Source organism: Hyperolius riggenbachi, chromosome 11 (assembly GCF_040937935.1).
Source record: "Hyperolius riggenbachi isolate aHypRig1 chromosome 11, aHypRig1.pri, whole genome shotgun sequence".
NCBI lineage: Eukaryota > Metazoa > Chordata > Amphibia > Anura > Hyperoliidae > Hyperolius > Hyperolius riggenbachi.
This window is the reverse complement of record NC_090656.1, coordinates 60,794,735-60,866,823: the sequence shown is the minus strand read 5'-3', so window position 1 is coordinate 60,866,823 and position 72,089 is coordinate 60,794,735. Positions and strand designations below refer to the sequence as shown.

The following is a 72,089-nucleotide window of genomic DNA, read 5'->3' as shown; positions in this document are numbered from 1 at the left end:
CATAACATTTAATAAAAATATGTTTTCCTACTTTTTATTACTCACACAGTTATCATATTTGCTTTTGTGCATATATTGTCTGTTTACAAATTACAAGTTTCCAAAGTGTAGTTTATCGTGCCCTAAATGCTGTCATTGTATTTTATTCAAACTGCTTTTTATTATATATTAACATCTTCTAATGAGCTATTCTGAACTCTGTGTGTGTCTGAAGCACAGAGAGCTTCACAGAGAGCTCCTTTTCACTTGTTACACTGTGTTTGTTTACATTCCAATGTTGTTACAATGTGTGTAAAGATACTGTTATCTCAAGTTTGGATGCGGATTTGAAGCTGAATAGCAGAACAAAGTGCTTTGTATAACCATTTCAGTGATGTTCCCTCGCCTGGGTCCCCCGATCTGCGCTCCCCTCCAGCTTTAAATAGTGAGTAAGCAGCCGACAGTAAGAGGCACGGGCGGAGGATCACTCACCTCTTCCTCGTTCCAGCGTGCGCTCCACTGACGTCACTTCCTGCAACGCCGCCCACTGTATTGTAAGTGCCTCTTACTGTCGGCTGCTTACTCACTATTCAAAGCTAGAGGGCAGCGCAGATCGGGGGACCCAGGCGAGGGAGGGGGGTCCGACCCCCCTCCCCACCGCTAGGACCAATACCCCCGTCCTGCCCGCTACCCCTCCAGCTCGGCGTCAACTTTTTCAAAATTTGCCTCAGGCGGCTAAAAGTCTAGGGCCGGCCCTGCTCACTCACAGTCAAACTCCTCACACAGCACAACAAGCTGCTTTTCCCCAATGATAACCTCTTCCCCTCGCTCACTCTCCTCTCGCTTCTCCTCCTACTCTGACTGCATGCTGTTAGTGTAAACACAGTACAAACATGCTTCCCCTGTAATCTCAGTTGCAAATGTTTCACCTTGCTTCATGAGAGAACCGGCCCTACCGATGCATATGTGAGAGATGCGGCATACCGGATTGTTTTAGCTGAATGCTTCCCGACACCATTGTTCTCACTACTTTGTGATTTTGTTGTGTCATGCCCCACTTGTCCTCCCTTCCCCCTCAATAGTAATAGAACACATCTGTAGCCTGGTGGCAAGCAGCGTGTCTGTAGAGAAGCAGTTGCAAACTGTCATCCGAGTGATCCAGCTCCAATCCCTGTGGGCGACAGAAATTGCATGTTTGTATGTAACTTTTATACACTGACCGGCAGTGGCAGTGTTTTTTTTTTCCCTTACAGTAGCCAGTGCCAACGCTATGCAGAATCGCAGATGCTTCCTAGAAATGAACTGGTCCCACAAAAAATCATTATAATCAAAAAATCAGCGTTTTGCTGCAATTTCGCATTGCAGCAAAACGCTGCAGAACTGCACAAGTGTGATCCCTACCTGGCACTCTTGTCTACCAGATTAATCAATAAAGATGGCCTCCTTCACATTCTCCTCTAACTACAGGTTTCCTTTATTAGATCATAGTGACAGTTTTTTATGACATTTTGGCAGCAGGTATTTTGTAAAGTGAAAAGCTGGCCCTCTGCCCCGACCAGAAAACACAATTTCCTGACTGTTTTAAGGCGGAAAAGATGCTTCCCCTGAACAGGGAATTTACATACAGCTCTGAGCAGGTGAGCATTGCCTCAACAGTGCAGAGCCACCACTGCTGTGTGTGTGTGTACGTGTGTGTGTGTGTAGTGTGTATAGTGTGTGTGTGTGTGTATAGTGTGTTTGTACAGTGTGTATAGTGTGTGTGTGTAGTGTGTGTGTGTATAGTGTGTGTGTACAGTGTGTGTGTATAGTGTGTATGTTGTGTGTGTGTGTGTGTATGTTTGTAAAGTGTGTATTCACAGTGTGTGTGTATAGTGTGTGTGTGTGTGTGTGTAGTGTGTATGTACAGTGTGTGTAGTGTGTGTGCATGTTTGTATAGTGTGTGTATAGTGTGCGTGTAGTGTATGTGTGCATAGTGTGTGTGTATATAGTGAGTGTGTGTATAGTGAGGGTGTGTGTGTGTATCATGTTTGTGTTTGTATAGTGTGTGTGTGTATAGTGTAGGTTTGTGTTTGTATAGTGTGTGTGTATAGTGAGTGTGTGTACCATGTGTGTGTTTGTATAGTGTGTGTGTGTGCATAGTGTGTGTGTGTGTATAGTTACATAGTTATTTGGGTTGAAAAAAGACATACGTCCATCGAGTCCAACCAGAGAATAGTGAGTGTGTGTATAGTGTGTGTGTGTGTGTATAGTGTGTATATAGTGTGTGTGGTATAGTGAGTGTGAGTGTGTGTAGTGTAGTGTGTGTACAGTATATTGTAGTGTGTGTTTTCTACAGCCATCACTGTGCTATAATAAAGTGATTGAGTGACCACACTGTAATTTAAAAATGTACTGTCACCTGACATTGTCACACAAAGCATTTACATAACATCACTGTCTTTGTAGTGCAGTGTTAATGCCACACTGCGTAAACAGCAGATTTTGTGACCGCACCGTCCTTTCAATAATGTTGTGTGCACCAGACAATAATTGGGCATGATTCACAAAGCCTTTTCACCTGTTTTCCCCTGTTTTCAACTTATCAATTTTACTTTTTTAAGCTGCCAAAAAGCAAAAATATAATATAATTAAGGTAAGAAAAGTAATATTGAAATGAAGTTAATCAGGAACAACTTACTTTGAGTGATTAGGTTTTTTTTTATAAATTAGGTGATAAATAAGTCAGGTTTGAGATGTTGTGAATAGAGCCCATTTAATGTCACACAAAGGGCTTGATTCACTTGAACCCGCAGGGGTTCAGGGCAGGACGAGTGCCATTGCCAATTAGCAGGCATACGTTTGTAGTCCTCGCTATGCTACTCTGGTAAGGCGTGTTAACTTTGATAAGGTGTGCTATCCTTGATAAGGTGTGATATTTGAGTTATCACAGTTTGGTGAATCAAGCCCAAAGTGTTTCCCATCACTGGGAGTGTAGTACATGGTTAGGCTCACATTGCGCAAGATGCAATTTTTTTGCATTTACACGTTTAAAAAAGCCTCTGCGCAAAATACATATTGTTTGGAGAACAGTTTGCCCTTGTACCCCCTTCAGCAGGCCACTGCCTGTGTTTTTGGCCAGGTTGAGCCAGGGGCGTAACTAGAAGCCACCGGGCCCCCCTGCATAGATTCTGACCGCCCCCTCCCGGGTGCCCGCTCAGGTACGTTCTGGGGGGCTGGAGGGGTTGCAGCATAAGGGAAAAGCCATGGCTACAATCGGCGGGGAGGGGGGACTCACCTCGGGCTCTCCCCTCTGCGCTCCCCTCCAGCTTCAATAAGTGTGTGGGCAGCGGCAGAAATACATACCTTCCTTGCGTTCCACCGCGGATGTTCCATGCTCTAGTGTCTGACGCTACTTTTTGTATAAAGTAGGATCAGACCCTCATGCTGCGACCCCTCCAGCCCTCTAAAACAGCCCTGAGCAGGCCCCAGGGGGAAGGCTGCAGCCCCTATTGTTGCACCCCAGGGTTGGGCACCTTTTTTAAAAGAAACTGTGGCTGCAAATAAACCACTTAACTTATGTATGTTTTTGGGAGGAATCTAGAGTGTCCAAAGTTGAACATACAAACTCCATGCCCTGGCTGGGATTCAAACTGGGACCCAACGCTTCAACGGGAGATTGCTAACCACTACGCCACCGTGCTGCAGTGACTGCCGGATGCTTCTTTAGGTGTGGTGGTATCACAAGTGCACAATCACAGTGTTATTGCACCACACATTATTATTTTTTTGTTGTTGTTGTAATATTCAAACTCCTAGTGCTTTTCTCATTGACTCTCCATTTTCACTAAACTGTGGATCTGTTTGTGTAAATCTGTGGAATGAGGACAGAGCCGTGGTTAAGTGACGCAACATTAGGAGTATGTTCTCATTAACAGTGTGATCATTGTTGGCGCCAGGCGATGGAGCAATAAACAGATATCATAATAAGGAAGGTGTTGCAGAAAAACAACATGCTTTCCCAGGGAGGAGTAAAACAAAACAAAACATAAAAAAGTGCCAAAAATCAGGGACGGATCAAGACCAAGTTGCGCCTGGGGCAAGGTCAGGTTTTGGCGCCTAAAGGTCAGGTTTTGGCGCCTAAACTGCCATTCATTTTGCCGCCTTTTTAAGAATTCAACAAACTGTGCCTGGGGCAAGATACCCGCTTGCCCCCCCCTAGATCCGTCCCTGCCAAAAATATGACCAGTTTGCTAATACCTCATGAGATTAGCAACACTCATTTTTTTCTTGCATGACTTACATGATTTTGAGTCGGTCTGTGATCTGCCCCTCTGCCTCCATGTCTATATGTTCAGCATCATGATAAAGTATGTCTATGTTGCCCGCTCATAGTTTACTAGGCGCAGTAAGGTTGGCCTCTGCACCGGCGGGGAACCCGGGTTGGTGGCTGCGAGCCGAGATGCTGCATGGGACCTGTTGGCTGCAAGGGGCTGGAGAAAGCAGCCATGGGGCAGCGTTATTTTATTGATGCTTCCTTTATCCTCTTGAGGACCGCAGTGTTAAACCCCCCTAAAGACCAGGCCAATTTTCTCTAAATTGGCCACTGCAGCTTTAACGCCAAGCTGCTGGGCCGCACAACACAGCACAGCACACGAGTGTTCCCCCCCCCCCCCTTTCTCCCCAACAACAGAGCTCTTTGTTGGTGGAGTCTGATCGCCCCCACATTGTTTATTTTTTTTTTATATATACAGTATATATCTATGTGCCAGTGATATATATATGTTACGGCCAAAACAAGAAATCGGCCAATTCTAGAATTGGCCGGCCGTTTCTAGAACTGGCCGATTTGTCGGCCAAAGTCCAAAATGCTGGGAATTTCTGACATTGACCGGCCAGTTCTAGAACCGGCCAAAGTCAGTCGGCCAAAGTCCAGAAACATGATTGGCACTCGGAACTATTTGTTAGTTACAACTGATACAAATCCTGCAATAAATCTGCAGTGTGTCTACATCCTGCTTTCTTGGGAGCAGGCATATTGTTAACATCATGTGCTTTTAAATTAGCTGCTTTGTTGTGGCAGTCAGGTGGGTGCTATACGTGGCTGGAGGGGGGGGGAAGCTTTGCTGAGGGGAGGGGGGGCCTTTGCTGGGCGCTTTGCATGGCTGGGGGGAGGGATTTGCTGGGCGCTTTGCATGGCTGTGGGGGGGGGGGGGGGGGGAGGGGACTTGCTTGGTTTTTGCATGGCTGGGGTTTGATATGCTGGGCCCTTTGCATAGCCAGGGGGGGGGGGGCTTTTCTGGGCACTGTGCATTGCTGGGGTAGTTTTGCATAGCTGTGGGGGGTGGGGGCCTTTCTGGCTGCTTGCATGGCTGGGGGGAGGGATTTGCTGGGCGCTTTGTATGGCTGAGGGGGGGGGGGATTTGCTGGGTTTTTGCATGACACTTTGGATTTGCTGGCCGTTTTGCATGGCTGGGGGGGGGGGATTTGCTGGGGGGTAAATGCTGGGCGCTTTGCTGGGCACTGTGCCTTGCTGGGGTAGTTTTGCATGGCTGTGGGGGCTTTTCTGTATGGCTGAGGGGGGGGGGATTTGCTGGGTTTTTGCATGACACTTTGGATTTGCTGGCCGTTTTGCATGGCTGGGGGGGGGGGATTTGCTGGCCGTTTTGCATGGCTGGGGGGTAAATGCTGGGCGCTTTGCTGGGCACTGTGCCTTGCTGGGGTAGTTTTGCATGGCTGTGGGGGCTTTTCTGGCTGCTTTGCATGACTGGGGGGGGGGGCAGCCTGCGCTATTTCCGGACCCCAGATCAGAGCGGCGGAGAGGAGCTGAGCAGCGCGCACACTACCCGCCCTGACCCATACACTTCACATGCGGAAATGAGCAATGACGTCACCTCTGCATGGAAGTGTAAGCGTCTTTGCGGGTCGCGTGTGCGGCGCTGCTCTGCCTCTCTTTACCTCTCCGGTCCGGGTCGTCCTGATGTGAGGTCTGGCAGTGACTAGCGGCATCAGGGGAGGGAGAGGTGAGCGGCAGATCGGGACTTGGCCGGCCACACTTAGCCAGAACGCGTTCTGGCCGGCCAAAGTCCGGAAGAAACGTTTATTTCTAATATTGGCCGCATCAGCCGGCCACTTCTAGATTTGACCGGCCAGAACCCGAAGTGGCCAGACTTCGGGTTCTGGCCGTAACATATATATATATAAATATTTATGTTAGCCTTTTTTTTAATAAAATGCACTATTTTTTTTTTCCCTGAAAACCCTCCCTCCCCCCAGCCAGCCAATGGCGCGATCGGCCTATGAGAGCTCTCCTATGTGCCAGTGATTGCAGCGCTGTACTAACTAAAAAGACAGCGGTTTCGCCGTCTAACAGTCTCCCGAGCGGCAATCGCCGCTCGGAGACTGAAGGCGGAGCCGCCCCAGAGCAGGAGATTCTCCTACATTAGCTACAATCTCCTACATTAGCTGGCCCCAGGACTCGATGCCAATTGGCGTTAGGCGGTCCTGGGGCTGCCGCCGCCTCCACGCCAATTGGCGTGGGGCGGTCGTTAGGTAGTTAATTCGTTTTTGCAGCTGCAGATGTTGCCAGTGCAGTAGTGCGCTTGACAGGCAAATTCTCTGAAAAAAAAATCTAATAAAAAATTTTAAAATCATTTTTTTGCCTGTCAAGGGCACTACTGCACTGGCCCCATCTGCAGCTGCAAAAATGAATTATGGCCTTGTCTTCATTTCATGAAATGAAGGAGGTGGCAGAGCAAGCATGATCGGCATGCTTGTTCAGGGGCTATGGCTAAAAGTATTACGCAGAGGATCCGCAGGCTAGCCAGGCAACTGATATTGGTAAAAAGGAAAAAAATATGTCAGCCTCCATATATCTATCGCCTCAGATTCCCTGTTAGGGGCACTTGAGATAATGTTATTCACAGTAAGGAGTACTTAACAAACCTCATATTTCATAAAGCGGCACAGTTTTAAAAAATGTTAAGAAACACTATTCTATACAATGGTTACTTCCCTGGCAGGAGTCATACAATGCTTTATTTGGTCTAATACAACCCCTGGATCAGTCTGCTTCCACCTCTATTTTTTCTTCCTTTTTTAGATGCCTTTTTCCACTGGCTGCATTTCCATGTGATTTTTGGATTGCACATACCGTAGTTTGCCAATCACAGGGGCACTGTGATTGGTTTGGATTTTCTGCAAAATGTGAATGCAGTACATGCAACATTTTTTCTGTATTTGTGTATTTGCACATTGACTAAATCCATGGGAGTGCAAGAAAATTGCAGCACATTACCGATTTTCAGTGGAAAAGGGCCTTTACCCATAGAGATGGCCCGAAAGGTTCACGCGCGGGGGGTAGTTTGCGGCGGGACTGCACATAGTGCATTTGACCCGCCCCCTATACCTCATCATTGGGCTAAACTTTGACCCTCTACATCACAGTCAGCAGACACATGGCAGCCAATCAGACTGCACTCCCCCACAGACCCCTCCCCACCCCTATAAAAAAGCAGCAACATTGTCCATGTTCTCAGTCTCTGGCTGCTGCTGTAGTGAGAGGAAGGAAGAGACATTGCTGGAGAGATAGGGAAAGTGTTACTTTGGCCCTTGTAAGCTTTCTCCTCGCTGAAATTTGTTGCTGAGAGCACCCCAAAAAAGCTCTTTTAAGGGCTAATATTCTTCCGATGTGGTTTTTTTTGTGTGTGTGACACTGACACTGCATAGATACAGCCCTGTCACAGCTGGCCCTTGCTGTACTGTGCCAGCACACTGTATTGCCAGTGCATATCCTTCCACTGTATTTGTGATTGAACTTACTATACCATAGGTCTCTGTGTGGGTGACACACTGCATAGATACAGCCCGCAGTCCCGGTTGGCATATGTAGTCCGCAGCACACTGTATTATACCAGTGCATATCTTTCCACTGTATGTGTGATTGAACTTACTATAGCATAGCTCTCTTTGTGGGTGACATTTCATAGATACAGCCCACAGTCCCAGCTGGCATTTGTAGTCCGCCCCTGCCAGCACACTGTATTATACCAGTGCATATCATTCCACTGTATTTGTGATTGAACTTACTATACCATAGCTCTCTTTGTGGGGGACACTGCATAGATACAGCCCACAGTCTCAGCTGGCCCTTGCAGTAGTCCGCCAGCACACTGTATTACCACCAAATATTGCTCCAAAGTTTGGTTCGTCCTCTCTGTCTGTCCACTGGTCTGCGGATGATAACCGGAAGACAAAGAGGAAGTGATACCCAAACCTTTACACAGTTCTTTCCAAAATCTTGAAACAAATTGAACCCTCCTGTCAGAAACAATATCAGAGGGCAGACCATGCAACCTTACTATCTCCTTAAGGCTCAAGAACACACCATACAATCTTGGTTGTTCAATCTTACCACTTTCATGTGGTGGAAGAGCTTATCCAATCAATCATTCAAGGTATTATCAATCTGTTGGCCCTTATACTACATAGATTTGGTAAATCTGTACAACCAAGATTGTATGGTGTGTGTTGAGCTTTAGAAAGACCTCGGCAGTTTCAGCAGCTGATAGAACTTCCTTTAGGGTAACACAATGTGTCATTTTTATGAATGTGATCCACAACCCCAAAAATAGCCATAAACCCTGCGGATGGCGGTAACTCGAACACAAAATCCATTGTGATCTTGTCCCATGGACAGGTTGGAACAGGCAAAGGATTGAGCAGACCCCAGGGTTTGGATCTGGTAGTCTTGGATTGAGCACAAATTTCACAAGACAAGACAAATTGTTTACAATCCTTTACAATATCTTCCCACCAAAACTGTCTTTGGACTAACTCTAATATTTTAGGCCCGGTTCACATTAGCGTTCGCTATCCGGATTTTTCGGATCTTATCCGGACCGCATACTGTACAAACGGAACGTACGTTCCGCATAGCAATGTAAAGTCTATGCGGACGTTCACACGCTCCGTATGTACCGGAACCGGATCGGATCCGGACTCCGGACTCTTTTCCAACATGCGCTATTTTTTGGGTCCGGATCTCCGGCCCACGCACCCGGACCGGAGCCGGACCTGAGCCTGACAGCACCATCCGGAACACAGAAACCAATGGGGAACGGAAGGCACAGAACACACTGCCTACAAAAACCTGAAGTTCTACCCCACTTCCTATGCGTATCCAAGCGGCCATTTCGGATGGGGACACATGGGCCAAGCATGTCTGGAGTGGAGCAGCAGTGACAGACGTGCTGGAGCTGTTTGGCAGAATGTCGGAGGTGAGGCCTACAGCGGAGGAACCCGATTCTACAGGTGCACCAGGTGCACCTTCTGCTGACCCCAACATTTTTTTCTTAAAATTTCGCTATTTTTTGCCCACGGATCCGGATGGCAGCCTGATGCATGCCTGATGCAAACGGACCGGATCCGGATCGGAACCGTACGGTTCTGATCAGGATCAGGTCAGGATCCAATCAGGATCCGGTCCGTTTACTTGCCAAAACGCAAGTGTGAATGGGGCCTGCGAAATACCAAAATGTCCTGCCAACTTATTGTCATGGCAGATCTGTAAAATTTTAACTCGAAAATCAGGAGGAATAAACATTTTATCTTGAAAAAATGAAAAAACCTCACTATGGACTAGGCCAGAAAACATTATTCTGGGAAAAAGCTGAGGAAGCCTGCCTTAATGATTCTAAGAGATCTGGCTGTAACAATAAAAAATTCTGAGCTGACAGTATTGTACTGGGTTCTTTAACAGAAGCTAAATTCTCATTAAACATGGTAGAGAGAGCATCAAGTTTACTGTTCTTTTTATCCAGGCGATAGGTTAAATGAAAATTAAACCTTGCACAAAAAAAGATTTAAATTCTGATGATCAGTGAAGATGAGGATAGGATGTTTAGCGCCTTCTAACAAGTGTCGCCATTCCTCAACTGCAGCCCTAACCACTTCGCATCCAGACCTTGTTTCCCACGTATGGACCAGAGCAGTTTTGACAGCTTAGCTATGTCCTTATTTAATCAGAAATAACTTTATCCCTACTTATGACACAGAAATTAAATATATATTGTTTTTTTTCTAGACAAACTAGGCTTTAATTGTATGCCATTTTTCCCCTCGAACAATTTTGTTTTCTATAAATTTTAATGGGAAAACAAGGTACAAAATAGGATCTCAGTTTTACCAATTCCAGTTTAAAAATAAAAATTGCTACTGCACATAAAAAACACAAATTTTGTTTGGCTATTAATACCGCTTATCACAAAACTTAAATTATGTTCCTATCACAATTTATGGTGAAGATATTTGATTCTGAAAAAATTCTACAGAGTGTATTTTTTACTATGAACTGAGAAAATAAAAGTATTTTTAATGGTAAAAATCAATCTCATTAGCTCAAAAACATATATTCCCGTTCACCAATTAGTGCTGCATCAGATAGTGCCAGAAATGTGCACAGGAGCAAGCCCAATCCTGCACAGCACTGCTTCTGCTACAAGACCTACTGACTCGTGGCTTAGATGAAGTCACAGAGGACGTAGATATACTGTAGTGGTGGATAAAGTGGTTAATAGTTAAAAGTTCTCTATCTGCCACATCATAGTTCCTTTCAGCTGAACTTAATTTTCTGGAAAAGAAGGCCGCAGGGTGGAGGATAGACTTGGAATCAAATCACTGAGAAAGAACTGCCCCAAAGCCACTTCTGATGCATCAACTTCAACAACAAAATACTTTTCTGGGTCAGCATGTTTTAGAATAGGAGCGGAGGTAAAAAATTCCTTTAGTTTTTGGAAGGCATTTTGACCTTCTAAAGTCCACTGTAATGGCTGATTTTGTTTGGTTAGTTTGGTAACAGGAGCCACAATGAGTGAAAAATGTTTAATGAACTTTCTGTAAAAAATAGCAAAGCCTATAAACCTCTGCACCAATCTCTTCTCAATGGGGACTGACCAGTCCAGAATAGCTGAGATTTTCTTTGGGTCCATTTGCAGCCCATCAGGAGAGATTTCGAAACCCAGAAACTGTAACTTAGAACCTAGGTTCTCAACGTGTGGTACATGTTTTAGAATAGGAGCGGAGGTAAAAAATTCCTTTAGTTTTTGGAAGGCATTCTGAGCTTCTGAAGTCAACTGTAATGGCTGATTTTGTTTGGTTAGTTTGGTCGAGGCAGGCGGAGGCGTAGTCAATAACAAGAAATGGTCAAGGCAGGCGGAGGCGTAGTCAATACCAGGCAATGGTCGAGGCAGGCGGCAAGCAGAGGCGTAGTCAATAACAGGCAATGATCAAGGCAGGCGGCAAGCAGAGGCGTAGCAATAACAGGCAATGGTCGAGGCAGGCAGCAAGCAGAGGTGTAGTCAATAAGAGGCACATATAACAGGAAATCAGGAACTGAGGCTTAATCTGGCACAAGGCTGGATCAACAAGCTGCTAAGAACAGATAGCACCAGACCTTGTGTCAGGACCCCTTATTATAGGTCAATCTGGCGCCAGATTTCAAATTAACATGCGCATGCGCCTTTTCGTCTATGAGTTCATGCGTACTTTCATCCTCCATAACACGCGCAGCAGCATGCGTTCCACGCTGTGCACGCACACCAGAGTCCCGACAACCAGGAAGTATAAGTTTGCAGCTATTCTCACGTGCATGAGAGAGAAAACGTTGTGGAATCTGGTGAGCCTGACAGTTACAGTATAACGGTACTCCAAACCTCCATCAAGATGATTAGGAACTCACTCACTTTATATTAATTATTAACTCCATGTTCAATATTTTAATAATTTATTACAAGTTCCATTTTATTATATCCTACTTAAACGCGTCAGCCCTAATTGTGTTTAAAGCTGGATTAAACTCTGTCTTTCAAATAATAGAAAAAAGTAACTCTGCATAGATTAAAATTTATATAAATCATTGCCCCCAATAAATAATGATTATACAGTCAGAAGAATGTACCGTACCTGTTTGAACCTGAACTTTTAATTTAGCTGTAGGGATAACAGTTGTGCCTGGATGAGTAAATCTGTGAATGCATGTGTTTGAACATTTGCATCTGAGAGTGCGAAGAGTTAATTGATTTTTGCTGTTTCTAGCCACACCCCCTTCAGCACCTCCCTTTCCCTAATAATTTATTTAATGTCCTAACTAGAGGCGATGTGCCTGGATATATGTATGTTTATTCTTATCATTGACCCCTGTGGCTAGGGTCCAATTCGGTGCACTCCCTCCTTCCCCTGTATGTTTGTCAGCATGCAGACAGCTTATGCTGGTGTATGCGCATGGTGCACATGGACACATAACGTTAGCTCCCTTGTGCGATTGGTAAGATGCACTGTCTTTCCCAGGAGAGGAAGTTAGGATGTGTGCTCCTAATCCATTGATAGGTTTGATGCAATGAATGTGTTTGCATGTCTGCACTATGCATGTTACAGGGCCAGAGTTAGGACACCTATGTTTACCTGGGTACTTCTACGCAGTATAGGTGACTAAGCATAAGAATGCATTCTTCTGTGAACTAAAACCCTGGCTTTTAATTTAGCTGTAGGGATAACAGTTGTGCCTGGATGAGTAAATCTGTGAATGCATGTGTTTGAACATTTGCATGTGAGAGTGTGAAGGGTTAATTGATTTTTGCTGTTTGAACCTGCAGTCCCTTATTTCGGAAGCGTAAAAAGAGGAAGTAGTTTTTTTATCGATCGTGATTTTTGGAAGCGATTTTGAAGAGATCGCAATTTTTGAAGTAATTTTTGGAGTGACTGATGTTTTTGGATCAATTTTTGGAGCGATTTGCGATTTGTGAAGCAATTTGTGAGCGGTTGATCAAGCTGGATGCTGACCCTGGATTATTCTAAAGAAAGGTATTTATCATGGTAACAAGCTTTGGACATAGGAAAAGGTGTTACAGGTACATAACATTTATTGTGAGGGCACTAAATGTTTTGTTTTGTTTTGTTTTTTATTCATTATGTATAACGTTCAATTCCAGCTTTAGAGTAACACTGATTTTTTTTTAGGTGACATTTTATTGATTTTAAGCATTTAACAACAACACCGGGGGACCAGTGTAACAAGCAATAAAACATAGACAGCCTTCCCAACAAGGTGAAATAAAAATAACAAAAGAAAACCGTGTACACAAAAAGTACTCTTTGTATCTGTCACGAAGGGAGGAGAGGAAAGGGGAGAATAGAGTACCATTGAATTTAAATACGTCCCCTAGTGGTGCTATTATTGCCCCCTCTCCTCCACACCGCCCCCCTTCAGCCTCAGTACTATGAATTGGGAAACAACTAGCTGGAAAATTATCTCCAGTATTCAGAAATCAGAAGTGGCTGTTTGTTTTGTAACAGGCAAGAAAATTCACAGGCTGTGGATGGAGGAAGCAGATGTTTCAGGGGTTCTCCATTTCATTATTGTTTAACCACCAGCACCCCTCACCCAGGCAAAAGAGATATTCCCACCTTTGTGTAAAATCTGTGCTGAGCGACACTGGCAATCACAATTTACCACAATAACAGTGACACTCCAACCAAACAAAGAGCTACTCCTCTCGTTCCAGCAATACCTTACAATAAACTCCGAAAAAAATGTGTAAGCTTTGAATAATGTGGAAAATATAATAATTACAGGTTTTGCCCAGTTAATAAACGAAAGAGGGACTGTAGGATGGTTCTTAACCTAAATCTCTCCTTTTTTTTGTTCTTTAAATCTGTAATGTTTGTTTGTTTGTTTTTAAAGTGATATACTTGTCAGTAGGGGGAGCCTCTGAATGATCCGGAGGTTTCCCCGATCTTCCGCTGCTGGATGGGACCCTCCTTATCGTCACAGCTGCGCTCCCCTCTCTGCAGGTGCCTGTAGGTTCGCACAGTAGCACGAAACCACTTGTGCAAAGAGGTAAAAAGGTGCACAAGCGACTTCATGCTATTGTCCAGGCCTTACTTTGATCCTGCACACAGTGCAGCATGGCTCATACATGGAGGCAAGCTCACCTGCACTGTGAAAGTGGGGTGGCTGATATACAGTGGCTTGCAAAAGTATTCGGCCCCCTTGAAGTTTTCCACATTTTGTCACATTACTGCCACAAACATGAATCATATTTATTGGAATTCCACGTGAAAGACCGATACAAAGATGTGTACACGTGAGAAGTGGAACGAAAATCATACATGATTCCAAACATTAAAAAAAAAAAAACATAAAACTGCAAAGTGGGATGTGCGTAATTATTCGGCCCCCTGAGTCAATACTTTGTAGAACCACCTTTTGCTGCAATTACAGCTGCCAGTCTTTTAGGGTATGTCTCTACCAGCTTTGCACATCTAGAGACTGAAATCCATGCCCATTCCTCTTTGTAAAACAGCTCCAGCTCAGTCAGATTAGATGGACAGTGTTTGTGAACAGCAGTTTTCAGATCTTGCTACAGATTCTCGATTGGATTTAGATCTGGACTTTGACTGGGCCATTCTAACACATGGATATGTTTTGTTGTAAACCATTCCATCGTTGCCCTGGCTTTATGTTTAGGGTCGTTGTCCTGCTGGAAGGTGAACCTCCGCCCCAGTCTCAGACCCATTCACACTTACAAAATACTAGCGCTTTTGCTAGCGTTTTGCTCTAGGCGTTTTTTGGCGATTAACGCCATTCACACTTGGGGCGATTTTCCGCGATCGCGATTAGCGCTTCTATAGCACTAAACGCGATTGCAGGGAAATCGCCTGAAAATGGTGCAGGATACAATTGGTTTTTGGGCGATTTGCGAAATCACCCAAGGTAGAACAGGCCCATAGGTTATTATTGCACTAGCGCTTTAAAAGCGCTAGCGTTTAAGCGCTTTGCCGAAATTGCCGGCAAAATGCTATAGTGTGAATGGGGCATCAAGTCTTTTGCAAACTCCAAGAGGTTTTCTTCCAAGATTGCCCTGTATTTGGCTCCATCCATCTTCCCATCATTCCCTGCCCCTGCTGAAGAGATCACCCCCAGACAGGCATGCTCGAATGTACCCAAATTCGATTCGAGTACATTCGAATTCGGGTCCGAGTCAAATTCGGATTTAGCCGCGATCACGCCCATCAAATTCTATTCGAATTCGAGTCGTGAACGGTAATTGAATTCGGGTAATATTCGTGATCACGAATTCTGATGGCCTTCAAGCAATTTTTTTTTTTAAAGGGAAATCACAATTAAATAGGTGTCATTAAAAAAAAAAAAATTTTTGATGGAAAACTTTTTTTCTGCATTTCTTGTTTATTCTTCTTCACCGTCTTCACCTTCTTCTTTTTCTTCTCTCCATCATTTTCTTCACCGTCTTCTTTTTCTGTTTTACCATCTTCTTTCTCGTCATCATCACCATCATCTTCATCATCTTCTTCTTCACTGGCACCTGGTTTTTCTTCTTCTTCTTCACCTGGTTCTTCTTCTGGTTCATCTTCACTTGGTTTTTCATCTTCTTCTTCACCTGGTTCTTCTTCTTCTTCTTTTTTTTTTTTTAACTCAATAGTTTTTTATTAAAGTTTTTTTTTCAAGACATTAGCGTACAGTAGCATTTGAAATGCAGATAAGATGCAGATATCATACATAGTAACATAGTAACAGGAAGTAATATAACATCAGAGAAACAATTTAACATTTTACATTTTACAAAGGGTTTAACAGTGTACAATTGCTAGTACATTGGTTACTAGTTATTGATTGTCCACTTATAGATACTAATGGAGTCTAAATGGCTGGTATGTTGGACCCTGTAATAAGGAGGAAAGCTTTTGGTGAGAAAATATCCTATATGGGACAGGCTATTTATTGCCTGTAGTCTATACATAATCGTTCAGAGATACACAAATTTCTTGACTGAACAATTATGCATTGATTTGTTAAGATAACAGAAGGTTGTCAGCAGGGGGGTGTGAACTTGGGGGGGGGGGGGGGAGGGACAGACAGACAGACCAGGAAGAGGGGCTATCATGTGTGTCTGAAGACAGTTGTACACATTTTGAAGCTATATTTGGGCTTGATATAATTGAGCCAACAGGAGAGTATCACTAGTCTTAATGCCCACATAGTACACAGTACACTAGGCCGTTCATCATCTATGTCAGGGGCCAGATTACTTCCACGTTGTAAGGGATTTTTCTTCCAGGACTTCTAGATCTCCTAATCTGCTGTTCCATTTGTAGATTAATCTCTACTTGTTGTTTGAGCTGAGAATTAGTTGGGAGGTCCGCCACTCCCCAGTTGCTCAGAATTAATGCTCTTGCTGAACATAAGATGTGGGAGACTATTAGTCTTTCTGGGTGTAGGATTTGGTCTAATCCCACATGGAGTTCAATTTGTTGTGTAGTGTTCTCATTGATAGAATTTCTTATGAAGATCCAAAAATCAGATAGTACTGGGCAGGTCCATAGGATATGTTTTAGAGTGCCTTGTTTTCCACAGCCACACCAACATAAACCTGAGGTTAAATCTGGCGAGGGATTTGTGAATTTTGCTATTTTTGCTGGTGTGTAATACCATTTTAAAAGAATTTTGTGAAATGTTTCACTGTGGTTGCTGCATGAGGAAAGTACATGGATCAGTTTAGATGCACAGGTGGCGTCTTTTAACCACTTGAGGACCCACCCTTCACCCCCCCTTAAGGACCAGCGCTGTTTGTTGTGATCTGTGCTGGGTGGGCTCTGCAGCCCCCAGCACAGATCAGGGTGCACGCAGAGCGATCAGATCGCCCCCCTTTCCCCCCCCCCTATGGGGATGATGTGCAGGGGGGGGTCTGATCGCTCCTGCGTGCAGGCATGTTGCGGGGGGGGGCACCTCAAAGCCCCCCTCCGCGGCGACATTCTCCCCCTCCCTCTCCTACCTCCCTTCCCTGAAGATCCGGGCTGCACAGGACGCTATCTGTCCTGTGCAGCCAGTGACAGGACGTCCCCTGTCACATGGCGGCGATCCCCGGCCGCTGATTGGCCGGGGATCGCCGATCTGCCTTACGGCGCTGCTGCGCAGCAGCGCCGTACAATGTAAACAAAGCGGATTATTTCCGCTTGTGTTTACATTTAGCCTGCGAGCCGCCATCGGCGGCCCGCAGGCTATTCACGGAGCCCCCCGCCGTGAATTGACAGGAAGCAGCCGCTCGCGCGAGCGGCTGCTTCCTGATTAATCAGCCTGCAGTCGCTGGTCCTGCAGCTGCCACTTTGCCGACGCACGGTATAAGCGTGCGGTCGGCAAGTGGTTAAAGTCAGAGCGCAATTCAAGTCTTCTGCCCAGGATCGTATATATTTATCAATCAGGGTCTGTTTTCCATTTAACAGTTCCTTGTACCAGAGAGATATCCCTCCCTTAAGGTTTAATTTAGAGAAGAGTTGTACCCATATATGTCTAGCTACTACAGGAATTTCTAAATTGCCTTTTATGAGTAAATGTTTTATGCGTAGGTATTGAAAGGTTTCTGTACTAGGTAACTGACATAAGTTCTGTAGTTCTTGAAAGGAATATATTTTGTTGTCGCTTGGATTAACTATATCAGATAAATATGAAATGCCCGCATTTTTCCAGATTTTGAGGTTTAAATTTGGTAGTATATCTGATACTGAGGTCAGAGGGAGCAGGATAGGTTTGAAGGGATCCTCTGTTTTGTAAGATTTAATAAGGTATAACCATGCTGATATAGTTGCTTGTACAGGCAGACTTGATTTTGTTTTCTGAATATTAATTAGTTGGAGTGTTAGCTGTGTAAGGGGCGGGGTAGTTGATATTGCGTTTTCTAGCTGGACCCATTTTTTAGGGCTGTCTTGTCTCCACCAGTCTTTGGAGGATTCAAGAATGCATGCATAGTAGTATGAGCGGACGCATGGAAGGCCCATCCCCCTTTGGGATTTCAGTATAGTAAGGTTATGGTAAGCTATCCTATGTTTTTTGTAACGCCAGATGTAATTTGAAATAATTTTCTGGATTTGGGTAAAGAATCTTTCCGGAAGTGGGATATGAATAGTCCTAAACAGGTATATTATTTTAGGTATGACTTTCATCTGAAATGCTGCTATTCGACCCAGCCAAGATAGTTCAAACCTGGACATCATTTCGAGTTCTTTTGTTAAGCTTTGAAGTAAGGGTGGAAAATTTGCTTCGTAAATGTCTTGGGTGTGGGCTGGGATGTTAATACCAAGGTAAGGTATCGAGGTTTTTGCCCAATGGAAGGGGAAATTAATGGTTATGAAATGTTTGGTGTTTGATGGGATATTTATTCCCAGTAATAGTGATTTTGCTGCATTGAGTTTATAGTAGGACACTTCAGAGTATTTATTTATTGTATCCAGTACATATTTTAGTGAGGTGGTAGGTTCCGTAATGGTTAATAGGACATCGTCCGCAAATAGTCCTAGTTTGTGCTCTATGCCTTTTATATTGAACCCTTGGATGTCCACGTTTGATCTGATAGATTCAGCTAATATTTCAATACAGAGAGTGAAAATTAACGGGGAAAGTGGGCACCCTTGCCTGGTGCCATTGGTAATGTAAAACTTTTTAGAATAAAATCCAGCAACATTTACCATTGCCGAGGGGGTTGAGTACAGTGACATGATAGCTGACAATATTGATCCAGAGAATCCAAATTTAAGAAGAGTCTCTTTCAGAAAGTCCCAGTGGACTCTGTCGAAGGCCTTCTCCGCATCCAAAGTTAGAAACACAGAAGGCCTTCGACAGAGCCCAGCATAGTGCAGGAGGTTCAACATTCTGCGAGTGCCGTCTGTGGCCTGTCTGCCCTTTGTGAACCCTACCTGATCCCAGTTTATTAACTGCGGCAGAATATTCAAGAGTCTGGAAGCAATCAGTTTGGCAAATACTTTCGTGTCCGTATTTAATAATGAGATGGGTCTGAAGTTGGAGGGTGTATCCGTGGCTTTTCCTGGTTTTGGAATCACCGATATTATTGCTTGAGTAAATTCTTTGGGCATATTACCTTTATCTATTATGGATGAAAAAAGAAGTGATAGTTTAGGGGCAAGTATTGGCCCAAAGATTTTATAATACTCGTTTATAAAACCGTCGGGTCCAGGTGCCTTGTTAGATTTGAGAGATTTAAGGGTTGTTTGTATTTCGCTAGTTAGGATAGGGGCATTGAGATCTGCCAATTGTTGGGCATTGAGAGTTGGGAGATGGAGGGCATTTAGAAATTGCTGAATTTTTCCTGACGAGGGTTGTGGGGTATTAGGGTCATCTTTTAAATTATACAGCGAGTTATAATAGTCGCTGAATGCGTTGGCAATCTCTCTAGGGTTATATAGTATTGATTTAGTTATTGGGTGGATTAGTTTAGATATTCTTGTTTTGGCCCTTTTATATCGAAACATTTTGCTAAATAGCTACCTGTTTTATTGCTATGATGGTAATGATTTAGTTTAAAGGACCTCAGCTGTCTTTCATAGTCAGCACATAGCAATAATCGTAGCTCGTGCCTCAATTGAAAGAGATCTTTTTCTAGTATAGGAGAGTAGTGTGTTTTTATCTGGGATTCTAGTATTCTTATTTTGTCAATAATAGAGTTGGTTAGTAATGATCTTTGTTTTTTTAGTCGGGATCCTAATTGTATATAGAATCCTCGGATATACGCTTTATGGGCGTTCCACATAGATTCCTCTCCAACCTCAGACCCCTCATTCAATTCAAAGAATTCTTTAATCCGCTCTTTAATATATTCGACATGTTCAGAGTTGTGGAGAAGTGAGGGATTTAATCTCCAAAGCGGGCGATCTGACCTCAGGGAGTTAGTATTGATTGAGAGCGAGATAGACGCGTGGTCCGACCAGGTTATAGGATTGATATGGGATGTCCGAGCTCTCTGAAGTGTGTTTTTATCATATCGATCCGTGAAAAGGATTTATGCACATGCGAAAAGAAGGTATAGTCAATTTCCGCAGCATGCATAGATCTCCGAGTCCACGGATCATATAAGTTTTCTTCCATCAGGAATTTTTGTATATTAATACTCTTTTTACGGCCTTTATGTGAGGTATCAATTTTAGGGTCTACACAGGCATTGAAATCCCCTCCAATTATTAATGTGCCTTTTCGGATGTTTTGTATTTTGGCGAGCACCAAGCGGAGGAAACTGCACTGGCCAGTGTTAGGGGCATAGAGATTGACTACTGTATAAGTTTCGTCATTAATAGTGCAGATTACTATAATATAGCGGCCTTGGGAATCTTTTTTGCAAGTGCTTACTTCCACTTTTAGTGAGGAGTGGAAAGCGATGAACACTCCTTTCTTTTTTTGGGGGGAGTTTGCAAAATAAGTAAGAGGGAAAGAGTTATGTGAGCATTTTGGTGCTTTTCCTTCCGCAAAATGAGACTCTTGGAACATAATGATATGGGCCTTGTGGTCAAGGGCCTCTTTCCATAAAAAATTCCTTTTTGGGGGGAGTTCAGGCCATGTGCATTAATAGATAGGAATTTCAGTTCCATTTTTAATCATTAGGTGGCAGAGTTGCAATGCTTTTGTATGTGTACCAGATATACTTAGGGCATAGTGAATAATAGTGTACCTCTTCCTGGGAGACCCAACCTTCCATAGCATTACTAACAAAGGAACATATAAACCTCATTTAAGAAGTTAACTTAACTTATAACTCTAAAATCCTTATAGTATAGTAAAATATTCAAATAATACAGTCCAACATAAACCAGAGTTTGTCTGGGGGCAAGAGCAAATATCTCTCTGGCTAAAGGGAGATAAGCTCAAGTATGGAGCAGGTAGTAAGTAGGTAAAGATGCCGAAGCTAGGTACTCCATAGCACTCATTTTCCTGAGGCTTTATGCCATTCGATTGGGATTTTTGCAGCTTTGGTTGGACCCCGCCAGGGAAGTGCAGCACCTGGCTGAATCAGTTTCCATATCTGTAATAAGCGTTCTCCATCTTCAGGGGAAGCTATGATGTGAGTTTTCCCATTCTTAGAGAGTATCAATTTAGCTGGGAATCCCCATTTATACAGGATTTGGTTGTCCCTCAGAATTTTAGTGACTGGAGCTAGAGATCTTCTCACCGCCAAGGTAGCTTGAGACAAATCAGAGAATAGCTGGATCTTTTCATAAGGCTCCGGAAGTTTGCCGTTAGCCCGGACAAATAGGAGTAGATCCTCTTTTGTTTGATAAAACTGAAAACAAATGATCACATCTCGAGGGATCGTGTCTGGTAAGTGTTTGGGCTTAGGCAAACGATGTGCTCTGGCAATCGAAAGTTCCACGTCCGAGACATGAGGCAGGGCAGCTTTAAGCATGTTATAGATGTATTTTTTAAGCTCAGCGGTTGTTACAGCCTCTTCTATACCTCTTAGTTTCAGGTTGCACCTTCTGTTTCGGTCCTCTAGGTCTATGGCCTTAGCTTTAAGCTATTGCAAGTCCTCAGTATGAGTGTCAAACATGTCCACCATCTTATTGTGCCCCTCCGTTAGGTCTGCTACTCTATCCTCAGTGTTAGCAAGTCTTTCCCCTATAGAATCCACAGAGGATTGCAGGTTGTTGGTAATCGCTTGGAAGTCAAGCAGGCGGGAGTTTTTCAATGATAAGAGCATTTCTTTGATTGCAGCCTGAGAGGCTGTCTGCTCAGTGGCTGGGAAGCTCTCAATGGTAAGGGAGGAAGCACTGCATTAGGCTGAAAGGCCTACCTTTTCCGCGTTGTCCGCAAGCCTCTGCCTCGATTTTAGCGGGCTTTGAGATGCCGGAGATGCTGTGCTGGGTGAGTTGTCCTCCAGGGAGTCTGTGGGCTCTGAGGTATCTCCCGTGTCTGCTGAGTCTAATTGCTTTCTGGTGGAGCCGCTGGAGCTGCGGGAGCCGGTGTCAGCGTGGCCGGCACCATCTTTGTCTGCCGCGCGTCTCATGCTGGCAAAGAAGTCGGGGAGTTTCTGGAGTTTGGTGCCTCCCATTTTCCGCTTTCTTGAGGCGTCTGTATCCATAGCGTCTTCCCCAGTGTCGTCCTCCCGGTTTTTGTAGGATGGCATTGCTTTGGGCCTCTTAGTTGTGCTAAGGAGAGCAGAGCTACTCACTCAAGCGTCCATACACTCCGCGCGCCGGACACGCCCCCCTCTTCTTCTTCTTCTTCATCATCATCATCTGGTTCTTCTTCATCATCATCATCTGGTTCTTCTTCTTCTTCAATCATCTGGTTCTTCTTCTTCATCATCATCATCTGGTTCTTCTTCACCTGGTTCTTCTTCTTCACCTGGTTCTTCTTCTTCTTCATCATCTGTTTCTTCTTCTTCACCTGGTTCTTCTTCTTCGTTTTCTTCATCTGATTATTCTTCTTCTTCACTTGGTTCTTCTTCTTTTTTCTTTACCTGGTTTTTCTTCTTCTTCACCAATTCTTCTTCTTCTTCACCACCACCATCTTTTTTTGTGTGTGTGTTCATATTCTTCCTCTTGTACCCAACAATGTTTTTTCCCTTACAGAACTCAACTGTTGTATATTTTTTTATTCAACAGCATAGCTAAATTTGTGGCGTAATAGCTAGTGGCGCATGGCAGCATCACAGACAGCAGGAGGTTAAATACAGCAGCAGCAGCAGGAGGAGGAGGAGTGACGTGTGGCAGCAGGCAATGTAACGGGCCATGGTACCTAGCGTTGGTACCATGGCTGTAAATAAACACCAACAGCAGGAGGTTCCAGACAGCAGTCGTGAAGCCCACATTGTGTCCAATACACAACTGGGACAGCACAGTTTTTAACCCAGACACCTCTGTTGTTTTTTTTACAAGAAAATATAGCTATTGTAGTGGCGTAATAGCTAGTGACGCATGGCAGCAGCACATCATTCTGTGGACCCTGGCAGTGGGAACACAGACAGCAGTAGGTTAAATACAGCAGCAGGAGGAGGAGGAGGAGTGATGTGTGGCAGCAGGCAATGTAACGGGCCATGGTACCTAGCGTTGGTAACACGGCTGTAAATAAACACCAACAGCAGGAGGTTCCGGACAGCAGTCATGAAGCCCACATTGTGTCCAATACACAACTGAGACAGCACAGTTTTCAACCCAGACACCTCAGAATTTTTTTTTTACACGAAAATATAGCTATTGTAGTGGCGTAATAGCTAGTGACGCATGGCAGCAGCACATAATTCTGTGGACCCTGGCGGTGGGAACACAGACAGCAGGAGGTTAAATACAGCAGCAGGAGGAGGAGGAGGAGTGACGTTTGGCAGCAGGCAAGGTAATGGGCCATGGTACCTAGTGTTGGTACCACAGCTGTAATAAAGACCAAGCAAACAGCAGGATGTTCCAGTCAGCAGTCGTGAAGCCCACATTGTGTCTAATACACAATTGGGAAAGCAAAGTTTTAAACCTAGACACCTCAGACTTTTTATTTTTTACAACAGTATATAGCTATTGTAGTGGCGTAATAGCTAGTGGCGCATAACTCTGTGGACACTGGCGGTGAGAACACAGACAGCAGGAGGTTAAATACAGCAGCAGGAGGAGGAGGAGTGACGTGTGGCAGCAGGCAATGTAACGGGCCATGGTACCTAGCGTTGGTACCACAGCACCTAAAGAAAAACCAGGCCAAATTAGCAGGGGACTGAAGGTTGATGTTGTCAAACAATAATTCCCAGGCACCTCATGTCCTCCTGTCGCCGACAACAGGGCCTTCAATCCAGGCCTGGTTAATCTTCAGGAATGTGAGTCTGTCCACGGACTCTGGGGACAGACAAGAGCGCTTCTCGGTGACCACGCCACCGGCCGCACTGAAGCACCTCTCGGACAGCACGCAGAAAGGGGGGCAAGACAGGACTTCCAGGGCCAGAACAATAAAAGATCTAGCATTCCGGATCAATAAAAATCAAAGAAAATGGGAAATCCAATCGGAATTTCAGTCAAATGAAAAAAAAGCTTTCGATTTTTTTTTGGGGAGATCCGATCGTTTTTATCGAATTGCTGTAAAATCTGATCATTTTATTGTATCGTGTGGCCACCTTAATGAGTACATGGCGTCTCAGCACCACTCAGTTCGACGAATGACGGCTCTACCTGCTGCCGTTGAACTCCGAGGTGGTGTTAAATACTATTCCCCCTCCTCCGTAATTCGGGGTCTGGCAGCCGCCGGAGCCTCGAATTACCGCTATGCAGGGTGCACATCATAGCAGTGCTGCTATGACAGCGTTCAGCTTTGGCACACGGCGCTCAGTGCCGCGCGATGAAAAGACCTGATTCCCAGCCTTTTAACCAAGGAATTATAATGTATCATGGCAATTACTAATAGCTGCTCACTTAATTTTATCTTGACAGATACACTTTAAGATGAAGAGCTCTCTGATGGAAGACGCCATTGCCATACTAGCTGTGGGGGAGAAGCTGCACTTCAGCTTCCCTGTGAAGTAGATGATTTCTATAGAACCGGAGCCGAACCCTCCACAAGGCAGCCTAGGCCAGTGGTTTGGGCTTAGCTGGCACCTCCTTTAATCTGTTTTACCACCTCACCATAAGAAAGGAGGAGGAGCCAATCCTGCTATCTTACTTAGGGTCACAGATAATCTTTATCCATCTCAATGTGCGACTGACATGGTTGTTAGGCTGAGTTCAACTCGCGGCTCACAGCAATGCCCGCACTCCCAGCGCTCAGTACCTCATCGGCAGGCATTTAAAAAGCGGGCAAAATGTGCACGGTGTCCAGTATTGCATACTACGGAGCGGGTTATTACGATGGAGTCTGCGTGGCAATGTCAATTCACCAAGTGAGGAATTGCTATGTGGCTAAAAATTCTTATAATTATTAGTATAATGCAACACACATTGGCCCATATTCAATTCACTTTTTTTCCTATGTTTTCTCCTGGGTGATATTTTCACATCTTATCAATGAAATGCCTTCTAAGCCACCAGCAAGCAAGTAAATACTCAGAATAATTTTGATAGTACTTACCCGTAAATATTTTTTCAATTGCTAAATGTCAAAAAGCAACTTTGAAGCAGGGAGCACACTAGGCAGAAACGCTGGCGCTGCCAAAAACGCAGCGAAAACGCACATAATGCAAGTTAATGGGCCACATGAAGAAATGCATATGCTTGTGTTCAGCAATGTGTGTTTTTAAAAACGCTGGTTTTGTTACATATTTTTCAAAAACGCACATAATGAAAGTCAATGGTGAGGCAGAGGTATTGCATTTTAGTGCGTTTGTATGCGTTTTGCATGCGTTTTTATATGCTTTAAAAAAAAATGTGATGATGTATATCCGCTACCTGTTGACTTCCTAGTGATTTGCCTAAAATACATATCAAGAACGCATACAAAACACATACGCGATTTCTATATGCGAACCGCAAACGCATTTAAACGCACGCAAAATGCAAGAAAAACACATGTGCGGAACAAAAACGCAAAAGCACTGAAAAAAGCATGCAAAACGCACTTAAAACGCACAATCGCATATGCAGTAAAACGCAGCCTTTCACGCACAGCCTAGTGTGTTCCCAGCCTAAACACAAAATGAAATATCTCCTAGGAGAAAACAGAAGAAAGAAGTGAATTGAATATGTACCATAGTGTTAACATAGCCGAAGGGTGGCCATATACATGGTTCAACTGAAATTATTTATTGGCATATTCTATCAGGTGTTCGATTCTGCCTGGAACCTACTGTATTCAGTTCCAATCAACTCAAGATCAGTAAACCTCCGATTTATGGTTCGAGAACCGTGTTCGCCAACCTACCGCAAAAGTTCGGTTCACGCAAACTTTTGCGAACCGCAATAGACTTCAATGGGGAGGCGAACTTTGAAAACTAGAAAAATTTATGCTGGCCAGAAAAGTAATGGAAAAGATGTTTCAAGGGGTCTAACACCTGGAGGGGGGCATGGTGGAGTGGGATACACACCAAAAATCCCAGGGAAAAATCCGGATTGGACGCAAAGTAGCGTTTTAAGGGCAGAAATCACATTGAATCCTAAACTGCAGGTCTAAAGTGCTTTAACCACTTGCCGACCGCGCACTCATACCGTGCGTCGGCAAAGTGGCAGCTGCAGGACCAGCGACGCAGTATTGCGTCGCCAGCTGCAGGCTGATTAATCAGGAAGCAGCCGCTCGGGCGAGCGGCTGCTTCCTGTCAATTCACGGCGGGGGGCTCCGTGAATAGCCTGCGGGCCGCCGATGGCGGCTCGCAGGCTAAATGTAAACACAAGCGGAAATAATCCGCTTTGTTTACATTTGTACGGCGCTGCTGCGCAGCAGCGCCATAAGGCAGATTGGCGATCTGCCGTAAGGCAGGCCGGGGATCGCCGCCATGTGACAGGGGACGTCCCGTCACTGGCTGCACAGGACGGATAGCGTCCTGTGCAGCCCTGATCTCCGGGGGGGGGGGGAGCAGGTAGGAGAGGGAGGGGGGAATTTCGCCGCGGAGGGGGGCTTTGAGCTGCCCCCCCCCCGCCAGCCACATGCAGGCATGAGAGATCGGACCCCCCCAGCACATCATCCCCCTAGTGGGGAAAAAAGGGGGGTGATCTGATCTCTCTGCCTGCTACATGATCTGTGCTGGGGGCTGCAGAGCCCACCCAGCACAGATCACTCAGCACAGCGCTGGTCCTTAAGGGGGGGTAAAGGGTGGGTCCTCAAGTGGTTAAAGAGAGACTCCGACCAAGAATTGAACTTTATCCCAATCAGTAGTGGATACCCCCTTTTACATGAGAAATCTATTCCTTTTCACAAACAGATCATCAGGGGGCGCTGTATGGCTGTTATTGTAGTGAAACCCCTCCCACAAAGAAATTCTGAGTACGTACTCTTGGCAGTTTCCTGTCTGTGAACCCTGTTGCATTGTGGGAAATAGCTGTTTACAGCTGTTTCCAACTGCCAAAACAGCAAGCAGCAGCGACATCACTTGCCAGCAGTAAAAATGTCACCATGTGATAAATGTCAAAATATAAATCAGGGATTTAAAATATTTTACAATGGGCAAACACTGACTAAATAATTTATACATAATTATTGTAAAAATGAAGCACTTTTTGTTCTTACATTATTTTCACTGGAGTTCCTCTTTAAAACATCTTGCATGTGTATACATCAATCAGGGAGTGCAATTAGAGTACTGCTTCACACTGACACACCAAACTCACTGTGTAACGCACAGCAAACAGCTGTTTGCGCAGTGACAGCCGTGCTGGACTGGTGCGCACCATGGCCAGAGTGCAGGCTGTGGCGGTTTTCAAGCCCATATGGTCGCCGGGCTGTGGTAGCTCAATGATAGAACAACAGTGACTGTCCAGCTGATCAAATTTGGTCCACAATGAAGCAACAACCTTATTATCTTTGGTGTGCCACCCCCGAGACACTCATATAGCCGGCGGTCATTGCGATACGCAAGCCCCTTCACCGCTGCAAGGTACTGATCACGAAGGGGAATGGGCACATGTACATGCCTTTTGTTTTGATGTTGCAGCCGCAGTGCAGCCAGAAAAATTAGGCAGGCATGTACACGCACCAGAAAAATTATTATAGCGGCCGCTGCTAGCAGCAGCCTTAAAAATTCAGGAATCCGCCTGGAGTCCTGGACCTTGTTGGTGGTAGCGGAGAAGGCAGTCAAGCGGCCTGCGGACAGAAATGCTGTGTGGGGAGCGACTTAGTCTTGGGGCAGGCAGTCACACGACATGCAGGCAGAGATGCTGTGTGTGGGGACTGACTTAGTCTTTGGGCAGGCCTGAGTGTGCTTTGCAGACCAGGCATCCGTGCTCAGATGGACCCTTGGCCCAACGCTGTGTGCCAGAGATGTCGCCACTTGCCTTTCAACATCACGGTACAGTTTAGGTATCGCCTTTTTGAGAAATAATTGCGGCCTGGTATCTTCCACTGCGGTGTGTGGCTTTGCTGTTGTGTGCTGCTTTTCCTCAGGTGGTCATCCCATTGCAGTTTGTGCTTTGTAATCATGTGCTTTCGTAAGGTAGTTGTCCCTACGCGGGTCTTGGTCTTTCCACTGCTCAATTTTCTGTGGCAGAGAGTACAGATGGCATTGCTCTCATCTGAGGCAGAAACACAAAAAAATGTCCACACCGCTGAGCCCTGGGGTGATGGCACTTTGGTGGTGGCGGCCGACTAAGTGTTAAGTGGGGTGCCAGAATCAGAGCAGGAGGAGGAAGCTATGTCACGCTTCCGTGCGGAATCTGAGAAAGATCAGGTGTTCTGTGTTAAATAGTCAACTACGTCCTGACAATATTGGGGGTTGATGACACATGCCTTTTTCTGAACACTGTACTTTGGTTGAGGGCCGCACAAAATCACGACAGCACGACCTCGTACACATCATTGCATTCCAGCGGTTTTGGAGGTGTGCTTAGCTTCTAAGGGCAACAATGGTTAATTTGCATATATTCAGCAGTGATGCACTGGGAGACATCTCAAGCTCACTCCAACCTGAATTATCACAAATTCTTTCTGTTTTAAGAAAGCAAACTCTTGTTTTCCTAACTGATAAGAAATTCCAACTATAAAACACTTTCCTAGCAGAAAATGGCTTCTGGGAGCAGGAGGAAAGAGATAAAATGGGTCAATATTTCATAAATTTTAGCTCTGGCATACTTCAATGAATGTGTCATTGAGCAAAAACAATAAAATACAGTAGTTAAAACGTAAAAAGTAAATTTAACCTCCTTGGCGGTTATCCCGAACTGAGTTCGGGGCAAGCCGCTGCGGAGGATTTCTCAGGCCCTGGTGGGCCGATTTGCATATTTTTTTTTTGTTACACGCAGCTAGCACTTTGCCAGCTGCGTGTACACGCCGATCGTCGCCACTCCGTGCCAATTCGCCGCTACCCGCAACGTTAGAGTGCCCCCCCCAACCCCTTGCGCAGCCTGGCCAATCACCGCCAGGCTCCGCTATGGGGTGGATCGGGACTCCCTCCAACGCCATGACGTGGATGACGTCATCCCGATCGTCGCCATGGCGACGGGAGAAGCCAAACAGGAAACCCCGTTCTGAATGCATGCGGCTGCACAGCGGCTATCATGTAGCTAGTGCTAGGCTAGCTACATGATTTAAAAAAATAACAAAATTTTAAAAAGTGCTGTGCCGCACATGTGACATAATGAGTTAGACATGTGTATGTACAGTGCCTAGCACACAAATAACTATGCTGTGTTCCTTTTTTTCTTTCTCTGCCTGGAAGAGTTAAATATATGGTATCTAAGTGGCTGACTCGGCCCTGACTCAGACAGGAAGTGACTACAGTGTGACCCTCACTGATAAGAAATTCCAACTATAAAACACTTTCCTAGGAGAAAATGGTTTCTGAGAGCAAGAAAGAGGTAAAAATGGGAATTTCTTATCAGTGAGGGTCACACTGTAGTCACTTCCTGTCTGAGTCAGGGCTGAGTCAGCCACTTAGATACCAGATATTTAACTCTTCCAGGCAGAGAAAGAAAAAAACGAACACAGCATAGTTATTTGTGTGCTAGGCACTGTACATACACATGTCTATCTCATTATGTCACATGTCAGTTCGGGTATCCTTTAAGCAGTTCCAAAGCTTCCAGTGCAGCATATTGGATTGACTCAGAGCCAGAGATGGATTAGGGTGAAATGGCAACTTTTTTTTAAAGTTGGTGTGGGCTAGTGTCAACCAGGCCCCTAGTCTCTCTCCAGGCCTTAGGCCTATGCCTATTGTGCCTTGTGGATTATCCAGTCTGCTTGGAGCTGACCCATTACCTTAGATTTGTGTATAAAATTGCACTGCTTTCATGTTTCAATGCCCAACGATTTATCAAACCATCACTTTTAATTTTGTTCATTGATACGAGGATTGAACCAAGTATGTCAACTTGATTCTAATGCAACTTCCATCAGGATTTAGGACAGGATTTAGCTTGACATTAGAGTTTCCCCAGGACATGTGTAGAATACTGCTATGCTTTTTTGCTTTGCCTTTCTTTTTATATATTGACACAGTAATTAAAACGCTCATTTGACATTGACTGTAAAAGGCAAAATATATATTTTTTATTAGATATAATACAAAAATAATCAATAGTTATCATTAAACTGACTATACAAAGTGGTGCGTGAACGGACTATAAAAATAGAAATGTATTTTTCGTGTGTACAGGTAGACCGGAGGGCGGGGCTCAGACTGTGATCTGTGGGGTGTCCCGGAAGAACGCCCTCTGGTGAGTGGTGCAGGGATCTGGGAGGAGGCGAGGCTCCATCTGAGATTCAGGGGGTAAGTGCAGACTGGCTGTGTTGTAGTTTTTTATGGAGGATTCGATCAGCTGCTTCAGGCCATACTGTTCAATCTGGGGAGAAGGGAAGAGAAGGTGAGACTGCATACAAAATAAGGATGACAGAAGTCACTGAATGCATTACATTTAAATATGAGAGGCTCTCATGCTTTGCAAACCCTGACCATTCGGCACATTATCTACATTGACCCGAGGAAGCGGGATAAACCCTCAAAACACGTTGTCCCTATTTGTGTGCAATAGAATTGAAATGATCTACAATAAGACAACTGGCGTGTGTCTTCTACGGAGGCAAGCTAACAATTTTTTTAGCTTATTTTATACATTTTGCACCTCCACCTGCTAATTGTTATCTATACACCTCTTTTGGGAAGTTGTAATTTATTTTGTTGTTGTTATAAAAAAAAATCTGTTAGAGTGCAACCGCTGGAGTCGTAAAGTTCTGGGAGCCCGACCAAGAGTGGGGCTGGGTTTCCCCCGCAGGTCTATATTGATGGTTGTGACTCCATGTTGTGAGTAGGATTCCATCTATGATACATATCTTGGTGTGAAATATTATTACACTATTGTCTCCTGGTCTTTATCTTTGTTTGTTTTCTCGGTCCCTGGTGTTCCACGAAGATCATCTGGTCCTTATCTCTCAAGTCACTACATTTAGGCCTCTTTTCCACGGGCCGTTGATAGGCAGTGAAATGCCTCTCAAACTCTTACAACTGCTCACTGCTACCTAGTAACTGCTTGTTGCTGCCTGATAACTGCTCACTGCTGCCTGGTAACTGCTTGCTGAGCACACAGTTCAACAGTCCGTAGAAAAAGAGGCCTTAACCTCAGGAGGTTTTATTAGTTTGTGTCCCCATGGTTAATTAATTTGATCCAATGGCTGCAAAACCTTTAGCTAGCACTAGGCTAGCTAGTACAGGTGTCCGGCACCCCCCGATCGCCCCCGTTTATACATTACCCAGCCTGGCTCCAGCGATTGGCGCAGCCTTCCTGCACAGCTCCGGTCTTCACTATGGGGAGGATCGCACATGATGTCATGACTTCGCCAACGTCATGCGCAAAGCGGATCCTCCCCATAGAGAGACTGGAGCTGTGCGGGGAGGCTGCGCCGATCGCTGGAGCCAGGCTGGGTAATGTATAAAGAGGAGGATCGGGGGGTGCTGCACACTTGTACTAGCTAGCCTAGTGCTAGCTAAAGGTTTTGCAGCCATTGGATCAAATTAATTAACCATGCTGGACTCCTGAGGCCAGTGAGCGGTATGTCCGACACAGTGGTGGAACATAATCTGTTCTTTACAATTGATGGCATGCAACTTTGTATTCTGTGAATAGTGCATATACTGTATATGATCATATTGGTCATGCGCACGAAAATTCGTGATTGCACGCGCAAACGTGAAAACGGCCGTGCTATGAGTTATCACTGTTTAGTGAATCAAGCCCAATTGCATGTTGCTAGTATAATGTGCGTTACACCACTTGTGTAAGTGCTGGTGAAATCGCCGTCCTGTTCCAATGCAGACATCGGAGGGGAGGGAGGGAGAGAGAGCCTCGATGAGGCTAGAAAAAAAAAAGTGGCAGCAGCGATCGGACCCCTCCGGCGACATATCCCCTAAGGGACAAAAATAGGAGGTGAGTCCGATCGCTGGGCTCCTAAGCTGGGCTGTGCAGGAGGCTGAAAAACCTGCACAGTCCAGTGCACCAACAAAGAGCCTGGTCTTTAGGGGGGGGGGGGGGGGGTTACCACTGTAGTCGTCAAGTGGTTAATGTTAATGCAGAATGCCTGGCAGTTCTGCTGAGCCTATGCCTCTAATACTTTTAGCCATAGACCTTGAACATGCATGCAGGTCAGATAAATGACTTCCCAGGACACAGTGCTGTTGGCACAATGCTACCCATGAGGCCACACATAGCCAGGCAGCCAATCATTGCTACTTATGAGGCCACACGTAGCCAGGCATCCAATCACTGCTACCTATGAGGCCCCACGTAGCCAGGCATCCAATCACTGCTACTCATGAGCCCACACGTAGTCAGACAGCCAATTACTGCTGCCATATGTGATTTCACTTTTGTATGGCAAAGTCTTGACTTTTTCTTACCTGCACAATTACTAGCTTCATGTGCAGCGGCGTGGCATCTGGAAACTCTTCTCCAAAGCAGAGCGTCACTTTAGTGTCCGGGATCCTCAGCTGGTTGGAGCTACAATGATGGTAGTCTGCAGAGACAAGATATAAGCATTAGCATCTAACAAACTCTTCCCATAAAGAACAGGCAGCAGAGCGTATGTGACCAGGTGATCTCTGGACTCCCTATAGCTGACATACTAGACCAGATGCAGAAACACACTAAATCCTGGTACACACTTTCAATTATAATTGGCCAATCACTGACCATTTTTATCACCTCCATGTAGTATGAGGATTTATCCACACAATCTGCTCAAAGTTTTCAATATCTGTTGGCCCTCATACTACATGGAGATGGTAAAATTGATCAGTAAATGGCCAATCATAACTGAAAGTATGTACCAGGCTTAAAGCCTGGTACACACATCCAATTTTGATTGGCCATTGACTGTTTCCTCTTATGATATTGATGATTAAAAGATATGTATGCATGGATGTGTTTCTCTTTCATAATTTCCAAATGATGTTACGTTTCTGTCACCTAATCCAGTTTAAACTCTTCACCCTATCATACAAAGCTCTACATAAGTTGTCACCTCTGTATATTTCCTTATTTTTCTCCAGATATCATCCAGGACTTTTTACGAGCATCACCTCCCCTTTGGAACTCTCTCCCACGGCCTGTCCATCATGCTCCAAACCTGGAAACCTTCAACCATACTCTCTAAAGACAGTTGAGACAAGCCTATGATTTGCTATAGGTAGCACTGGAGGTTCACTGTCTCATCCACTATCCCCTGTGCCACCTTCGTACCTAATGTTCCCAGCCCACTACCCTCTAGATTGTAAGCTCGAAAGTGCAGAGACCTCCTCCTAGTGTTTCTGCTGTGATTAATCATATAACTATTACCTGTATTGGTGATGTCTCAAACTACACATCAACTATGTACTGTATGTAGTTTTGAACGTTTCATGTATCTGTACAGGTAATCCCAGACTAACGAACGCCCGACTTACGAACGACCCACAGATATGAACGGCATGGATTCTGTGTTTCTATGGGAACAAGCCCAACATTTTTTTTCCAAATTGGACTTGTAGTTTTTGAGAAAATCGATTTTAAATAATTCAAAGAAAAAATGGCTTTTAAACTTGTATAAGCAGGTACAGGGCAGAAGTGACACAGAGGGGAACACTGGAGGCACAAGGGGGCACTGATGAGGTCCATGGGACAGAGATGGCACAGTGCTCTGACTTAAAGAAAACCTTTAACTACAAAAAGTTCCCCTTGGGGGTACTCACCTCGGTAGGGGGAAGTCTCCGGATCTGAGGCTTCCCCGTCCTCCTGTGTCCCACGGTGGTCTCGCTGTGCCCCTCCGAACAGCGGGCAAGTAAATATTTACCTCCCCGGCTTCAGCACAGGCGCAGTATCCGCTTGGAGATAGGCGGCAATACCTGATCGCTGTCGGCCCACTCTACTATGCAGGCGCAAATCTCCTGCGCCTGCATAGTAGAGCGGACCCGACAGAGATTGGGTATTTCTGCCTATCTCTGTGCTGAAAGCCGCAACAGCGCCCCTGCTGGAGCCAGGAAAGGTAGATAAATCAGCACTTGTCAGCCTTGCTGAGGGAGGATTCCGGGACACTCCGGGGAAGCCAGCGCTGGACTGCCTGCAGCTACAGCAGAGGGGGAAGCCTCATTGGGACCCTGAGGCATCCCCTACCGAGGTGAGTTACCCCCCAGGGGACCTTTTTTCTGTTACAGAGTCTCTTTAAGAACAGATTCAGGTTAAGAACGAAGTCCCTATCTCGTTCGTTAACCGGGGACTACCTGTATTCCCCATTATTTTTTTTATACTCTGTACAAAGCTACATACTGTAAATAAGAAAAACAATAAAATATGTAGTGGGAACTCAGCCTGCTTTCAATGCCAGACATCAGCTGAACAGTTTTAAAGTACATTAGATTCAGGAGCAGTAGAAACACATTATTATTATTTAGTATTTATATAGCACTAACATTTTCCGCAACGCTGTACAGAGTATATTGTCCTGTCACTTAACTGTCTGTCAGAGGGGCTCACAATCTAATCCCTCCCGTAATCGTAGTCGTAGTCCAGGGCCACTTTATGGGGAAGCCAATTAACTTATCTGTATGTTTTTGGGATGTGGGAGGAAACTGGAGTGCCCAGAGGAAACCCATACAGATACGGGGGGGCATACAAACTCTATGCAGATAGTGCCCTGGCTGAGGCAAATTTGGTTTGCACTGAGGACAGGAGAACATTACCTGTGTGTATGGTCAGTGCCAACTGTGAAGTGTGTTGGTGATGGAGAATTAAGGGTCTGAGGCTTTGGTTTTCAAGGTAGGGGTTGGGTGAATGCTACAATGAAATTCTAAGGAATGTTATTTTACTGCCAGTATTAAACCTTTAGAAATGAGGTATATGTGTGATGTGTTGTATGTCCACAAATGCTAGGTACATAGGCAGAAGACAGCCCTATGATCACTAACCATATGACAGTGACTAGGACAATTGTTACTACAACAAAACTTGCCTGACCTTGACAATTTCGACCCTGGTTACCACAACCCAGCAGCCTGTTTATGAGTTATGGGTCGTGACACATTTGGCCCCTTGTCATGAAACTGGGCGCAACATACAGAATAAATGACATTTCCATAAATGTCATCATGGTGCTTTCATTGTCAGTTTGAATGATTATTAATACTCTGAGCTTGCATGTCAAAACGATCAGTAGTTGTAGAGATAGATTCTGCTGAAATAATATGCAGATGTTGACTCTTCCTGTAAAAATCAATTTTTATCTCGCCAAACCAAATTTCCAGGCCCTTTTCTGCGTCATATAATGGGCTTTATTTGCCCCTCCCCATCAAACAAGCCAAACTATTGGACAGCAGCTCAGGTCTTATGCTGGTAATAGACGGCTTGATTCTGAGCCATTTAGATGGCTCGATAGATCATTTCCGACATGTCTGATCTACCGCCCGATCGTTCCCGTGCTCAGTTCTGCATGGAGGACAATGGGAAAAGATAAGAAAAACAAGCGGAAAATAAGTGAATCGCCTGCAGAATCGTGCTCGGAAAACAATCGGGCATGGAATCGATTGGCAAAATTGAGCCGTGTATGCCCAGAATTAGAGTAGGTACATGCTATACAATTTTCATGTTGGAAAAAATCTATCTGGCAGGTAAATCTAACAGAAAATTGTTGTATTGTGTGTACCTAGCATAACAGTTCACAAAGAAACTTACTATCTGCACTCTGCCGGCTGCAGGAAATGATTTTCTTACAATTATGTCATGGCCATTACAAACATTTTTAAATGGTAGGAGAGTTCATTATTTATGTACCGTATATACTCGCATACAAGCCGAATTTTTGACCCCCAAAAAGGGGGCCAAAAGTTGGGGGGTCGGCTTGTATGCGAGTCGTGGGTGGTGGTCTGCGCCCCCCGCCCGCCCGCTTGCTCGCCCCCTCCCTCCGAGGCCGCTGCTGCTGCTGCTATTACCTGCTTCAGCGGCCGCTTCCTAATCCGGGTTCCCCTCTTCATCCTGCGGACTCCGTAAGTGTATCACAGCAGCGCGCCCGGCGCTGCTGCTGTGACGATGCAGGGGGCAGGAAAGAGCGGTTCCCCTGGTAACGGCGCATCGCCGTTACCAGGGGAACCGCTCTTTCCTGGCCCCTGCATCGTCACAGCAGCAGCGCCGGGCGCGCTGCTGTGATACACTTTACGGAGTCCGCAGGATGAAGAGGGGAACCCGGATTAGGAAGCGGCCGCTGAAGCAGGTAATAGCAGCAGCAGCAGCGGCCGCGGAGGGAGGGAGGGAGGGAGCGTGTGGGGCAGTGCGGGGCAGGGCACTATACTAGCTATACTGAGCACTATACTAGCTAAACTGGGGCACTATACTAGCTAAACTGGGGCACTATACTAGCTAAACTGGGGCACTATACTAGCTAAACTGAGCACTATACTAGCTATACTGGGCACTATACTAGCTATACTGAGCACTATACTAGCTATACTGAGCACTATACTAGCTAAACTGGGGCACTATACTAGCTAAACTGGGGCACTATACTAGCTAAACTGAGCACTATACTAGCTATACTGGGCACTATACTAGCTATACTGAGCACTATACTAGCTATACTGAGCACTATACTAGCTATACTGAGCACTATACTAGCTATACTGAGCACTATACTAGCTAAACTGGGGCACTATATACTAGCTAAACTGGGGCACTATACTAGCTAAACTGAGCACTATACTAGCTATACTGAGCACTATACTAGGCACTATACTAGCTATCCTGAGCACTATACTAGCTATACTGAGCACTATACTAGCTATACTGAGCACTATACTAGCTATACTGAGCACTATACTAGCTATACTGAGCACTATACTAGCTATACTGAGCACTTTACTAGCTATACTGAGCACTATACTAGCTATACTGAGCACTATACTAGCTAAACTGGGGCACTATACTAGCTAAACTGGGGCACTATACTAGCTAAACTGGGGCACTATACTAGCTATACTGAGCACTATACTAGCTATACTGAGCACTATACTAGCTATACTGGGCACTATACTAGCTATACTGGGGCACTACCTACCCATACTGGGCACTTTACTAGCTATACTGGGACACACTAGGGGAATAAGACGGCCAGCATTTCCTACCCCCGGCTTATATGGGGGTCAATCATTTTCCCCTGTTTTTTCAGGTAAAAGTTGGGGGGTCGGCTTATATGCGGGTCGGCTTATATGCGAGTATATACGGTACCTGTGTCTATATTTTGTGTATACCATTGTCTGTAATATAATGTACACCATGTTTGTTTCTTACTCTGTACAGAGTCCTGAAATATGTTGGCATTTTATAACGATCAATAATTATTTTCATTTTAAACTTTATTAATGTATGCTGCAGTCTAGCTACCCTACAACCATTTTTATTATTTTATAGACATATTTTAGCACCCACCTTTTATGTACTGGTTGGTGTCAAATATCTTGATAATTCCATCTCTCTCCAGTTTGGCACTAAACGGCATGCAGTTCCCGCTCCAGAAGACCCGCCCTTGGCACAGCCTCTTGATGAAAATCCCCTGTCTGTTACTGTACAAGAGGACGCCTTTCTCCAAGTGGCCGAATAGCTTCTTGGTGATCTGCCGCTGGCGTTCACTGTTGATATATTCCACAGATGGGAACAGGATGTTTTCTAAACCGTCCAAAGGATAAAACTTTTCAGTACTGTGGGGCTGGCGCAGAGAGAGGCGGCATCCTTCCGGCCGCGACGTGGTCACCTGGCTGATGGCTTTTCCTCCGTAGTAAAAGTGGATTATCATCTGTGATAAAGCTGCAGAGACAGAAGACAAAGACGTTTCTAACAGCTGTTTGCAAAAATCGGAATCTCCCATGTGATAGGTTAGAAATATGAAGACTTGTACACACACAGCCAATCATAGTCAACCTTCAAAGATTTTTTTTCCCATAAAGGTTATCATGCTGGTGCCTACACAGGACTAGCAAACCATTTGTGCTTGAAGTGGAGTTTTAAAAGGATGTTTCTCTCCAGATACGTTTTCAGTTTGTTTGCAGTTGTGTGAAATTGATGGCCATTAAAGGGGCACTGTTCCTAAATGGTCCATGTGTTTCAATGATATGCATAATGGAATTATAATTTTATGTATTGTTCAAAGGCATCAAAACCCTATTTCAAACTGTGGTGTGTTAGGTAATCTCTTACAATCACATCTTCTTGTGCATCAGATTCTGTAGTTGCTGACAGACTAGCAGGGCAATTCACTGTTTCGGAGGGGACAGGAACTGCAGCAGTTGTTCTAATGATGAAAATACATCCTGTGAGTGGAAGCAACTTAGGAATGATCCAATGGCTTCCACAGCTCCACATGGGCACAGAGCTATCTATGTAGTTGATTTACTATCACTATAGCTCCCCTTGCTGCACGCTTAGCGTGCCTTATCAGAGTTAACGTGCTCTATCAGAGTTAACGTGCCTTATCAGCGATAATATACCGTAACGTGCCTTATCAAAGTTAGTGTACCTTACAGGGGCGTAGCTAGAAATGACTGGGCCCCATAGCAAAAAAAAATTATGGGCCCCCCCCTCCCCCCACGACCTTCCAACCCCACGGACCTCGGACCTCCCACCCAAACATTTTGTGGGGCAATCTGATTTCCCCACAAAATGCAACCAGATTGTCGGCAGATTTCCCTACAATATGCAACCAGATTGTCGGCAGATTTCCCTACAATATGCAACCAGATTGTCGGCAGATTTCCCTACAATATGCAACCAGATTGTCGGCAGATTTCCCTACAATATGCAACCAGATTGTCGGCAGATTTCCCTACAATATGCAACCAGATTGTCAGGCACATTTCCCTACAATATGCAACCAGATTGTCAGGCACATTTCCCTACAATATGCAACCAGATTGTCGGCAGATTTCCCTACAATATGCAACCAGATTGTCGGCAGATTTCCCTACAAAATGCAACCAGATTGTCGGCAGATTTCCCAACAAAATGCAACCAGATTGTCGGCAGATTTCACAACAAAATGCAACCAGATTGTCTGCAGATTTCCAAACAATATGCAACCAGATTGTCGGCAGATCTCCACACAATATGCAACCAGATTGTCGGCAGATTTCCACACAATATGCAACCAGATTGTCAGCAGATTTCCCCACAAAATGCAACCAGATTGTCGCCAGATTTCCCCACAAAATGCAGTATATGTAGTTAGGTCTATAGTGGGCTAACATTAATTACCTGGATGGAGGGTGGTTGGGCAGGCTGGCACACTATTTGTGGTGCAGGCAATTCACTGGGTAGGCAGTTAGGTAGCTGGGTGGGAGGGTAGGGAGATAGGTAGACGAGTGGGAGGGTAGGCAGATAGGTAGACGGGTGGGCAGTTAGGTAGCCGGGTGGGAAGTTAGGTAGAAAGGTGGGCAGTTAGGTAGCCGGGTGGGAAGTTAGGTAGAAAGGTGGGCAGTTAGGTAGCTGGGTGGGAAGTTAGGTAGCCGGGTGGCAGGGTGGGCAGTTAGGTAGCCGGGTGGGCAGTTAGGTAGCTGGGTGGCAGGGTAGGCAGATAGGTAGCTGGGTGGCAGGGTAGGCAGTTAGGTAGCTGGGTGGGCAGTTAGGTAGCTGGGTGGCAGGGTAGGCAGATAGGTAGCCAGGTGGGCAGCTAGGTAGCTGGGTGGGCAGTTAGGTAGCCGGGTGGGCAGTTAGGTATCCTTAGTTAGGTAGCCAGGTGGGCATTTAGGTAGCCGGGTGGCAGGGTGGGCAGTTAGGTAGCCAGGTGGGAGGGTGAGCAGTTAGGTAGCCGGGTGGGAGGGTGGGCAGTTAGGTAGTGGGCAGTTAGGTAGCCGGGTGGGAGGGTGGGCAGTTAGGTAGCCCTCAGTTAGGTAGCCGGGTGGGAGGGTGGGCAGTTAGGTAGCCAGGTGGGAGGGTGGGCAGTTAGGTAGCCAGGTGGGAGGGTGGGCAGTTAGGTAGCCGGGTGGGAGGGTGGGCAGTTAGGTAGCCGGGGCGGGTGGGAGAGTGGGCCGTTAGGTAGCCGGGTGGGAGGGTGGGCAGTTAGGTAGCCCTCAGTTAGGTAGCCGGGTGGCAGGGCGGGCAGTTAGGTAGCCAGGTGGGAGGGTGAGCAGTTAGGTGGGAGGGTGGGCAGTTAGGTAGCCGGGTGGGAGAGTGGGCAGTTAGGTAGTGGGCAGTTAGGTAGCCGGGTGGGAGAGTGGGCAGTTAGGTAGCCGGGTGGGCAGTTAGGTGGCCCTCAGTTAGGTAGCCGGGTGGGCAGTTAGGTAGCCAGGTGGGAGGGTGAGCAGTTAGGTAGCCGGGTGGGAGGGTGGGCAGTTAGGTAGCCGGGTGGGAGAGTGGGCAGTTAGGTAGCCTTCAGTTAGGTAGCCCTCAGTTAGGTAGCCGGGTGGGAGGGTGGGCAGTTAGGTAGTGGGCAGTTAGGTAGCCAGGTGGGAGAGTAGGCAGTTAGGTAGCCGGGTGGGTGAGTGGGCAGTTAGGTAGCCGGGTGGGTGAGTGGGCAGTTAGGTAGCCGGGTGGGTGAGTGGGCAGTTAGGTAGTCGGGTGGGCAGTTAGGTAGCCGGGTGGGTGGGCAGTTAGGTAGCCGGGTGGGAGGGTGGGCAGTTAGGTAGCCGGGTGGGCGAGTGGGCAGTTAGGTAGCCGGGTGGGAGGGTGGACAGTTAGGTAGCCGGGTGGGAGGGTGGACAGTTAGGCCCGGTTCACACTTGCGGTTTAGTAAAAACCGCACCGGATGTCCGGACCGCACCGTATCCGGACCGGACCTGATCCGTACGGTTCCTATCCGGATCCGGTCCGTTTGCATCCGGTTTCCGTGCGGTGTGAACACGGTTGCGGTCCGGATCCGGTTTCTTAAGGAGATAACATCCTTTTAATTACCTGGGGTCTGGGAGGTCAGCAGAAGGGTCTGGGGTCATTGTTGGAGACAGGTGGACGTGTGGAGACCATCCGTGGATACAGAGACTGCAGTTGGGACCATGGATCCAGGCGTAAACCTGGGAATTTTCTCTGTTGTTACTCGTAAACCTGGGAATTCTCTCTGTTGTTCGCCTCCTTCAGCAGACATGTTGCTGGCAAAAAGAGCTCCAGCATGAAATCGCTGCTGCCCCACTCTTCGCTGGGCCCATGTGGTCCCCATCCAAAATGCATAGGAAGTGGGGTAGAACGTCCGGTTTTTGTAGCCAGTGTGTTGTGCGCTCTCCGGCTCTCATTGCTTTGTATTGGCCGGATGGTGCAGTCCGGCTCCGCTCCGGATACGGCTGCCGGAGGAGCCGGACCAAAAAATAGCGCATGTTGGAACGGACGCCGGAGTCCGGATCCGGCCCGGATCCGGTCCGGCTCCGGTCCGGCAGAACGGACGCATGTGAACGGACGCATAGGCTTTCATTGCCATGCCGTGCGTCCGTTCCGTCCGTTCTGAAAGCGGTCCGGCTCCGGCACGGCGATTCCGGACGGCCACCCCTAATGTGAACCGGGCCTTAGGTAGCCGGGTGGGAGGGTAGGCAGTTAGGTAGTGGGCAGTTAGGTAGCCGGGTGGGGTAGTGGGCAGTTAGGTAGCCGGGCGGGAGGGGAGGGTAGCTGCCTCACCTGGGGTCCCCCCTCCTTTTATCAGCGGCGGGAGGTGCATCATATACAGAAGGCTCCGTCGGAGTAATCAGCCACTAGAGGTTCAGCTGCCTCCAGGCTACAGTGTCCCCACTGTATTGCTGCTCGCACCACTTCCTGGTTTTATTGCGAGCAGCAATACAGTGGGGACACCGTAGCCCGGAGGCAGCTGAACCTCTAGTGGCTGATTACTCCGCCGGAGCCTTCTGTATATGACTCACCTCCCGCCGCTGATAAAAGGAGGGGGGACCCCAGGTGAGGAGGGAGGGGGGCACTGAGGTGAGGGAGGGGGGCCCCAAACAAAAAGTAAACAAAAAAAATAATAAACAACAAAAAAAATAATTCCTCTCGGGCAGCTGCGGGCCCCCTGTGACGTAGCGCTGCCGTGGGGCCCCGTAGCAACGCTATGGCGGCTATCCCCATTGCTACGCCACTGGTACCTTATCAGAGTAGCATAGCGAGCGTTACGAACTTATGCCAGCTAATTGGCAATGACGAGCGCTCCACTCGTCCTGCCCTGAGCCCATGCGCGTCCAATCACTTTAAAGGACATTATCCCTGTACTTTGATTGGCCCAATAGGCTGCCTGTCACTTGACAGGAAACTTGAAAGGCAGCCTACTAGGCCAATCAAAGTGCGGGGACAATGTCCTTCAAAGTGATTGGACCCGCAGGGGCTCAGGGCAGGATGAGTGGAGCTCTAGTCATTGCCAATTAGCTGGTATAAATTTGTAGTGCTCGCCATGCTACTCTGATAAGGCACCCTAACTATGATAAGGCCTGTTATCTCTGATAAGGCACGCTAAGCGTGCGGTAAGGGGAGCTATAGTGATAATGAATCAACCCTATGTGTTTATCTTCCTAAGCTGCTCTCACAGCAAGCATAGCACATGAAAGACCCTCACATCATTGCTCAGAATGCTTTGTACAGCTTATCTTTGATTATGAGTATAAATTATTAATTTATTATGCATATTTTTATTTTTTTTAGATGATCATTTCTCCATAGTGCCCTTTAACCGTCACTAAAAGTAGCCAACATTTTGCAGCTCATTACACACAGTGGTGAATTTCCCCTGTAAGCCTTACTACCATGTGCGTAAAGTTTCCAGTTGAGCTCCAGTGATCGGTGACTGGGGGGATGGCTCTTCCTCCACAGACACAGATGTTTCCTCTAGTTCAGGGTTTTTATATGTTCAGCTCTCTGTAATGGGCTCAGTATACAGACTAGTGTACCTAATAAGCTCATGTGACCCAGCCCCACTAAGATATTTTGGAGGCTGCCATATTTATTTCCTTTCAAACAACACCAGTTGCCTGGCTGTCCTGCTGGTCTATTTGGCTGCAGTAGTGTCTGAATCACACCAGAAACAAGCATGGGCCAATCATATCTGACAAAAATGTCAGAAACACCTGATCTGCTGCATGCTTGTTCAGGGTCTATGGCTAAAAGTATTAGAGGCAGAGGATCAGCAGGCTATTCAATCAACTGGTATTGCATTAAAAGGAAATAAATATGGCAGCCTCCACATCTCTTTCAGTTGTCCTTTAACTATTGCAATTACCTTCTGTTTTAAGAAGGCACATTTATATTTAGGCTTAGTTCTACGAAGCGAGAAAATTGGCAAATTTTGTTAAAAATGACCAGCTCTACTAAATAATCCCCTGAAGGTCAGAAGAGTGAGGGAAACAGCCAAGAGGAAGAGTGAGGGGAAAAGCCTAGAGGATGAGTGAGGGAAACAGCCAAGAGGAAGAGTGAGGGAAACAGCCAAGAGGAAGAGTGAGGGAAACAGCCAAGAGGATGAGTAAGGGAAACAGCCAAGAGGATGAGTGAGGGAAACAGCCAAGAGGATGAGTGAGGGAAACAGCCAAGAGGATGAGTGAGGGAAACAGCCAAGAGGAAGAGTGAGGGAAACAGCCAAGAGGAAGAGTGAGGGAAACAGCCAAGAGGATGAGTGAGGGAAACAGCCAAGAGGAAGAGTGAGGGGAAAAGCCAAGAGGATGAGTGAGGGAAACAGCCAAGAGGATGAGTGAGGGAAGCAGGCAAGAGGAAGAGTGAGGGGAAAACCCAAGAGGATGAGTGAGGGAAACAGCCAAGAGGAAGAGTGAGGGGAAAAGCCAAGAGGATGAGTGAGGGAAACAGCCAAGAGGATGAGTGAGGGAAACAGCCAAGAGGAAGAGTGAGGGGAAAACCCAAGAGGATGAGTGAGGGAAACAGCCAAGAGGATGAGTGAGGGAAACAGCCAAGAGGAAGAGTGAGGTGAAAAGCCAAGAGGATGAGTGAGGGAAACAGCCAAGAGGATGAGTGAGGGAAACAGCCAAGAGGAAGAGTGAGGTGAAAAGCCAAGAGGAAGAGCTCCACTCTAAAAAGACAATATTCCTAATGGTTTAGTATTGCTTACCATGAGAGACAGGCTCATTCGAATACATATTATATCCTTCCACTCCGTGTATTCCTACAGAAGAAAAGAAAGATAATTGAAGTCCTGTGCCTCATTTCTGATTGCCTGGAACCACCAAAACCACTCCTTCTGTAACTTCTTTTATGACATAACGTAAAATAAAATTCAGCAGGCTCTGTACAGGACCCTCATAAAGACTATGGGACTTCAAGGTCATCAATCTCAACAATTGAGGTCCAGAAAAAGAAGAACCCATTAGGTGGGTTACATCGCCAGAATCTGCCCACCACAGAAATGTCAGTACTTGCTGGGATCATCCTTTAAAAAATTAGTGTACTTATAAGCTAAAGTTTTCCTTTCCATACACTATTCAATCATCACTTGATTTTTTATTTTTGATCAATATTTTAATCTAGAATATGACCGATATTACTATATATATATTATGATCAATCAATTTAAACCAACTAAAAAACAACATTACGGATCCACCTTTCGATCGATTTCAGTCCTTAACCATTTCAGCCCGCGGGGATTTTTCACCTTATGCATCGGAGCAATTTTCACCTCCCATTCATTCGCTAATAACTTTATCACTACTTATCACAATTTATTGATCTATATCTTGTTTTTACTGCCATTAATTGGGCTTTCTGTGGGTGATACATTTTGCTGAGAGCCACTTTACTGTAAATGCATTTTAACAAGATTAATAAGAAAAGAATGGAAAAAAATCATTTTCTCAGTTTTCGGCCATTATAGCTTTAAAATATTCCATGCTACCATAATTAAAACCTATGTATTTTATTTGCCCGTATGTCTCGGTTATTATACCATTTACATTTTGTCCCTATCACAATGTATGGCGCCAATATTTTATTTGGAAATAAAGGTGCATTGTTTCCATTTTGCGTCCATCACTATTTACAAGCTTATAATTTAAAAAAATGTTTGTAGTATACCCCCCTTCAAATGCATATTTAAAAAGTTCAGACCCTTAGGTAACTATTGATGTCTTTTTTTTTTTTTTTTTATTGTAATTTTTTTTTTCCCATTAAAAATTTTATTTGGGTAATATTTTGGTGTGGGACATGAAGTTATTTTTTAATTTTGTTAGAGGTGTAAATTTTAATGTAGAAAATGTGTTGATGTAGTTTTACTATTTGGCCACAACATGGCCACCTTTATTTTTGGTTTCCCTCCTTGTACTTCTCACTTTGCGGAAGTACAAGGGGGATACGTACATTTTTCCGGGCAGAAGAGCCGAAGCCTCACGGGTGAGCGCTTCGGTTTTTCTGCGGGGGACAGGGATCGGTGATCGGGAACCATGTTTCCTTTCACTGATCCCAGGGCTACCGGGGGACACAGGGGCGCGCCCGCGATCGCGCGCAGGAGCGCGCAGCTGAGCAGCCGCCCGGACGTGAGCTTCACGTCTGGGCGGCTGAAATGGTTAATGTCGTAATATTGATCGTAATATTAATTATAGTATCAATCAAAAATAAAATCAAGTGATAATTGAAAAGTTACATTTGATCTCTGAAATATGCATAGTAGCCATTTCAGTGTGATGTAAAACCTGATTCATTCATCTCCCAACAAAAACAAATTATGAACTTTTAAACTAATCATCTCTGTTATTGGCGCCAGTGTTTGCTCACTCACTAATTTGAGTGAAGTTCTGCTTTCCACTAGCTGTTTCCCTGCTTCATTTGCATACAACTTTTTATATTCAGGAAAAGTAAAAGTGAACTCAGGCAAGCACTAAGTAAAATGGGTACTACATGTATCTCACACGGCCCGTTCAGGCACACTCTAAGATCAGATAATCCATACAACTACCTGCATTGTGAGGATACAGCCACCAGTCATGTGACACAGACTTCTGACAAGAGTCCTTCGCTGGTGATGGACTGCGCTTGATATGCACCATATAGTCGTCTGTGGAAGTCTGAAACATGAGAGCACAATTTAGGTAATGAGTCAATAAAGGATAAGGGCTCATTTCCATTTTAAGTGATTTTAAGGGGAATAACAGCCAATTGAAATCAATAGGCTGGTTCTAATTTCACGTTTTGGAAAAAAATTATTGTTAATTTATGCATCGGCCATAGCCCACATTTCGATAAAAACTGTGCCGTCTTTCGACTTCTCCCTGCCTCCAAATTTCCCTGCATTGTTTTGATACGTATGCCCTTTTCTTACCTCCATTTCTGTGGAACTGCAGTCCATTTCTGAGAGTTCGTTCATGTTGCTGCCAGCCATTTTACCTTGAAAAATAACGGGGGGAAAAATTGAAATGATTTTGCTATTGAAAATATTGCATATTTACACAAGAAAATGTGTGTGCGCCATGCAGATAACCTGCTTTGTGTTTTTGGATGTGGGAGGAAACCGGAGTGCCAGGACAAAACCCATGCAAATACAGGGCGAACATACAAACTCTGTGCAGATAGTGCCCTGGCTGGGGATTATATGTATGGAAAAAAAAAATCTGTTATGCCGCTTGATCAGCTCTCAATCAACAGTGTGATTGTTAAGGATCGATTGATCTCCCAGAGCAAAACCCGCTCTCTCTTTTCTTACAACCTATGATCTGAAAAACCTAATCAAAAATTAGGATTGTTCACTAAACATAATACCATTAATGGGCTCCTTCATAGATTTGTAGCTACACCAAATCTCTGCTATAGGTGACCCCCTGTGACAATGCTCTAACAGAAGAAACCCCATCTCCGTACTCACATTTCTGTTCCTCCTCAGGCACAATTCGGTACACCTTGTAAGGTTCTGAGATGTCCAGTTGGGATCTTTCCGTGACCTCCTCAAAGTCAGGACTTTTGTTGAGAGCGCAGCGAAGGCGTGTCTTCCACGTTGCTGGCTCCGCCCTGTCACCTTCTTTAAATTTTCCTTTATATATCGCCCAGGCCTAGAAAAACAGAACAGTAAATTACTTTTTAAAGATAACTTTTAGAGGCATTTCTGGTCCATTTGGTACCCCAAACAAGGCACCTACTCCTGTCTCTCCTCTCCCTTCAACACTTTGATCCATATCCTATAGGTTAACCTTGAACATTAGAATATTGTGCAAAAGTCCATTTATTTCAGTAATTCAACTTAAAATGTAAAACTAGTTTATGAAATAGACTTACTGTATATACTCGACTATAAGTCTAAAAATTTAGGTCTGACTCATTAAGTAAACGTATAGGGTCGACTTATACATGAGTCACGAGCAACACTGAGCACACTGAGTAATGTGTGCACTATTAGTGACATTCCCGTTTTGTAGCAATTTACCCAGTGGTAAGTGACACTTTCTTGATAAAGGAAATGCCAAGAAAGTCATTAGCCCCTCCTTGTTGCCAAGTGCAGCTGTTAATTCTTCCTAGTCCCAGAGTGCAGCCATTAACTTTGCTGGGTAGACTTATACTTGAGTCAATAAAAAAAATCCAGCTTAAATCGGTCAAATATTGGGGTGGACTTATATTTGAGGATATACGGTATTACATGCAAAGCGAGATATTTCAAGCCTTTATTTGTTATAATGTTGATGATCCTGCTCTGACAGCTTATGAGAAACCCAAAATCAAAATCTCAGACCATTAGAATATTGTGAAAATGTTCAATATTCTAGGCTCAAAGTGTCAGACTTTAATCAGTTAATTAATCCAAACCACCTGCAAAGGGTTCTTATTTCATGTATTAGTTTCACCTTTTGAATTACTGAAATCAATGGATTTATGCACAATATTCAAATTTTTTCTTCACGGACATCATTTTTCACCCAATCCAGCGCTGGCACCCAGAAACCACTGATAACAGTAATAGGAACAGTGGCGCTGGGCACAGGCACAATAGCGGCTTTCAGCTCGTGCTCTGGCGGAAATAGCTGAACCCAATCTCAATCTCTACTGCGCAGGTGCAGACGGCTTGCACCAAATTGATCAGTCTTCCCAATTTTGAAAAGTGTAAAATATTTTTTTCAATCAAGGAAAAAAAATCAATTTCGCAAAAAAATAGCCGATCGGAATGGCTTGGAATTTTTTTTTGTTATATGAAATCTGTTATGGCTGGAGAGAGGGTGGGGCATAGAGGCTGCTGTGTTATGGGGATGGGGTGGCCACAAATAGTATAGCATTCTTGGCAGATGAGCTCCCAGTCCTTGTAGGTTACCACAGTAGGAGGGGAAGAGGAGTGTAAGGATTGGGGAGGCGGGGCATAGCAAAGTTTTGCTGTGAGGCCTGGCGGTCTATAGTTATGTTCCTGCTGGGAATACTGACAAGGCTGTGAATGCTCTGCAGTAATATCTCGCTTTCATCTGAGTTAGGATTCATATATTCAATGCCGCAGTGACAATGGAAGAAGATATAGGTTTTGCTTTATTTACTTAAACAACTATAAGTCCTTTTAGTAGACAAAGGTATCCAGGGAACGGTTTTGTGTGTATTATCTGCGTTCCTGGCACTGAACGCCTTCGGGACACCCAACCGAGAATGTTTCAAAAGCAAGTTGTGTTTACACTGTAAAGGGGAAGTAAGTGAATTTCTTCCTCATTAACCCCTTTCACTCAAGTGTGAAGTATGCAAAGTGAAGTCAGGCCAGTGTTCCACCTCCTCTGCAGCGATAAGAACAGCTGCTTTCTCTGTCTTTGTAAAAAACATTCATGTTTCCCATGATGCATCACTACTGAATATGCAAATTATCTCTTTAAGCTCCTGAAGCCAGGCTCACATCCAGAATGGCTGGTGTATAGTGAGCCTATAGCTGATACATGTTACAGAGTCACATCAACCCAACATGCAGACAGCCTGGTTTGGACTTGTGGTCCTCACCAGTGCAGGACATGGATGGATATGACTCTATGGGACAGGGCTTGAACCAGTACTTCTACAGATTACTCAGACAGCTCATACCCAGAACCACTAGGAGAGTATCACACACCTGAAACAAGCATGCAGCTAACCCAGTCACACTTCAGTCAGAAACATCTGATCTGCATGCTTGTTCAGGGGCTATAGCTAAAAGTATTAGAGGATCAGCAGGACACCCAGGCAATGTTTAAAAGGAAATAACTATGGCAGCCTCCATATCCCTCACAGGTCAGTTATCCTTTAAAGAGAATCTGTATTGTTAAAATCGCACAAAAGTAAACATACCAGTGCGTTAGGGGACATCTCCTATTACCCTCTGTCACAATTTCGCCGCTCCTCGCCGCATTAAAAGTGGTTATAAACAGTTTTTAAAAGTTTGTTTATAAACAAACAAAATGGCCACCAAAACAGGAAGTAGGTTGATGTACAGTATGTCCACACATAGAAAATACATTCATACACAAGCAGGCTGTATACACCCTTCCTTTTGAATCTCAAGAGATCATTTGTGTGTTTCTTTCCCCCTGCAGCTATCTTCCACTGAAGTGTCAGGCTGTTTCTTCCTGCAGAGTGCAGACAGCTCTGCCTGTATGTAATTCCTCAGTATGTGAAAGCCCAGCCAGCTCAGAGGAGGATTTATCCAGCTTGTAAAAGATAAGAGAGAAGCTGCCCTAATCTAAATAATACACAGGCAGTGTGCAGAGAGGGGCCTGGAGGGGGGAGATGCATCACAGAACTACAACACTGAAGAACTTGGCAGCCTTCCAGACACAGGCTGACAAGTCTGACAAGAGAGAGATAAGTTGATTTATTACAGAGATGGTGATAGTAGAACGTTCTGCAGTAAGCCAGAACACATTAGAATAGCTTTTGGAACTTGTAGGATGATAAAAAACAGGATGCAATTTTTGTTACGGAGTCTCTTTAAGTTAAATGGACCTCGGTCTATTTAGCAATTGAATACTGGGTCACTGTTTATATTTAGGGCGTCATTTAGATGCAATTTTACATTATAGCAATTTACTATTCAGTTAGCGCTGACTTAGTAATCAATCAATCAATCGTTACCAACTCAATGGTCTTGACACATGATTGTGCGATTGCAGATCAACTGATGTTCAATTTTTCTAGTGTCATTAAGAAGCATCGTATTATGTGATTTTATTTAATAAATTAGTAATTATACTACCTGTCTAGCGTATTGACCCAGTATTCAGTCCCTCATTTCATTAATTTAGGGGTCTTGGGGCAACCCCATCTAGGTCTAGCAGCAGAACCTTTATAGGGCGCAACACTATCTATCTTATTTTTCTCAGTCTATTTAGGTTTTTTTGAAATATCAGTGGTGAGATCTCAGCACTGGAGTTCTCAACTCCACCCACTTGCTTTCAATATGGTCTCACTGTTCATACCTACTGCAAGATTCAGAGCTTAACCTTTAACTGCTGCAAATAGATTAAGGCCCTTTCACACTGGGGCATTTTCGTTGCATTGCGTTAGCGCACGGTAACACCCGGCAATGAAAGTCTATGGGGCCTTTCTTACCTGCGCGATGTGATGCACTGCGACAGAAGTGACGTTTTTGATGCTCAGCCGATGCGGGCACATCACTGCGTTGCTGGGCATCTTGCGCGGCGCCATGCGGCGATGTGCATCAAACCAAAAGTAATGTAAGTCTATGGCACTGCACAAATTTAAAACTTTTTGGCGCACATATTCGCTTTGCGCATTATTATTTAGTATTTATATAGCACCAACATCTTCCGCAGTGCAGAGTATATATATATAGTGTTGTCACTAACTGTCCCTCAAAGGAGCTCACAATCTAGTCCCTACCATAGTCATATGTCTATGTATGTATTGTGTAGTGTATGTATTGTAGTCTAAGAACAATTTAGGGGGAAGCCAATTAACTTATCTGTATGTTTTTGGGATGTGGGAGGAAACCGGAGTGCCCGGAGGAAACCCACAAAGACACGGGGAGAACATGCAAACTCACTGCAGATGTTGACCTGGCTATTCGAACTGGGGACCCAGCGATGCAAGGCGAGAGCGCTAACCACTACGCCACCGTGCTGCGCATGTGCGGAAGCGTATTTTGGCAATACACTTCCATGCAATTCGTCTTTTTAGCCACAGGAAGTTGACGCTAGAGAGCCTCAACACCTGCTTGGCCTACTGCCAGATGGGGATTACTGTGTATTAATGTAGAAAACCTTGTTTTTTGAGGTTGCGATGCAACCCTGGCATCACACCGCAATGAAAACGCCAGTTAGCAGTGTGAAACCGGCCTAAAGTAATACCTTCTTGAAGGAGGCGCTATGGCGAAAAATTGTAAAATGTTAAATATGTGCAAACATAAACAAATAAGAAGTAAGTTTTTTTCCAGAGTAAAATGAGCCAGTAGGTAGTAGAAATCTGACAGAAGCGACAGGTTTTGGACTAGTCCATCTCTTCATAGGGGATTATCAGGGATTTATTTATTTTCAAAAGCACTTAGTGAATGGCGAAACGAAAAGAAGCAAGATCCGGGCACCAGCTCTGCATTAGAACAAACACCTTTTATTGCATCCCCAGCATCCCCATACACACAGCTGAAAGAAAGCCTCACAGCTGTTTCGCGGGCTAAAAGGCCCGCTTCTTCAGAGGCTAGCGTGTGTAATAGCCTCTGAAGAAGCGTGCCTTTTAGCCCGTGAAACAGCTGTCAGGCTTTCTTTCACCTGTGTGTATGGGGATGCTGGGAATACAATAAAAGGTGTTTAATCTACTGCAGAGCTGGTGCCCTGATCTTGCTTCTTTTCGTTTCTAATTGGTCTTCTGTTATCTGGAGGCACAGCCTGTCTACCTTACACCACCAGAGCCATCTGTCATCTAGTGCCGATCCACTCCTCTCCTGTTTAGGTTATTGACTTAGTGAATGGCAGTTGCTCTGTCCAACTGCCAAAAAACTGTGTAGCGAGCAGGGAAGCTGGACAGCATCATTGTATAAATCCTTTTCAGGAAATATAAATCCCTGATAATCCCCTATGAAGAGATGGACTAGTCCAAAACCTGTCGCTTCTGTCAGATTTCTACTACCTACTGTAAGTGACAGCAACATAGGAGAAAAGTAATATATAATATATTTCTTATTTTTCTAGGTTTGCACATATTTTAAATATTACAATTTTTCGCTATAGTGCCCCTTTAAATATAAACTGTGCAGCCCCAGTGTAAACATTCTGCTCTGTGACTGTCTTCTGATGACCTCACCATCTTCTTCCTGCTGCTGTTGCAATCCCTTCCTTGTGGGGATGATATCCTGTCAAAGAGGGGAACAAGTGTTCCAGGGCAGTAGCAGGATCCTGCAGGGAGTTCACACCTCTGAATCTCTGCCCTGGGGCTGCAGTGACCATACACAGACCACCACCCCCACCCTCCAGTCCAACTGTATATAAAGGAAACCTACAGTGAGAGAAATTTGGTGGCTGCCAGCTTTATTCACTTTTACAAAAACACCAGTTGCCAGGCTGTCATGTAGATCTACAGCAAGGGTGATAAACTTCAGTCCTCGAGGTCTTCATCTATTTTTGGCACAGCTTAAATGAATTGATGGATGGGACAGGATCGGGTAAGGTGTAGTTCATCAAGTGGAACACACAGGGCTGCTTCTCTCATGAAGCAAGGTGACACATTTGCATCAGACGCAGAGATTACAGGGGCAGCATGTTTGTACTGTGTTTACACTAAGTCAGAGTAGGAGGAGAAACAAGAGGAGAGCGAGGTGAAGAGGTCGTCATTGGGGAAAAGCAGCTTCTTGTGCTGTGTGAGGAGTCTGACAGTGAGTGAGGAAAGGGGAGGCAGGAGAGCAGCAGTGTTTCTTCCGCAGCAGAAGGGAGGAGGTGGCACTGAGGAGGAATGGAGTAGCTGAGGGGGAGCAGTTTGTTTGTCACAGACTCACAGCCAGACAGTGTACTATTGTGTTGGGCTGCAGCATGTCATGTGAAAACATTAAATGAAGCAGAGTCAATTGTTGGGTGCTGTGTGATCATTCCAAATCAAAGGCGGGGGCATCCTCACAAGTTTGCCTCAGGCAGCAAATAGTCTAGAACTGGCCCTGAAGCACATTTCTCCATTTCTCAGTCCATCCTAAACACTGCCCTCAAGGACTGGAGTCAGCAAGCATGCAGCCAGTGCAGTCAGGAAACATCTACACCAAGGATGATTAAAAACATTTGCGCGAAAAGCGAGAGCGTCCTGCAGAGTTCTCACTCATCCATATGCCCCACTTATTCTGAGTCAGTGGGCTGGACTTTCTAAGCCTGTTCCGCTTATCCATGAGAAAGGTAGAGTGAAGACTTCTCCTAACATGGAAATCTCAGCTTACCTGGGAGGTGTAAGACGCACTGACAAATGAAATCCACTAGCTGCCAATGACCTAGCCCCTATCGAGTAATAAACACAGCTACTGGTTAAGCATCTAGTGGCTTTCATTTACTATTGCATCTTACATTTTCCTGGGAAGGTAAAGGGATTGCATGTTAAAATAATTATCCTCTCAACCCTGCTTGTAAGTCATGACTCTTCTCAAGGATGGTGGCAGAGGGTAGCAGCTTTAGGAGCTCCCATCCAAGCATTTTCACACAGGTATTTTACATTGTGACAGATTTTCTTATGGTGGCCATACATGGTACCATTTTTTCATACAATCTTACCATTTCCATGTAGTATAAGGGTAAATTAAGTGAATATACTGAAAGGATAATGTAGGCAGTTCCCTTATATTACATAGAAATGGTAAGATTGTATGAAAAAATTGTACCATGTATTAAACTTTCCAATGGGGTTGACAGCTTTGAATAAACAGTTCCAGAATAGTTGCTAGTTGCTACCTGCTTAAATTCATTAAACTGGAATTATCTTATTTAGCTTTAGGAACAGCAGGAAAGGGGGTAGAAGACCCTCTGTCAAGGTCTAATTCGGTTTGGATCCCTGTAAGGGTTGTCTCACACCGAAAAATTGCAATCAAGTTTGGGGTTTTTTTTGGCGATTTTGCCAAGGTTTTTCACGAATGCTCCCGAAGTGCTACATACAGTACTTTTGCTGTGTAACTGCTCCCATGGGAGTGATTTGCAGATCACACAATCGCTACAGGATCACAACACGATATTAGACCTTTCAGGGCTCATTTCCACTGTTGCGACGCGATTTCGCCGGCATCCCGACGCTTGTAAAAACGCATGCGGATGCGTTTCCGCATGCGTTTTTACCCGCAATTTCGCGTGCGATTTCGCATGGCAGGGTGCCATGCGAAATTAACCATGACACTGCCAGGGCAAAATAACAGCGAATCGCGGGTAAAAACGCATATAAAAAACGCATGCGTTTTTCCTAATAAATACATTTGCGGTGATTCGCACGGATTCCCGACGCAGGCGAATTCTGTGGGTCCCGTCGTGCAGATTTGGCCCGCCGCCAAATCGCTCCCGCACGCCGCACATATGGAAACAGCCCCGGCCACTTCAATGTACCAAGCGAATCCGCATGTCGGCGCCGCATGCGGATTCGCTATGGTGGAAACGAGCCCTCAGTCAGCTGTCAAAATTGGAAGTGACAAGAACTCCCGTAAAAAAGACACATCTTTTAAAACCCACATAGAGGTTTTACAGATGTTTTACACTGCAAATCCAAAACATGATTTTGCTGCAGTAGATTTTTTGCGATTTTTACCGGTGGCTAGGGACATAAGGACAATAGCAGAAGAAATGCAGCATGCAGGACATTTGGGATCAGGCAAAATTTTATAAAAGTGTAAAAAATGCCTTGCGATTTCCATTCTCTTTGTTGCTACCGTATTGCGTTTTTCTAGAAAACACAAACACATCGCAAAACGCAGCATTTCCCCCGCAGTATAAAACAGCCCCTCCCCCTCTGTTACCAGAACAGAAGTTTTGCAGTGAGCTTCTAGCTGAAAACGGACTACGACTGGGCAGAATAGTCCTCTGAGTATTTACTTTGAAGATGGAGGCATCCACTTCCTGGTTGTAGTCCTGTTTGCCGGCGTGTTTCCAGGGGATACGAAATAGGCTCTTTGTGTCATTCTCCCATACGAGTCCAGGGTAGTGCCCACTGTCAATTTGCTCGATCAGCCACTGTCGGAGCCTTCGGCCACTGTTCCGGTCACACATCTAGCAAAAGAAAATGGTAATGATACATTTTAAAGCTATGATCATAAACCAAGATATAAAAAATACAAGAATGTACTATGTACACTAATCATATTCACAATTGTGTATGACCACTAAGACACACTGCATAAACCTTTTTTTATTACAGCATTCCCACTCCATGTGCCTCTTGTGCCTTGTCAGTAATGTGGTTGGGAAGTACCTCAGAAGCAAAGATGGGGAGGTGTACACCACTCTGAGTAATACCGCAAGGGCAAATAGTGCAAAAAAATAAAAAAATATAACATGCCTTAAAGGATAACTAACACAAAAAATTGTAAAATGTAAAATACATTCATATAAAATGTAGATCTCTCCCCTAGTAAAATGCACTTGACAATTTATGCACTATCTACTATAAGTGAAAGCGACAGAGAGATCTGCCAAGTTTTTGACTAGTCCATCTTCTCATGGGAGATTCTCGGGTATTTCTTTATTTACAAAAAGCACTTACTGAACTGCAGTTGCTCAATCCAACTGCCAAAATAATGAAATGTGCAAACAAGTAAGGAAGTCACCCAGCATCTACATATAAATCCTTTCCAGTGAGTGCTTTTGAAAAGAGTAAATAAAGTAAATACCAACAATCTTCAATGAGGAGAAGGACTAGTCCAAAATCTGTCAGATCTGTCAAGTTTTTACTACCTACTGTAAGTGACAGCAACATAGAGTAGGAAAAAAGTGATTTAATTTTTTGTTGTTGTTGTTATAGTTGTCCTTTAACATAATATTTCAAAGAATTTCAGTAGTTCATGTCATTAAAAGATTCAGACAATCTGAAACCAGAACTGGATGGCAATGATCTTCAGACCTTTAGGCATGACTGCATCAAAAAAAGACAGGATTCTGTATTGGAAACCACTACAGGCTATTAGAGGTGCCTGCACTCTATCTCCTATGCTATTAAAGGGAACCAGAGACGTTGGGGGAATGGTTTTTACATACCTGGGGCTTCCTCCAGCCCCATAAGCCTGGATCGCTCCCACGCCGCCGTCCTCCGCTGCCTGGATCCGCCGGTACCGGGTCCCGTCATTTCCGCGAGTCGGCCAGTCAGCCGGCGGACGCGACCAATTGTCCGCATCACAGGGGCTCCCTCCATATACCTACGCGTGCAGCTGCATACTGCGCAGCCGCATGCGTAAGGGCAGGGAGGGAGCCCCTGTGCATGCGGACAATTGGTCGCATCCGCCGGAAGTGACGGGGCCCTGTACCGGCGATACAGGAAGCGGAGGATTGAGGCGTGGGAGCGACCCGTGCTTATGGGGCTGGAGGAAGCCCCAGGTATGTATAAAACCTTTTCCTATTTTTCCCGATCCTTCCTCTCTGGTTCACTTTAAGACATTTTGTATTTCACTGAGGAAGCGGGCCATGACCTGTGAAACGCATTTTCAGATTGTTTTTTGAATAAACTTTTTTTCCAGTTGAAATGGTGTCTATATCATCTGGAGAGGTAAGCGATTCCCACTCTCTTTTTATTTATAATTCTAAAAGAAACACTAAAATAGAACACACATTGGGCGCCTCCATCCTACCCATTACAAGTCAGACCTCTTTTGGAGGTAATAGCTTTGCAGTTTTTCTGGAAAGTTTGTTGCACTACAGGAGAGCGACCATCCAATATCCGGCAAGACCTGAAGTACCGAGCAGGGATGGTTAATTCCTTGCAGGCCTATAAGGTGGTTGCAGAAACTGCAACCCACTTTTTTGAGTATATAGCTATTTACTTTTATCCTCCCTTTACCTGACGATACTGCACCATTGGGCTCCCGGTCTCTCCCTACTTTTCACCTAGGTATTCTTGGTCCCTACAAAAAAACCTAAATATTTTGTAGTGAAACCACTATATGGGCTCAGAACTTATAATAATCATTGCCTTCCGCATGTTCCCGCATCCAAAAACAGAAATTAAAACTCTACCATGCAACGAAGGAACCATATACAACCCTTTGAACTTTGTTTGTTCCCACATCTAAAAACAGAAGTCAAAACTCTACCTTACAAGAGAAGAAACCATACACAAACATGATCTCTGGGCCTGAGCTCATTTAAAATGGTCCAAGGTGGAATTCAATTGGTCCATTTTCAAGCTGTGTAAATTAGCATACAAAACATACCGTACATAATCCTGCATCAACTTGGAACTATCTGTATCTCAATTACCATTTCCACTAGCTACTAAGACTACGTCAAACTGCATATGCACGTATTGCAACAGCATGGCCCATATGCAATTAACTTTTTCTCCTGAGTTTTCTACTAAAAGATAATTTTACCTCTTCAATTTAAAATAACTTTTTAGCATTTTGCAATAGAAAAAGTACCAAAAAGTAGGTGAAAAAGTACTGACAAAATTATTCTGGGTATTTCCTTGCTTGCTGGTGGTGTAAAAGACATTTTATTTACAAGTTGTGAAAATATCACCTAGGTGAAAAAGTGAATTGCGTATGGCCCCATGGCCTATATTCAATTATTTGTTTTCACCTGAGTTATCTCCTAAGAGATCATTTTCATCTTCTCTTTAAAGTAAATTTTCAGTGTTTTACAATTGAAAAAGTACCCAAAAGTTGGTGAAAAAGTACTATCAATTTTACTCTGAGGCTGGTTTCACAGTGGGACGTTACAGGCGCACGTTAGAGCAGCCTGTAACGCAGCCCACCGCACAGCAATGAAAAATCAATGGGGCTGTTCACAGTGCGGACGTTGCGTTACATTGTAACGCTGCGTCACAAGGCAACGTACTGCATGCAGTACTTTGGACGCGGCTGAGCCGCGTTAGACTGCTTGCACATGCTCAGTAATGTTGGGGAGGAGCGGAGAGCGGCCAGGCACATGGCTAATAAATATGCACTGCACGTTATGACGTGCAGTGTTTACTTCCTGGAGCAGCCGCTCTGCGCGGCGATTGGCCGGCGGGACCACGTGATGCCGCATGCGCACAAGAGTGCGCATCACGGCATCACTGACGCCAGAGTGAGCTGCACAACGCGGCTCACTCTGACGTCCAGATCCAGCACCACCAGGCGTTGAGTTAGGGGGACGTTATGCGACCTTAACGCCCCCTCTAACGCAACGTCCTGGTGTGAAATTAGCCTGAATATTTTCTTGCTTGCTGGTGGCTTAAAAGGCATTTTATGACAAATTGTAAAAATATCACCTAGGAGAAAACTCAGGAGAAAAAAGTGAATTGCATATGGGCCAGAGTGTACTAAGCTGGCATCCCTGCAGTCTGGACCTGGTAACCAAGGTAAATATGTTGCACATTATGGAACAAAAACTATGACATGGGAGTGTACGGGGTTTACTGGCTGTTCAGCAGATACAATCCTGTGTCAGGCACATATGGGTCAACATTTCACTTTCAAAACTACAGCTTATGGTTTCCTCGGTTTATGAAATGTTTATAGACTGATGTTAAAAGGAAAGGTGGTACAACACAGTAGCAGTGTTGCCAACTCATCCCTTTAATTACTGACACGTATGAATTATACAGGTTTTGTGGCTAGGTAGATGCAGTTAAGGCACTGATTATGTGCAAATAGCCCCAGAACCTGTATAACTTAGATGTGTCAGTAATTAAAGGGATGAGTTGGCAACACTGCACAGTAGTGAACTTGCCATGCTATGAAATGTAATGAGACACATAAAACAAGCAGCAACTGGGCTAATCACAAGACCTCAACCTCAAGAAAATCAAGGGATTCTTGGGGAATTCTGTTGGTCTTTACAATAAGAGATTAGAAATATGGCCATGTGGGAGGTAAGTAGGTGTTATGTTCCTCGTGTCTTCAGGGAGGCAATGTGATGCCGATCTCCAGACATCGGGCCATTCCTGTGCACACTACCCAGGCTTTGTTTTAAAACTTCAAAGAGTAGTCAGTCGGAGCAGTGCTTTTCAGCGCTGCTAGCTTTGGGCGCAGCCAGCGCCGCCATAGACTGTAATAGGAATCAGTCTATAGCGGCGCTCAGTGAGGAAGGTCGGCTCCGTCAGAAGACGGAGCCGAAGTTGTTTAAAAAACACAATAATTCGGCCTCCAGCAATCGCTGGAAGCCAAATTATTTCATTCCCCCACTATCCATGTCGGCCTGGAGGGGGAATAGTAATTAAAACGCCGCGGACTTGTGCAGAAGCAGGACCAGCCATTTAACAGCTGGATCCTGCGCCCAAGTCTACCAGCGCCGTATTCAAATGTACGCTAGTCAGTCAAGGTCACACATACACAGGCACATACACACACATACAGACACACACGCGCGCACACACACACAGGCACTCATACACTACACACACACAGGCACACACACACAGGCACAGACAGACACACACACACACAGACACACACAGGCACATACACCACACACACGCAGGTACACCCACAGGCACACACATACACCACGCACACACAGGCACGCACGCACAAAAACACACAGGCACACACATACACCACACACACACAGGCACGCACGGACAAAAAACACACAGGCACACACATACACCACGCACGCACGGACAAAAAACACACAGGCACACACATACACCACGCACAAACAGGCACGCACGCACGCACAAAAAACACACAGGCACGCACACCACGCACACACACAGGGACACGGACACACAGGCGCACACACACACACACACACACACACACACACACACACACACACACACACACCAACTGAACTATCCTTTGCCAAGGATACTCTTTAAATGATCCCTAACCTTTAAGGGGACCCCCAGATGCCTCCCCCCACCAGGTGAAATGTGTAAAAATGTACCTTTTATTGCTACAGCTATGGGATATATTCAGTCAACTACCCTGTCACTCCGCTGGCGATATTCAGCCTCACTGCAGCAATGCAGCTGAATACTGGCAGTGGAGAGCAGAACCCAGAGCTAAGCTGAGAGGCAGCAGCACCAGAGGGAGCCAGAAGACACAGAGAAGTAGCTATAGTGATCCTCCGCCATGCTTTGCCACCCACTGCACTTTCTGAGAGGGAAAGGCCAATGGCAGTGGTACTGGAGGGGTAAGAAATCATTGCATTATGGGGGAAATTTATGGCCAGCAGGGTCATTATGTGAAATGCCAGTTGCCTGGCTCTCATAGTGATCTGTAAACTTCAGTAATGCGTGAGTCACAACCCTGGAACAGGCATGCAGGCAGTGGAGATAAGAGCACCTGATCTGCATTGTGGCTCAGTGAGCAAAACAGAGGATCAGCAGAATGCTCACAAAAGTAGCTTTTCTATAGCAAGAGGCCAGTCCTGGCTCCTCTGTGCTGCTCACTCTGCAGGTTTCCTTTAGCTGTGAAGTGCTTCTATGTATAGATGTGCAGGAAGTGGTGTGTTTCCCGTGGAGTATGACAGGTATAGCAGCTATAGGTTTCTAAAGCCACCGTAGTGAGATAACTTGCTAACTGGTTGTTAAAGAAATGTTAAAGAGGCCCTGTATTGACATATATCAGAATGCAGTAAATTATTCAGGATATGCATTTTTAAGGTAATTATCCTGGTTTCAGCATCAGAGACACTTCCTATATCTACTGTATATATTACTGTATATTAATATGAAGCCAGTGATATCTCAGCCTAGGCTGTTTAGCTATGTGTAATTCTCCTCCCAGAGCATTATGGGAGACCAGGTATATTTTCTACAGGCTTTGGAACTTTCAGTAAACAAATATTCCACAGTGATGCACCTCACAGTACTAAACATATTGCCTGTGATAAATGTCAGAATGTAAATCAGGGAGAGGAAAGTTTTTACAGTAGGCAAACAGTAAAAAAATTATGAATAAATATTGTAAAAAAAAAAAAGTGATTTTAATTTTATTAATTACGTTATTTTCACTACAGTTCCTCATTCACATGTTTGTTATTATTAGGGGGTCCCAGTTTATAGCAGAGCTACGTTCCAGGACGGGTTCACATACATACACTTTCCATACAATCAACAATGGTTTCCCACAGGAAATCGTAGTCATGATATATATTGTATCTATATTGTATCTATAGCCCTACTCCTAAATGACACTTCCCTGGAATCCTTGAGGTCGGTTTCAGACTGCGGATTGGGCCGCACCGCCAAAAACAGGCCTTCAGGGATTACCACGTTAGTGTGCAGTGATCCCCTTCTGGCCGACATCCAAACAGGAAGTGACATTCGCTTGCGCTCACTTCCTGTTTCGGAAATATGGAAGTGCACGGAAGCGTATTGTAAAAATACGCTTCCGCCCATGCGCGGCGCAACGCCGCCGACAACATTTTTTAAAACGCCCTAAACTTACATGAATTCCGGTCTGATGCAGATCGCCACAGGTCGCTGCAGGAGCCGCACAGCAACGCAGGTATGCACGCGCATTAGATAGGGCACTTCCGTTGCAGGGTACCGCAACGTGGGTAGTATGAACTACCCCATAGACTTTCACTAGGTTGCAGTGGGGTGTGTGTGAAAGGGCCCTGAGTCTTTTTTTGTATTTAAAAGTTAAATTAGATTTAAACTTTTCATTCTCTGAGGTACATGATGTCTTTTTTTGTCAAGTGTACGTGTAAACTAAGCAGTGCAAGGTGGGGGATGTATGTTCCCTGCTCTATGTCATGCCTTTGTGTCCCCACAGTGCCACTCGTATCCCCCCCTGCGCCACGCTGTGCCCCCTGAATCTACTGACAAGCAGCTTGTCGGTAGACTAACAGGCTCTCCTGCAAAGAGCCCCTTCTAGCGTTAGGAACACCCCTTCCTCAGCTCTCAATGGCCCAGCTCTGCCTTTCCCCCTCCCCTTCCACAGCTCTCCCCACCCCTTCCACACCTCTTCCCCTCCCTTCCTGCCTTTCCCCACCCCTTCCCACCTCTCTGCTCTCTGTAAGGAGAAGAACACAGCCAGAGCAACAGCGGCATGACCCCGCTGAAACAAAACTGAAGAATTTCTGGACATGGTAACAGCGAGGGGCGGTGGTAATTAATGCTACCTGATCCGGCTAGCCCCACCCCCTGGATCAGGTAGTATGTTGTTTTCCAGCTTTGGTTCTCTTTAAAGTTATTCTGCTCTCATATAGACAAATCTTGAACTATTGAACTTGTTATCAGTGACCTGCACTCTGATGTGTTCCTTTTCTCAGCCACTCTTAGTTTCACAACCCTAATTAGTTATCAGTGAGAGGTAAAACATGGACTGCAGAGAAGCTGTCATTCAGAGCCCTGATTTTTTAAAGGGTACCTGAAACGTAAAAAAAAAAAAAGTTACAAACAAACACAGAACATTTATATCGCGCTTTTCTCCTGGCGGACTCAAAGCGCCAGAGCTGCAGCCACTAGGACGCGCTCTATAGGCAGTAGCAGTGTTAGGGAGTCTTGCCCAAGGTCTCCTACTGAATAGGTGCTGGCTTACTGAACAGGCAGAGCCGAGATTCGAACCCAGGTCTCCTGTGTCAGAGGCAGAGCCCTTAACCATTACACTTTCCAGCCACCAAGTTAGATACGTACCTCAGTCGGGGGAGGAGTCTGGATGGTCCAGAGGCTTCTCCAGTCTCCCATGCCCCTCCTGCGCGATGCTGTGACCCTCTGAGCTATCTTCAACATTAAAGTTGAAGATTGTACATGGTTGTACTCCCCTCCATGTACACGCACAGCCACACTGCGCAGGAGCAATGTACCAGCTGCGTCTGTGCAGAAGCATGGAGCAGCTCATGCACAGCCTTTCTCTCTGTGCACGAGCAGCTCTGTGCAACTGCACAGGTGGGAACCCCCTGATGCCTGCACAGTGTGGACTCGCTCATACACAAAAGAGGGTGCGACCGCAAAGGATAAGGAGGGTCCCAGCCAGCAGCAGAGGGTTCACAAACAATCCTCTGAGATGTGCGTCTGCGGACGCCCTGAGAGACGCTCTGAGATGTGCGTCTGCGGACGCCCTGAGATGTGCTTCTGCAGACGCCCCCTGAGATGTGCATCTGGTGTGCCCCCTGAGATGTGCGTCTGCGGGCACCCTGAGATGTGCGTCTGCGGGCACCCTGAGATGTGCGTCTGCGGGCACCCTGAGACGTGCGTCTGGTGTGCACCCTGAGATGTGCGTCTGGTGTGCCCCCTGAGATGTGTGTCTGCGAGCACCCTGTGATATGCTTCTGCGGACGCCCTAAGATGTGCGTCTGCGGGCACCCTGAGATGTGCGTCTGCGGGCACGCTGAGATATGCTTCTGCGGGCACCCGGAGATGTGCGTGTGCGGGCACCCTGAGATGTGCGTTTGCGGGCACCCTGAGATGTGCATCTGCGGGCACCCTGAGATGTGCGTCTGCGGGCACCCTGAGATATGCTTCTGCGAACGCCCTGAGATGTGCGTCTGCGGGCGCCCTGAGATGTGCGTCTGCAGGCACCCTGAGATGTGCGTCTGCGGGCGCGCTGAGATGTGCGTCTGCGGGCACGCTGAGATGTGCGTCTGCGGACGCCCTGAGATGTGCGTCTGCGGGCACGCTGAGATGTGCATCTGCGTGCACCCGGAGATGTGTGTCTGCGGGCAAGCTGAGATGTGCGTCTGCGGGCACGCTGAGATGTTGGTCTGCGAGCACCCGGAGATGTGCGTCTGCGGGCACCCTGAGATGTGCGTCTGCGGGCGCGCTGAGATGTGCGTCTGCGGGAACCCTGAGATGTGTGCATGCGGACGCCCTGAGATGTGCGTGTGAGGGCACTCTGAGATGTGCGTCTGAGGGCACCCTGAGATGTGCGTCTGCGGGCACCCTGAGATATGCTTCTGCGGACGCCCTGAGATGTGCGTCTGAGGGCACCCTGATATGTGCGTCTGAGGGCACCCTGAGATGTGCGTCTGCGGACGCCCTGAGAGACGCCCTGAGATGTGCTTCTGCAGACGCCCCCTGAGATGTGCGTCTGGTGTGCCCCCTGAGATATGCGTCTGTGGGCACCCTGAGATGTGCGTCTGCGGGCACCCTGAGATGTGCGTCTGCGGGCACCCTGTGATATGCTTCTGCGGACGCCCTGAGATGTGTGTCTGCGGGCACCCTGAGATGTGCGTCTGCGGGCACCCTGAGATATGCTTCTGCGGGCACCCTGAGATGTGCGTCTGCAGGCACCCCGAGATGTGCGTCTGCGGGCACCCTGAGATATTCTTCTGCGGACGCCCTGAGATGTTGGTCTGCGGGCACCTGGAGATGTGCATCTGCAGGCACCTTGAGATGTGCGTCTGTGGGCACCCTGAGGTGTGCTTCTGTGGACGCTTTGAGATGTGCATCTGCGGTAACCCTGAGGTGTGCGCATGCAGGCACCCCGAGATGTGCATCTGCGGACGCCCTGAGATGTGCGTCTGCGGGCGCCCTGAGATGTGCGTCTGGTGTGAACCCTGAGTTGTACGTCTGTGGGAACCCTGAGATGTGTGCATGCGGGCACCCTGAGATGTGCGTCTGCGGACGCCCTGAGATGTGCGTCTGAGGGCACCCTGATATGTGCGTGTGAGGGCACCCTGAGAAGTGCTTCTGCAGACGCCCCCTTAAAATGTGCGTCTGCGGGCACCCTGAGATGTGCGTCTGCGGGCACCCTGAGATGTGTGTCTGCGGATGCCCTGAGATGTGCGTCTGAGGGCACCCTGATATGTGCGTCTGAGGGCACCCTGAGCGGGGCGCGCTGAGATGTACGTCTGCGGGCGCGCTGAGATGTGCGTCTGCAGGCACCCTTAGATGTGCGTCTGCAGGCACCCTTAGATGTGCGTTTGCAGGCACCCTGAGATGTGCGTCTGCGGGCACGCTGAGATGTGCGTCTGCGGGCACCCTGAGATGTGCGTCTGCGGGCACCCTTAGATGTGCGTCTGCGGGCACGCTGAGATGTGCGTCTGCGGGCACGCTGAGATGTGCGTCTGCGGACGCCCTGAGATGTGCGTCTGCGGGCACGCTGAGATGTGGGTATGCGTGCACCCTGAGATGTACGTCTGGTATGCACCGAGATGTGCATCTGCGGGCACCCTGAGGTGTGCGTCTGCGGGCACGCTGAGATGTGCGTCTGCGGACGCCCTGAGATGTGCGTCTGCGGGCACGCTGAGATGTGGGTATGCGTGCACCCTGAGATGTACGTCTGGTATGCACCGAGATGTGCATCTGCGGGCACCCTGAGGTGTGCGTCTGCGGGCATCCTGAGGTGTGCGTCTGCGGTCGCCCTGAGATGTGCGTCTGCTGGCGCCCTGAGATGTGCGTCTGCTGGCGCCCTGAGATGTGCGTCTGCAGGCACGCTGAGATGTGGGTATGTGGGCACCCTGAGATGTACGTCTGCGGGAACTCTGAGTTGTACGTCTGCGGAAACCCTGAGTTGTATGTCTGCGGGAACCCTGAGTTGTATGTCTGCGGGAACCCTGAGTTGTACGTCTGCGGAAACCCTGAGTTGTATGTCTGCGGGAACCCTGAGTTGTACGTCTGCGGGAACCCTGAGATGTACATCTGCGGGAACTCTGAGTTGTACGTCTGCGGGAACCCTAAGTTGTACGTCTGCGGGAACCCTGAGTTGTACATCTGCGGGAACCCTGAGTTGTACGTCTGCGGGCACCCTGAGATGTGCGTCTGCGGGAACCCTGAGTTGTACGCCTGCGTGAACCCTGAGTTGTACGTCTGCGGAAACCCTGAGTTGTACGTCTGCGGGCACCCTGAGATGTGCGTCTGCGGGAACCCTGAGATGTGCGTCTGCGGGCACCCTGAGATGTGCGTCTGCGGGCACCCTGAGATGTGCTTCTGCGGACGCCCTGAGATGTGCGTCTGCGGGCACCCTGAGATGTGCGTCTGCGGGCACCCTGAGATGTGCGTCTGCGGGCACGCTGAGATGTGCGTCTGCGGACGCCCTGAGATGTGCGTCTGCGGGCACCCTGAGATGTGCGTCTGCGGGCACCCTGAGATGTGCGTCTGCGGGCACCCTGAGATGTGCGTCTGCGGGCACCCTGAGATGTACGTCTGCGGGCACCCTGAGATGTGCGTCTGCGGGAACCCTGAGTTGTGCAGCTGAGCGCACACCTTGGGCTGGAGGCCACAGATCTGTCTGCAGTTTATATAATGTGATGTGATATGAAAAAAATCTGCCATTTTTCAGGCTAGGTATACAGTAGGACGTTGCATAGTAAAGTTGCAACATTACACGCAACGCAATAAAAAAGAGGTAACACCCTGAGATGTGCTTCTGCAGACGCCCCCTGAGATGTGCGTCTGCGGATGCCCTGAGATGTGCGTCTGCGGGCGCGCTGAGATGTGCGTCTGCGGGCACCCTTAGATGTGCGTCTGCGGGCACCCTGAGATGTGCGTCTGCGGGCACCCTGAGATGTGCGTCTGCGGGCAAGCTGAGATGTGCGTCTGCGGGCACGCTGAGATGTGCGTCTGCGGGCACCCTGAGATGTGCGTCTGCGCGCACCCTTAGATGTGCATCTGCGGGCACCCTGAGATGTGCATCTGCGGGCACCCTGAGATGTGCCTCTGCGGGCACGCTGAGATGTGCGTCTGCGGACGCCCTGAGATGTGCGTCTGCGGGCACCCTGAATTGTGCGTCTGCGGGCACCCTGAGATGTGGGTATGCGTGCACCCTGAGATGTACGTCTGGTGTGCACCCTGAGATGTGCGTCTGCAGGCACGCTGAGATGTGGGTATGCGGGCACCCTGAGATGTACGTCTGCGGGAACTCTGAGTTGTACGTCTGCGGAAACCCTGAGTTGTACGTCTGCGGGCGCCCTGAGATGTGCGTCTGCGGGCGCCCTGAGATGTGGGTATGCGGGCACCCTGAGATGTACGTCTGGTGTGCACCCTAAGATGTGTATCAGCGGGCACCCTGAGGTGTGCGTCTGCGGACGCCCTGAGATGTGCGTCTGCTGGCGCCCTGAGATGTGCGTCTGCAGGCACGCTGAGATGTGGGTATGCGGGCACCCTGAGATGTACGTCTGCGGGAACTCTGAGTTGTACGTCTGCGGAAACCCTGAGTTGTACGTCTGCGGGCACCCTGAGATGTACGTCTGCGGGAACCCTGAGTTGTATGTCTGCGGGAACCCTGAGTTGTACATCTGCGGGAACCCTGAGTTGTACGTCTGCGGGAACCCTGAGATGTACGTCTGCGGGAACCCTGAGTTGTATGTCTGCGGGAACCCTGAGTTGTACATCTGCGGGAACCCTGAGTTGTACGTCTGCTGGAACCCTGAGTTGTACGTCTGCGGGAACCCTGAGTTGTACGTCTGCGGGAACCCTGAGTTGTACGTCTGCGGGCGCCCTGAGATGTGCGTCTGCGGGCGCCCTGAGATGTGCGTCTGCGGGCACGCTGAGATGTGGGTATGCGGGCACCCTGAGATGTACGTCTGCGGGAACTCTGAGTTGTACGTCTGCGGGAACCCTGAGTTGTACGTCTGCGGAAACCCTGAGTTGTACGTCTGCGGGAACCCTGAGTTGTATGTCTGCGGGAACCCTGAGTTGTACGTCTGCGGAAACCCTGAGTTGTACGTCTGCGGGAACCCTGAGTTGTATGTCTGCGGGAACCCTGAGTTGTACGTCTGCGGGAACCCTGAGTTGTACGTCTGCGGGAACCCTGAGTTGTACGTCTGCGGGAACCCTGAGTTGTACGTCTGCGGGAACCCTGAGATGTGCAGCTAAGCACACACCTTGGGCTGGAGGCCACAGATCTGTCTGCAGTTTATATAATGTGATGTGATATGAAAAAAAATGCAATGCAATAAAAAAGAGGTAACACACATTAACGCTGCGTTACCATTGAATACAGTAGAGTTAGTAAAGCATACAGGCAATGAAAAGTATGCTTTACTGTACCTGGTAACGTGTGCATTTAGAGGTAAAGCACTGCAGCAGTGCGTTACCATAATGCTACACGTTACCATGCAATGCTAACGTCACACTGTAGTGCGGTAAGCTGCGTTATAATGCTGGGAATATGCAATGAGATTTTTGCAGTCAATTTACTGTCTCTCCGATCTTATTTTCAATCGATTTTCTGATCTTATCTTTTCTTATCAATTTCCATTCACTTCTATAAGAAATCAATCAGAAAAACGTTCGAAAATAAGATTGGACATGTCGGAAATTATCTATCGAGCTATCTATCTGCTGAAAAAATGTATGGTGTATTCCCAGCATTAGACTTTATAACGCAGCACTGCAACAATTGTGATCTCATCTGAGGGACAGTTAAGTGACAAGACAATATACTCTGAACATCGCTACGTAAGATGTTGGCGCTATATAAATACTAAAAAATACTAAAATAATAATAATAAAACATCCTAATGTGAACCTAGCGTCAATGTAACATCTCAAATAAAATTCAACTCGATATAAAATAATTATATTGCCAAATGCAATATAAATAGTGCTATAATATGGTGTTAAAAGTTGTAACTGAATGCAATAAATGTGATGTTATAGCAAAATAACATGAAACAGCATATAAAGCTTTGAAATGCAGCATGAAATTTATATACAGTGATAATGTAATACTATCACATTACATCATACATATTTATTATGTGACTTACGTGTAAAATGATAGATAGATAGATAGATAGATAGATAGATAGATAGATAGATAGATAGAGATATATATGTATATACTCTATACAGAGCCCGGGACAAGGTCCTCCAGCACCCAAGGCTAAGATACCAAAGTGCGCCCCCCTCATCCCTTCCACCTCAGCCGTCACACACTGATTGCTATTAGACTAAGAGGCGCCCCAGGCAGGGCCCCCAACCCCACCAACACCTTAATCTCTAGTTATCTGGCTTGCAGTCACTGCCATGTATCCCCTTTTCTTATTTCTTTCTGCTTCAAACACAACAGGGGAATGATAGCTGAGTGAGTTGTGCGCCCCCTCCTACACTGCGCCCCCTCCTACACTGCGCCCCGAGGCTGGAGCCTCTCTTGCCTCTGCCTCGGCCCGGCCCTGACTCTATATATTGCAGCCGCTGTATAGGTGATGCTGTAAACTGTAATATATAATATCATGACCCTTCAATTCTCTTTTTCTCCTAGGTGATAGTTTTACACCTTTTCAATACAATGCCTTTCAAGTCTCCAGCAAGCAAGAAAATAATTTTGACAGTACTCACACATACTTTTTGGGTACTTTTTCGATTGCAAAGTGCTGGAAAGTTATTTTAAACAGAAGATGAAAATATTTTCTCTAGGAGAAAACTTAGGCGAAAAAGTTAATTGAATAAGACCCGAAGTAAGATTATATAGTATCACCCTGTACAGTAGATAATAACATTGCCAAAAATATAATACAATAAGTCAAGATATTATCCAATGTTATGTCACTTAGCACTGCTATATGTAGTATAGTAAATATAATGTGCAGCACATGTAGCTGTGCACAGGATAATGCCACTTCTCTGAAGCATACAGGGTTATAATGTGACATGTACCCCTGAGTAGCTTTGTGCACTTCCCTCTACAATATATTATAATGCAGTAGAATTCCCTATGGGTAGTACTGTGCAGTGTGTGTCACTGACTGCAGTCATATGTGACAATATCACCCCTGTGTGCAGCTGGCCAGGCTCTGTAATATGATCCCCATCCATAATAAAGTAATACAGTTAGTTACCTCTAAGCTGCTCAATGCTGAGTCCTGCGCACACTGCATGAGCTTGTCACTTTTTACAATATAATCAATTCTGTCCCGCCCCCCCGCCTGACTGATTCTCCCCTCTTCCAATCAGCGGTCTGGGAGGGGCGGGGATAGGCTGCCTCAGCTTCTAATAAGCGCAGGCTTTTCCGAGAAACAGGACTGAGAGGGCAGCGTGCCTGAAATAGAGTCTCACTCCTACACTGCCTATAGCTCGAGACTACGGGGATGGGGCGTCCTCCTACACTGCCTGTACCCCGCACAGCAACCCCTCCTGCCGGGAAACCCCATCCACACACCACCTGCTGGCTGCTCCCTCCCAGTATGTCTGTGCGTGCCTACCTGTCTCTCCATCTGCCTATCCCCAAACACGGCACTACCTCCATCCTCACACACTGCCTGTACCCTGCGCCCTCTCCTACCTGAAATCCCATCCACATCACCTGCTGCTTTCTGCCAGTGTGTCTGTGCCTACCTGACTCTCCACCTGCCTATCCTCAAACACAGCAACTACTTCTATCCTCACACTGCCTGTACCCTGCGCCCTCTCCTGCCTGAAACCCCATCCACGTCACCTGCTGCTTTCTGCCAGTGTGTCTGTGCCTACCTGTCTCTCCATCTGCCTATCCCCAAACACGGCACTACCTCCATCCTCACACACTGCCTGTACCCTGCGCCCTCTCCTACCTGAAACCCCATCCACATCACCTGCTGCTTTCTGCCAGTGTGTCTGTGCCTACCTGTCTCTCCACCTGCCTATCCCCAAACACAGCAACTACTTCTGTCCTCACACACTGCCTGTACCCTGCGCCCTCTCCTGCCTGAAACCCCATCCACGTCACCTGCTGCTTTCTGCCAGTGTGTCTGTGCCTACCTGTTTATCCACCTGCCTATCCTCAAACACGGCACTACTTCTGTCCTCGTCACACACTGCCTGTACCCTGCGCCCTCGCCTGCAGGGAAACCCCTCCGCACCACCTGCTGATCCCTTCCAGTATGTCTGTGCCTACCTGTCTATCCACCTGCCTATCCTCAAACACGGCACTACTTCTGTCCTCACACATTGCCTGTACCCTGTGCCCTCTCCTGGTGTCAAACACCAGGAAACTTCTCTCCAGGCTCAATCCACAACCCCTGCTGCTCCCTCAGTGTTTTTGTGCCTACCTGTCTATCCACCTGCCTATCCCCAAACACGGCACTGCTTCTGTCCTCACACATTGCCTGTACCCTGCGCTCTCTCCTGCCGGGAAACCCCATCCACACCACTGGCTGCTCCCTCCCAGTGTGTCTGTGCCTACCTGTCTCTCCACCTGTCTTTCCCCAAACACGGCACTACTTCTGTGCTCACACATTGCCTGTACCCTGCGCCCTCTCCTGCTGGGAAACCCCTCCACACCACCTGCTGCTCCCTTCCAGTGTGTCTGTGCCTACCTGCCTATCCCCAAACACGGCACTACTTCTATCCTCACACTGCCTGTACCCTGCGCCCTCTCCTGCTGGGAAACCCCTCCACACCACCTGCTGCTCCCTCCCAGTGTGTCTGTGCCTACCTGTCTATCCACCTGCCTATCCCCAAACACGGCACTACTTCTATCCTCACACTGCCTGTACCCTGCGCCCTCTCCTGCTGGGAAACCCCTCCACACCACCTGCTGCTCTCTGCCAGTGTGTCTGTGCCTACCTGTCTCTCCATCTGCCTATCCCCAAACACGGCACTACTTCTATCCTCACACACTGCCTGTACCCTGCGCCCTCTCCTACCTGAAACCCCATCCACATCACCTGCTGCTTTCTGCCAGTGTGTCTGTGCCTACCTGTCTCTCCACCTGCCTATCCCCAAACACAGCAACTACTTCTGTCCTCACACACTGCCTGTACCCTGCGCCCTCTCCTGCCTGAAACCCCATCCACGTCACCTGCTGCTTTCTGCCAGTGTGTCTGTGCCTACCTGTTTATCCACCTGCCTATCCTCAAACACGGCACTACTTCTGTCCTCCTCACACACTGCCTGTACCCTGCGCCCTCTCCTGCAGGGAAACCCCTCCGCACCACCTGCTGATCCCTCCCAGTATGTCTGTGCCTACCTGTCTATCCACCTGCCTATCCTCAAACACGGCACTACTTCTGTCCTCACACATTGCCTGTACCCTGCGCCCTCTCCTGGTGTCAAACACCAGGAAACTTCTGTCCAGGCTCAATCCACAACCCCTGCTGCTCCCTCAGTGTTTTTGTGCCTACCTATCTATCCACCTGCCTATCCCCAAACACAGCACTGTTTCTGTCCTCACTGTCTGTACCCTGCGCCCTCTCCTGCCGGGAAACACCAAGAAACTTCTGCCCTGGTTAAATCCACACCACGTCCCTCCCAGTATGTCTGTGCCTACCTACCTATCCACCTGCCTATCTCTCCCCCGTACGCAGTATCATAGCGTAAAACGAAATGTTATTTCTGTCACTGTCATTTAAATTGATATATTTCTTATTTTCAAATCTTAAAATGAAGAACTAATGATGATAGAGAGGACCAGTGTGGTCTGAATTTTGGAA

General features: G+C 46.5%; 1 protein-coding gene across 2 annotated transcripts; it reads right to left on the bottom strand.

The window, feature by feature from the left end:
- Positions 1–29,886: 29,886 nt before the first annotated feature.
- Positions 29,887–69,542, bottom strand: IRF8 (interferon regulatory factor 8). Of its 2 annotated transcripts, none has more exons than XM_068261270.1 (9): positions 69,522–69,542; positions 54,744–54,917; positions 46,622–46,805; positions 46,082–46,146; positions 45,716–45,827; positions 43,880–43,933; positions 37,300–37,674; positions 32,250–32,365; positions 29,887–30,201 (listed from the first exon to the last, which is right to left on the bottom strand). In XM_068261270.1, exons 2-9 carry the CDS (start codon positions 54,915–54,917, stop codon positions 30,034–30,036), a joined length of 1,248 nt encoding a protein of 415 aa, XP_068117371.1. In that variant the 5' UTR covers positions 69,522–69,542; the 3' UTR covers positions 29,887–30,033. The 2 variants fall into 2 exon arrangements, with proteins under 2 accessions (XP_068117371.1, XP_068117372.1); XM_068261271.1 differs by having other exon boundaries at positions 45,719–45,827.
- Positions 69,543–72,089: the final 2,547 nt, after the last annotated feature.

Coding starts and splice junctions, on each gene's coding strand:
- IRF8 (XM_068261270.1), bottom strand. CDS start 54,917: ATGTGTGACCGGAACAGTGGCCGAAGGCTCCGACAGTGGCTGATCGAG. Junction 46,806..54,743: donor TGGATGCCTCCATCTTCAAA/GTAAATACTCAG, acceptor CTGTTTTTCTAG/GCCTGGGCGATATATAAAGG. Junction 45,828..46,081: donor GCAGTTCCACAGAAATGGAG/GTAAGAAAAGGG, acceptor CTCATGTTTCAG/ACTTCCACAGACGACTATAT.